Raw genomic sequence first — 72,089 nt, 5'->3', positions numbered from 1 at the left:
TCCCGCATTTTCTTGCTATGTGCAGCAGCTCTTGCTTCCTCGATGACACGTGGTTGGAATTAATTAGAGAAACACTGGATGTTACATTATTATTACAAGGTAAACATTACAAGGGGATTCCCCAACCATGAGATCAAGCCCCTTTCCCACCTGACTGATCCATCAAATCAACAAACTTTGTTTTTGGTGGTGACACGATTTGTTTGCTACATGCGTATGTTGGTCACCCTCATTCTGCCTGTGCGCAGAACTTAGCGTGTACATGAATGTGAAGAATGGTTTAGAATCTTGTACATGAAGTTTATGTATAAAGTAAGTTGTTCCTGGTAAAATGCATTGTGACAATGTTCCATTGACCATCATATTCCTGCATATGAAGGGTCCTCTTTGAAGAATGTACATTCCATGGGAAGAATGACCACCTCTCTTGGTTCGGTAGACAGAGGTTATAATGGCATTTTGCAATATTTCTTCTTACACAGCATGTGATGGCATACATGTAAGTTTGTGATATTGACTCTGGCCCGGTATACTATGAGATTGCTGGATAGTCTTTGACTTTGTGATGTTTAAGGATGACAATAAGTCACAGAGAGCAAGCATAAGATTCAACTCCAACATGCTAGTCTTCCAGATTAGGTTTCCAAGCGGTATTTGTGAACAAAAGTAGTAATTGTGACAGGGAACATGAAATTTGATAAAAACTTGTTCCTGCTGCTAAATCCTTGCAAATGAAAAAAAATGAGAGCTACAGTACAAAGGACATGAGTTCACATGGATGCTTCATGTTGAATAGAAGCGAGAATCGACTGGATTGTTTATCTTTCCTATTCTTAAATTCTGTTATTCCTCCACAGTATTTATTTCCTTTCAGTGTTGTTTTCATATACAAGGCGATCTTAGCGAACCATTTGATGCCTTTAGCCATCTAAATGTATGGGTGTGTTCTTGTCCCAAGGACGATACAGAGAAAGACAGAGAAGTACATATATTTAGATGAGTAACTTGTAACAAGGGCAACCAAAATGATGTTCATATAAATGAGTCTGAAGTAATACTGGACTGTCCATGGTCTGGTAACACCAAACATAGTGACCAATCTTATATTTGATTTTATGACCGATTGTGCATGGTGATTAATACAATCAGTTGTAAAATGTATCTTACAACCATTGTCTTATGGGGCTCAATTGTGTTTCATGAAGCTAATCATTGAGTTATGACTGACTTCACAAATGGTTTTTATGAATGTTTCTATGTAAGACTGAAGTATGGCAAGCCATGCTGGTCTTAAACATTTTAATTTAACCACACCAGCCAAAGTTGAAACATGCCGACTAAGGATTCACATAATGGCACTTCTTAATGCATTCATTTGCAGAGTCATGCTTAACTTCAATGAACAGCTTTGTGGAACACACCCTTTGCCCCGAAGACCAATATTAGAGCAAAACTGGCAACAATCTTGAAATGATGAAACTGGTCTTGAAATTATTCCCCTTTGCCACATATTTTGTCTTGTAGTAATCCGCTCAACTCCACGGTGCAATGCTACCCTTAGTGCCCCAGCCAGACCGGCGAAACCGACTCCAGTCAGACCCTGTATAGTTCTTACGTTTTTTTCTTATGGCACACAATAGGTGGGTTTAACTGGTGTGACTGAGCCATTTATGAGTGAAAGGGGAATGAACCTTTGGAACAACTGCAAGCTTGTATAAAACAGAAAAATCAAAGAATATTTTGAAAAAGAAAATTTGAGGAAAAATAAGACACATAATTAGAAAGTTATGACCATTTGAATGTTGCGATCACTAATGCTATGGAGATCCTCCCATTGGCAATGCGACAAAGATGTGTGATGTCACATGTGAACAACTTTCCCTTTGATGGATTATGAAATACCCCCAAAATGTCTCTTTTTGCTCTTATGGGGATACAACTCTTCATAATGTATTTTAAAATCCGTTATTGCATGCCCTCCTGTAGAAAGGATAGATGATCTACTGAAAGATGTGATAAAGAGGGAGTTTATGTGAAAGATATACAAGAGTAATGGTAAAGTTGTTCACATGTGACATCACACATCTTTGTCGCATTGCCAGCGAGAGGATCTACATTACAATAATGATCGAAACTTCAAATGCTTTTAACTTTTCCATTAATCATTAATTTTTATCTCAAAATGTTGTTGATCTATTTCTTTGATTTTTCTGTATTTGCACAAGCTATCTTGGTCCAAAGATTTCACTTTCCTATAATTATATGATTGTATTTCAGTTTCATGCATGGCACAATTCAATCATTACATCACTTGGTGCAATTTTCACCATTTCTTCTAAATATTTACTTTCAAGAAATTTCATTTCAGAATCATAGATTTGAGTGAACAGATCATTAGCAAGAGATTCGGAGCTCTGTGACAAGTCTCGTTCTTACTTGTCCTGATTTGATGTCAAATATTTTACAAGCTATGTGTACATTCCAAGTTACAGATGAGAGATCACACACGAAAGCTAATATGTGAAATACATGTTTTGTTTTATATTCCATGACAGAATGAGTCTCAAGTTGTTGATTGGACAAAGTATGCAAGAGGAAAGGCGATGATTTTGTATAAAAAGCTACATTCCTTCAAAATACTTCAGGTTTATTTAGTTATTAAGCTGGATTCCAAAGATTATCATTCTCAAGAAGTACTTCTTTAAATAGTAGATGCCAGCAGTTTTAGGGAGTTTTTTTTTTCACGTATGTACGCAAGATATGGCTGATATTAAGTACTATTTTACTATTGATGTTTTGGTCAAAGTTTCGTATTTTTGTATTCATTTTTACATTTATATGCATGTTCTTACTATATTTTGTTTTTAGTATTTTTAAAGGATGGTAAATCCAGAATAAAGACCACTTTTGGACAACAAAATATTGTAGCTTGTGAATTCCTTTGGAGTGTAGATTTCTTTGTCAAATTTCGAATAAATTTCGATGGTTTCAAGAAAGATTTTTTTTAAAGGACATTTGATCCAACTTCAATCAACAAGACTCCATATTCTTTTTGCTTTATATCTCTGTTGTAGATGACAGATTTACCTTATTGAAACTCGAGTTTAGTAATATCACATGCCAGCATACTTTCTCCTTATGTTGTGTAATATAACATTTCTTAAATTGTTCTTTTAGTTTTAAATCGGTAAAAATCAGTCTTCAAGTGTACTTCAGTTCATACGCTCTACTTTTGAAAATATAGTACATGTGGTCATGAACCAAAAAATACCACAAATATTGAAGTGATATGGTAGGTTGGAGAGCAGCTTGCATGCAAAGTCACAAAATCATAATATTACTTTATAAGGCGATGCTGCACTCGCTCAATTTGTTTTTTGGGGGGCGTTGCATTTGAGCTGAATTTTCCCAAAATGCCCTGTAAAGTTTGATATGGTTTATTTCAAGCTAGTGAAGCACCGTGCAAAATAGCGCTCAATTTCATACCAAAACTGCAAACCAGCTAAGTTGTTTTTTTTTTAGCTCATCCGGCCCGAAGGGCAAGATGAGCTTATGCCGTGGCGTGGCGTATGTTGTCTGTCCACAATTTCAAAATGCTACTCCTTCGCCATTTTAAGTCCGATTTCAATTCTGTTTGCTTTTTATGATAGCACTAAGTGGGGGATTCAAAACTTCTACACAGAATTTTGAAATTCATTGAATATGCTAATTTATGCGCATTTTTCAAAATTCACAAAAATGCTGCTTCTTTTTTTTGACCAATTTTGAATTTTTTGCTTCCATCTGGTAGAGCTTCATGAGGTTCACCAAACTTCTACACAGAATTTTGAAATTTTGACCAGAACAATTTTTATGCTAATTTATGCAAATTGTGAAAAATTCACATAAAATGCTTCTTTATTTGTTGACCAATTTTTTTATTTTTTTCTTCCATCTTGTAGAGGTTCATGAGGTTCACCAATCTTCTACACAGAATTTTGACTAGAACAATTTATATGCTAATTTATGCATATTTTTAAAAATTCACATAAAATGCTGCTTCTTTATTTGTTGACCAATTTTTTTTTTTTTTCCACCTGGTAGAGCTTCATGAGGTTCACCAATCTTCTTCATAGAATTTTGACCAGAACAATTGTCATGCTGATTTATGGGAAATTAATTCATATTTTTAAAAATTTACATGAAATGCTTTTTCTTCTTTTATTGTTGTCCGATTTTTACTTTTTTCTTCTTCAATCTTGTAGAACTTTATGAGGTTCACCAAACTTCTACACAGAATTACAAAAAAAAATTCTTCATTTGTTGATCAATTTCAATTTTGTTTGCTTTATATGATATATATATATATATATATATAATACCAATATACATGTATGTCACTACAGTTTAAACTGGGCTGAAATTAAAATTGTGTTAAATTTTGTTGCGAGATGCCGGATGAGCTCCACATCATTGATGTGCTAGTTTTAAGCCTAAAATGACTCTGGCTGAGAATTAAACCAAAATAAGCAAACAATTTGTGAGAAAAACTGGTTGGGCTAATTGATTGAATCACAAATAGTGTTCTTTTTGAAATATCACAGGCTAATGCAGCACTGCATACTAAGTGTGTTATTAACGTTTTGTTTTCCTGCTTTTATTATTAAAGTTATGGTTAAATTAACCAATCACCTTCAAAAGCAAATCACTCTCTGTGAAGCATACCCTTTTAATTAACCACATATAGAATTGAACACAGATTAAAACATTTATTTATAATTCTGACATCTATTTACAACATACATTACATTTACATAAATAACAAATTTGAATACATAAAGTTCTGTACAGGTTTAAGATACGAACTAGGTTAGAAATTCATGCTTCAAATGTAGGTCTACTTTACACCAGTTTTGGGAAAACTTGTAAAAGCATTTTCATTGATATTCTTTCCAAAAAGAGTATTTTCTTTCAAGGAGCAAATTCCTTTTCATACAGAATTTCCTATGTTTTAAATAACAATAAATACTGACAGTCCATTATGCTGTATGAATGGGAAAAAAAGTCTAAAACAAAAATTTAAAGTTTCATATTGAAAAAAAAGACAATAATTTGATACAAGAATCAAACAATGAGGCAACTTTTTCATGCAAGAACAATGGGAACCTTTTGTGTAGATCTGCCAAAAATCTAGAATGCCTCCGGAGGTTAACGCAGGACGTTCTAGACAAGTCGTTTGATCTAAACGTTCTCATCACAAGGACAAAGCACGAATCTGAGGTAATTGCGAGGGAAAATACATCCTAGACAGTCTAGCACAATCACATGGCGTGATCCACTGTTGGACTGTAGATCTAAACGGTCTTGGCATAAACTCGGCATAGAAAACAGAAGTTCTCTATCTGAGCACCTAGCCTCGACCATTGTGTGCAGTGTGCGCTTTCTCCCTGGATAGACAACTGGAGTCTCGTGTTTTGAAAAGGAATTTCATACCGTGTTCATTAGCTCCAGACGATTGTCTAGTGTGCCACCAGAGAAGTACAGATCTAAACGGGGTATTAATTGTGATATCTTAGAGAAATGATACTATAAAGGTTTTTGAGTATCACTACAAACATTGAACTACTTCAGACAGTCAAACAAATTGAATTACTGTGACTTATGAAAGTTTGAAACAGTTTTGACGTAAAACAACGTAAAACACAAGATACTATGAAAATTGATAATGTATAATACCGCATTGGATTCCAGTAAATCTTCATTAATATTTGTTTTTCATTTTCTGCTCTAAATAATACAAACTTAACATCAGTATGAACTTCCTTTAAAACTGACTGTGAAATGAATCTGGCTTCCTTTATTCAAGGCAGTTATAAAAGTAATTTAAATGAAAACCCCCAGATGAATGGGGTCTAATTCTCGTTGAATGGTTGACGTCATCAAAGGGTCGTGACTCACACAGAAAAAAAACCCAACTCTATCCCCATGAGATAATCTGGAGGTTTTCCAAAATGGAAAGATTTGACATCGCATTTCAAGGACACCCTCATCGGTCATTGTTCAGAATGTTCATGGTTGTGAGATAAGATTCTATTCTGCAGTTTGCTCTTGGCCGCCCCCGTCCCCGCCCTCTGGTGCTTCTCCTTCAGCTGCGGCAGGAGCATCAGCAGGAGCAGCCTGTTCTCCTCCTCCTTCTTCCATTGGAGTTTCTCCTTCTTGTTGGCCTTCTCCTGCTGCAGCAGTCTCCTAGATGCACACACAAGAATGAAAATAAAGTTACATGTAGGTTATCTTAGTAAAGTTTACTCTTTGTCCTGTATTTTGTAAAACCAAAGGGTAAGACTGCTCTACGATTATATGTAAGATTATATGTCAGCAGCGGTCTCCAACAGAATGAAAAAACAAGGTGTTTCGTCTTTGCAAAGATTACTTTGTCCTGCAGCATCATGAAACCAAAAACTATACAATAATTTACAAGTGGCAGACTATTACAACAGCAGCAGAAGAACAAGTGTCAAAATCGATCCTGGAAAAGTTCCTGTCTTAGTTTAACAATGAAATTTGATAGCAGTAGACAGCACAGAGTAAGGCAGGTTCATGCCACAGTCATAACCGTTAAACTGACTTTAGACCGACCGGATATACTATATTATTTCCAATGGCACACCAACCATCTGGAGTCCATTTCATTGGTGTGAATGTACCGTTAATAAAATAGGACTTTAATCTAACCTCTTGGGTTTCTTGTGTTTCCTGATTTGCTTGCTTCGCTTCGTCATCCATCGCTTCCTCCCCCTCCATCACCGTTTCAAGGTTGGGTGCCCCTGGGAGATTGGAACGATCCTTGGGAATGGCAGCCTTCTCGGCTGCCTCGGCCTCTTCTCTTGCCCTCTCTTCAGCCTGATTCGTAAAAACACAATGCAAGGTTTGTAACATGATGCCAACATTTCCAAGTACAGCCTGGGCAATAACATATGGGAGCTCAGTAGGAAAGTGGTGTAATAATTATTTCCCAAGATGTGTAAGTCATACAGATATCTTGTGAAAATTTACAATGATTGCATGGTAACCTAGGCTAGCGGATAAAGTATTGGTTTGCACAAATTGTGATAGTAACTCTCCCAACAAAAAGTTGGGTGTTGTTGAGGATTTTTCTTTTTCAAATCTGGCTTAAGATTTAAAAAAAATATAATAATTGCAATGTTGAAAGCCCAACACCATGTGACTTAAATCCTAGCACCAGTTACACTCAAACTTTGGTGTTGTGTTTGGTTTCCATAACCAAGCTTTGGTTTGAAAAATAAAACTAATTACAATGTTGATAGCCCAACACCTTTGACATTAATCCAATACCTGTTACACTCAGAGTCGGGTTGTTCTTGGTGTTTATTTACTCCAATTCCAACACTAGCATTCAACACCATTCTTGAAGTTATACACCATCCATAGTTGGGTGTTCTTACCTCTTTGGCTTCTTTCTCTTCTTGTGCTAATCTTTCTGCTTCTAATCTCATCTTCTCTTGTCTCTCCTTCTCTTTCTCTGCCTCTATCCTTTCCTCTTCCAGTCTCACAGCCAAGTCTGCTTGCTGCATATCAAGAAGAAAGAAAAATCAAGTCTAAAGTTTGGTTAAAGTGTCAATTGTGAATTATACTAAGGTATCATCTCAGTTGTCCAATCTAACAAACATCTAGTTATGGCCTTTAAATATTTTCTGTTCAACCATTATGCTGCGGTCACACTTCCCCTAGGGCCGCCATACGGCAAGACGAAAACAGCTATTTGAGCATTTTTTGTATCAGCTACACACTGGTGACGGAAGCCAAAAAAATTAGGGGGGGGGGTCCACCTTGTGATGGACACAAAAAAAAAAAAACCACCTCAAATTGAGGGGGGACCTGTCCCCCACCCCCCCCCCCCCCTCGCATCCAACGCCTATGCAGCTACATAAGGGTGGTTTGAATCAAATTAGATAAAACAGCAATTTTTTATACGCCGTAAGGTGGCCATAGTGGGGAATCATGTGACTGTCGCATTCTTTGAAAATTCAAAAGGTATCTAGCACCCTCTTACAGTATTAATTGAATTTTCTATTTCAAAAGCCTTTTAGGCCCTTATCGTATTGCAGGCATATGGGCCGTCATGTTGTTGGATCACAAAGTCTATTTCCAAGTTTCACATATAATAAATCACTGAAAAACAACATAACAGTCATTAGACCTATACTTAAAAATGTTTAGACATAAGATAAAATTTTATGTTTAACAAAACTCTAAAAAAGAACCCTTCAAAATATGTTGTCTTTCAGAATGGGCAATTGACATACCATAATTTCATTAAAATAAGCACAAACCATAAGTGCTTCCATACCTCATTTGCATAGATTTCATTCTCCTTGTATTTATAGAGCCATTGTGCTATGTACTCAATAGGGTCAAGCGGTCTTTTCTCGGCTACCTCTGCCAGCGCTCTTGTAAGGCAATCTCCGAGATGTTTCTTTAGGTATTCTGTATCCATGTCTGAAGATGACTTAAATTCTGTAAAGGAGAGAAAAAGAAGTGGGATTTAGATCTAACAGTAACAACAACACTCATATTGCTACTGAAAAGGTTTTCATAAATCTGTGTAGAGACGGGCACTAATTTTATGTATCATGTGAACACTTCCTTTAATCTAGATTGTATGCTGTGTGAACGCAGCCCCTTCTATGACTACAGACATTCACCTCTCTTGGATAAAGTATGTTAATTACAATGCATCCCTTTCTATTAAATATTATGTTAGCCTTAAGCTGCTGCATTGGGCAATTTATAGGGGTCTATAGACCAGTTCGTAGTTACTTCATGGGCAATTTTGGTCAAATGACCTTTCATTTCTTTCATCATGATAGGCAGATTTCAAAGCAAGATATTACGTAAGCTTGCCTTACATAGCAGGATGAAGAAATTGAATAGACCAGGTGACTAGAATAGCACACAAATGAACACTTAATGAAGGCATTTGTTGCATTCCTACTTTGAATGCATGTCTTAGCATGTTGCACAATGTACTTTGCAAACTGTGAAATACCAGTCGTTTGTGGAAGTATTGTTGTTTTTTTGTTGATGTAAATGAAAACGACAATTCAAAAGAATATATGAATAATCAAGACATCAAAGTTGGTGCTTATCTGATTAGATTTTAAAGTACCATGTCACTTTAGTACAAATGACCTTCCTCTGATCATGCGTAGAATCTTTTGATCATGCACAGAAAGGAACTACGAACTGGCTTATTGTAATGTCATGCCTTGCTCATTGATGCTTGGCAGTGACTGTAGCAGTAACTCCTAGTAAGGCACAGGGTATAAATTGCAGACAAAGTTTAGGTAGAGGGTAGCCGTTTTGAGTTTGCTTTCTATTAATGGATCCATCGCTGAAAGCGTGTATGACCTGGCCTGTGGACGTGACATACCCCGGCAGTGTACATCCTCCAGCTAGGACCCAACAGAGCTCACTCTGCAACGGTAGCTTCGCATCACTTCCAAGCTTCAACCAGGCCATCGACGTACTCCATGATCCATTATTAAGGTTAGATTTAGTAGTTAGTAGTTTATAGCATAAGTTAGGCCACAAAGGCACAATACAACATCTGCCTAACTATTCTGAAACAATAACTTTGGGCATCTAGATCTTAGATGGTTTACTTATTCTGGTTTTCTTGCTTGCACTTAGACTCTAGACTAATCTGTTTCGGGTTTTTTTCATAACTTTTGTATTTTGTTGCAAAATATTAATCAAAATCATTCACAGATGGGGAAGAAGGAAGTGACTTCGTGATTATGGAGTGTGCAGCATGAATTCAAGAACCCATGAATATGTTTTGAAGCAGTCAAGAACAAATAATTAATCCTGCGAAAATAACAGCGTTTACAGTAAATGGGCTAATACATAATTTCCGACATTTATATAATATCCATTTTATTTTTAAATAAATAAATTCCTAGAAATATATTTTGAGAAGACCTGAAAAAACTTGCCGAAGTTTACGGTCAGCCAAACGCTTGTTTCGAGCATGGAGGTAGAAAATGCTTCAAGCAAATCAGGCGTGGCGCTCACGGAATTAGGCGTGGCGCTTAATTGATGATGAAATGATTTACACCTGGTGCTAAATCTCCAAAATCGAATTACTCAATGGCAGCGAGGGCCTTGCTGCCATAGACCCCTATCTATAGTATACGTCACAAAACATCGTGCTCACTCAACTATAAACATACAATATCAAATATTTGTGTGAAGTGGCTAAATGATGGATACTAACCTTTGCCGAAGTTTGTAATCATGGTATTTACACAATCTGAAAAACGACTCTTGTCTTGTGACTTTAAAAAATTGTCATTTTTACTTCAATCTTTGATTACTCATGCATGACTCAACTGATCAATCTCATTTTTCCTCAGGAGTTGCCTAATGTAATGAGTGTAGAAAGCCACCTATGAAATATCATATTTCAAAATTATTCCATTCAAAAGTTACATGTAGAGTCTACAGCAATTTGATTTGGGCCTAGGTCACTCATGGTTTCAAATCGTCTCGTGTGTGAAGGATTCATATGCACCTGGTGCACGCGAATCTTTCACACCCTTTTTACGAAAATAACTATGACTTTACATCATAGCTAAGATTTCTACTTGTTCTATAACACTTACCGAACCATATGGATCGTTCGTTGAATTCTCTTTGCTGTTTTTTTAAATAAAATAAGAGCATTTTTCGTGATCTTCACGTAGATAACTTCTGCTCAGCGTGGATATCAATTTTTGCCTAAAGAGGGCGCGCGATATTATTCACCAAGCCGGTAGGCACTTAAGAACCAAGTTTGAAAGGATACTCGTAAAATTATGTCACTCTCGCCGATGAATATTCATTAGATCGTGGCCGTGCGTGTTCAATACACACTGAGTGCATGCATGCAGAGAGTTTGTATTGAACACGCACGACCACGATCTAATGAATATTCATCGCGACAGTGACGTAATTTTACGAGTGTCCTTTCAAACTTGGTTCTTAAGTGCCTACCGTACCTTTGTTTACGGTCTTGCAAGCTAGCTGCATTCTAGGCGATCAGCATTATTTTCTTGCTCGTTCAATCCACTTTCATCATCATCTTGTCAAAAGATGGCGTACTTTACCAATAAGTATATACATGTACATGAGATGCAACCTGTTGATTTTTGGTACAATTTCCTATTATGCGCTGACGACTTGAATTGAGAATGTTCGATACGAAAAATTGCTTTTCGCTTGTTGTTTGCGTACTTTCCACCGCAGTATTAAGGACGGATCGAACGGAGTATCCTGGTTGAGACTTGGAGGTAAGCGATAAAAACACTTTTATAAACAATTTCCAATTCATTTTTAAGACAAATTTAATTATTAAAATAATAATACGATAGTGGAGAAATACTGAAACGTTTGGCGTTTTTCATTCCCTCACATTCGTGTGATGAATGAAAACGTCAAAGTCCACTATGAAACCACATGCGTTGTGCGAGGTTAGTATTACTAACCTCGCATGTTGTGTGAGTGGGCCTAGGACCTAGGTAGGGGGCACTCACACATTGTACGAGGTTAGTATGTACTAACCTCGTACAATAGACCGTGTTTGACCCTGGATTTCGAAGTAGTCGGCAAACATCGCTTCATTGCTAAAGTAATATTTGCCGAAGCTCCTTCTCGCTACGCACCGGGGCTCTTGCCGGTAAGTAGCAAGAGTTTGTTGAATATAAAAATAATAATAAAATAATAATCCGATAAAAAAAGCACATTTTGCTTACCTCGGCCTCGAAAGTGACTTCGCTTGTCTCTTCCACGGAAATACAAGGAAGCCCGTTGGTGGCGCTAATAATTTCACAACCTTGATTCAGCTCCTCGGTAATTTTATAACTGTATCTAAATTCTTTGAATGCGCAATCCTCATGATTAATTTACTAATTATGGGCACCAATTAATGAAATGCCTTCAAAAAACATAATTAATGATTATTATTGGTGATGATAACACTCATTTGCATTAATTTAAAAAGATGACTGATAAAAAAAAAATGAAAATAATATACGTGCCTGGAAAGAAACCAGCAGTACAAGCTTTGACGAACGTCAATAATACGTATACGGTATACCAAAGTCTATACAATGAAAAGATTGGACACTTTACGGACTTTGCGTAATGCCTTGCGTCGATATGCGTGTAAAATAGTGTAGGTGCCTATTCTTTCCCTTGTCGTATCTTTGATATGAATATAAATCGCGCGCCCTCTTCAGGAGAAAATTGATATCAACGCTGACTGATTTCTATCTCCGTAAAATCTTCACTAAAGATCAAGAAAATATACATATTTTTAGAAAGAAACTTCAAGGAGAAGTCACGGAAGGATCTAAATGATTCGGTGTCATAGCAGGATGTGGAATATTTATTTATACATAATATTTTATGTGGGCAAAAGCCCACTGTATTTTCGAAGTGTAGTGGTGTGTCGCGTGCGTATGACTGATAATCCTTCGCTCGCGAGACGATATGAACCCATGGGTGGGTATGGGTAGGGGGACTTTTCTTTGTTTGTTGTCATGTTGACTTGTTTGTACTAAGTACCTAGCCGTCTAACATAAGGGCTTAGGCCTAGATCCAATTCTCGATTACTTTAATCTAGACCATTATCTCATATTTATCGAACATTAAATATCAAATAATAATTTCTTGATTAATTTTCAAAGATTGAACTTGACAGGCAGGCTTCAGCTCAAGTCAACCTTACACAAAACTGTGCATATGGGACCGAGTAACGAATGCTTCGTTTTGATGTTCCGGTAAAAGAACCGTCTAAAATAAAAATAACTTACACTATTTATAAAATGAAAACACTTACAGTCAATAAAATATATTTCACAGTTTTATGATAGCTTCCTCTTTGATATAATCACTTTTAAGATGGAATTATGGCTTGATTCGCACTCCGTTGCCAAGACAAAGCAATTTATGTATTCACAACAATTACTCGTTCCCAACCAACGTAGAGGGCGGCATGCAATCACTGAAGCGACCTGAAAGAGACAAGACGGCCAGTTATTACGGATATCTCCATGATTGGCTCAATCACCAAAAAACTTCAAGATTCATGTTTAACTCCCGGTTACTTTAAGTACAGTATATAATTTTATGTTTCTCCCCATGATTTCGATCACTCTATGTATATTGTTGATTTAATATGTATGATTTTGAATCCCATATCTTTTACATGGCATGTACGTAGTTTTTCTATTATTAATGAATTTTATCTCATTATTGTTCATCAATTATCATGATTGTAACTGTTACTGATTTGAAACTGTTGATGTTGATTTGACATCAGTTTATTTATAAAAAAAAGCATTATAATATTTTTGGGGAAATCAATTTTTTATGCTTACTTTCAGAAACCGTAGAAAACGGATGGATAGAGAAAACATTAAAAATCTAGGATAAAGTAGAATATGTTCATGTTTATGTTTTACATGACATTCTCTTTTTGAAATTTTCCCCTCTCTGAAACTATTAAGCGCATAAGGTATACCCCGTTTATTGTACCCCCAGTGTATCGAGACTGTTTTTTTTTTCATTTAGTGTAGGCCTAATTATGTACAATAGTTCAATGGACAATAAAAAACAATGAGAATCATAATTCAAAATGAGCAAAAATAGGGATAGAGAAAAAATAGTGCAATTTGATAAAAATAAAAACATCATGGAAAATGACCGATTTAGATTGTGTATTAATTTTTTTTTTGCTCGCTTTGCCGCTTACAAAGTTTGCAGCTTTATATAAATTTTGCCCTCTCCGGCATGGCTGGCCCGAAAAAAATTGAGACCTTTAAAGTCACGGACCCCTCCCCCCCCAAAAAAAAAAAAATCCCTCACAGAGAGTTATTGATAATTTCCAATTACAAGTTCATAATTATTGACGCAAAAAATTGTCGATTGGAGCTGAACAGCACACAAAACCACACCCGATCTACATTATTTACTTGGACTTACAGACAAAATGAATGAACTCGATCGGTGATAAGCTTGTGTACTCAATTTTGTTCCAAAAAGATTCTTTGACGCTTGACAGAAATATCGCGTTTAAATTATTATTCTTAAATTCTTCGAAAATGTTTAAACTATAACTTTCGAGACACGAGTCAGCACGGAAAATTATGGTCTTACATGTCTCTCCGATCATCGTAGAGATATTAATGAATATTCATGATATGTGTAAAGTGAGCATAGTGCGCATGTGCAATGAGCAAAAAGTTCGGAGGAAAAATAATTTCGCGGGCTCCTAGGTGAGACAATAGGCACCTTTCGCAAATATCTACAACGCGAGATTAGAGTCGGGTAACTCAAAAGTTAACGATTAATCATAGACTCGAATTTCTAGATTGATTATACATTACAGTCAATACAATCAAACGTAGAAAACTGATTTACAATCATTGCCAAGCTTTGTGTTACAGGCCCTATAGATCTTGCTTTTCGTGTGCAAAGCTCTTTCATACAATACCAGCATGCCATGCCATGCCATTTGCCTGCCTAAGCTCGCGGCGGGACTGTACCTGTATCATGGCTATGACTCCAGCTGGCTGGAGACATGCGAAATGTAGATTATGCCATGGATAAGGAAGTGGTTTTTCAAACAAATCGAGTACATATTGAGTAAGGAAAAACTTACCGAATTAAGGCTTAGATATAGATCATTACAGTCCATCGAATCGATATTGCATTTAATGTGCATTATTTGTGGATCACTGGCAATTGATTCCATGGGTCAGATCACCTCTCAAGCCGAATCATTTCCCATGCGTTGACATGTACACAGCATGCAACAGGCCATAAACCGTCTACATTTGCGGAGATTTTTTCTTTTGCCAGCACCTTCTACATAAACGATATGCTTCTAGCACATAATGCAATGGGCAGTATGTTTTACTTTTCCGCAGAAATGGGGGGTTTGCCGGGGGGTACACTTCCATTGATGAGTGGTTACCAGGCGCGACCATGGGGTTTCGAAAAGCACCCTAGACAAGGGAAGGTTTTTTTTCCAGATTATGAAAATGCATCTCTCAACAAGTATTTGGGTTGTGACACCCTACAATTAGTGGAAATATATCCCTTTTCAGTATTTTAATCATTGTTTCTCACACCCTCATAACGCTACATAGGCCTATACGTATACCCACTCTTTCCCTTTTTACGTGTAGTCGCGCCTGGTTTCCACCATTCAATGGAAGTGGGTCCCCGGGACGGCCTCTCGAGCTCTGGGAGGAACCAAATTTAGATTTGGAAAGTCGTCCTAAATCAAATATATCGCTGTTACCATAGTAGCAACCAAACTTTTGCACACGAAACGCAAATTGAATGTTTCCGTTCCAGATGCGAAACGAAAAAAAAATCTCATGTCACACAATTTGCATTACAGGACGGAGTTTTACGACCATGACGACGGGCCCAAAAGTCTCTCCCAAAATGAACTACCGTTCCAAATAAGCGTACGCGTCTTCAAACGAAAGGTCAGGACTAATCTCCCGCGGACACTACCGACGATAGGCCATTTTCATTGTAAGTCCTATCAAGTTGAATAAAAAAAAAAGTCGAAAATATGTTTTTCATTTTTCGAGGCCCCAGAAGCCCCAATAAATTTTTAAATCTTTAGTGTTCACCTGTATCGGCCGCACAGAAACGCTGTTAACGTAACATTTCACTAACACGTACTGCGCTAACAAAGGGTCCTGTTACAACCGGTATTCTCGCCGCGATGGCTAATGTCAAAGTAATGCATTATTTACATCTGGGATTAACGCTTGACATCACAATCTGTATATACAATGCGTCCCACAAAAAACGAAACCGAGATTTAGCGATCATTTATCATAACTTAATCATAAATAAAATAGACAAATGACCTACCAATTTAAAGCTTAGAATCTCTTCTTTCATGTGATATTACTTAGATTATTTCCCATTCACGCATGAGTGAGCAAAAACAATTTGAAGAAAGGATACCAAAAACTCATTTTGCGGGGGTATCTGGGTTTCAAAAAGAAAACCACATTTTTGAAATGTTCAATATCTGTTCTTTAATTTGATACCTCAATTACAGAAAATGGTCAAGAAATAAAAAAGTTCTGGTCATTTGAAATAAGGCTTGTATTTCCATAATTTCATTAGATAAACGTGTTTTCACCGGTTTCCCACATAAGCTATCGCATGGTGAACAAAAGATTTAATGCATGGCTGATCGTCAACAAAACGGAGTGTCAAGTGAGTTTGAAGGCTAGCCTGGAGAACCTCTTCATTTTATGAAATTATCTTTTATCAGATTTTGATGACATTTTCAGCAAATTGCTCATCTAATTTTACTCCATTTATTCATATATTGTTGAGTGGGCCCGGAATACCCCTTTAATTCGGTCGAGGTCTATATTTTAAAGCCCCGGCCCTCGATCACATCTGACCGAATGTAGGCGGACGAAGGGTGACGAATGGGAAAAATGAACGAAATGCACGCGAATTCAACGAATTCAATTCAACGAATTCAATTAAAATTTCAGTCAAATCATGCGATCAGGAACTATTGTCAAATTTTATCAACGAACGGTAAGCGAAGGATAAATATGACATGCGAAGGATATCGATTTTTCGGTTCACCTCTTTGAGAAAATTGCTGCCGAAGGCGAGCGAAGGGTTGATACAACCCAATAAGACGAAAGAACAATGAGCAATGGTTTGATATAGCGTGCGATTAGAAACGAAGACGAGGGAATAGATCAGGCAATCTTGTTCGTTGTGTCATCGTGTTGCTTCGTTACGGGTTCTTTCGAGATCGGTCCACTGTGGCAAAAGCGCGAAGATGGACTATGCGCGACAAAACACACGAACGATAAACGAACGACTACCGGCGCAGACTAAAAAAGAGATGCGAATTCAAACAGATGACCAACGATTTTTCAATTCGTCGGGAAATTTTAAACATGTTCAAAATTTGAATAATCGCAACTGTTAGTTCAGAAGTTCTACGAACCCAAACACGAAGGGTAAATATGGGGATTTACTATCAGTCACCATTGAAAGCGATTTAGCAAAAATGCCTTTCGCCATCCATCGCAAGGCATATTTCAGGCAATTCGGTTAGGTGTGAGGGGGCCTTTAAATTACTTGGTATAATAAAGGGGTACAACTTTAAAAGGGATAAATTATTCACTAACATCGTCACTATTAGTGCCCTTAACACTGTCAGTGATTTCTATGAACATTAGCGCCACTGGCCTGACTGGACCGCCTGCAATTTTTGTGCTGTAGAAATTGGAAGTTATTACTGATTATTTGCACCGCTTTTTTGGAAACATTTATTGTGGATTGCTCTCTATATACTTCTTCATTCGTTATTGGTATTTTCTTCGGATACAACCATGCCCAAACTTAAAGAAAAATCAAGTAAAGAAACCCGCCCAAAGCAGAAGCGAAGGAAGGAGACGCCAATCGAAGTTCTTGAGAAAGACATCCCCGGGAGCTCCCCGCATTCTGCTGACGACGAGGAGATCAGTAATCATGCTGGTCATTGGAGTGTATCGTGCCAGAACACTGAATGTGATGATGATCGAAATACACCAAAGCGGATCTGTATTCAAATTCTCCCGCCACGATTAAGGAACAGATAATGCTCGCGCTGCAATCGCCGCCGGTGATTCGGGCCATTGTTGACGCAATTTACTCCGAGATTTATGAGAAAATTGCTAGTGATTTGCATGATGGTCTCCAGCTAGAACTTCAAAATAAAATGCGAAAACTACAGTCACTGGAAGTAAAACTAAATAAAGTTTCAAAAAGTCTGTCAAAGATAGAGTCAAGTGTTGAAGAGCAAGAACAGTATAATAGAAGGAGCTGTTTGAGGTTTCATGGAGTGAAAGAAAAACCGAATGAAACAACGGATCAGGCAATCATCAATTTAGCGAAGGATAAGATGGGTATCACTCTAGCACCGACCGACATCGACCGCTCGCATAGACTATCTTCATCAAGGCTAGCAGCATCAAGTGTCGACGAAGGATCGGAGTCCAGAGTCTAGCAGTAAGCCTAGAATTATCATCGCTAAATGAAATTCAGCAGATACAATGTAAGGGACGCTATCTACCGCAATCGTATGAAACTTCGGGGCTCCAAGGTCTACATTCACGAGGATCTTACAAGCTACAGATCATCTCTTATTTTCAAGGCAAGAACCAGTGTCAACGTGAAGAAGACTTGGACATCAGACGGCAAGATAACTGCCTTCACCAACAATGGAAGGAAAGTACGTATTGCTTGTGAACGCGATCTTGAAAATCTTGACAGTTAGTTTATCCTTTATCTCGATATCTAAAAAAGCTTTATGGTCAAACTCTTTCCATGTATTAGATGTAGCCTAAACAGTCAGTTACTAATAATCAAAATGCTGTCTTATGTGTAAAATGCCTTCGATGGATTCATCTTAAATGTTCATCTCCGAGTTCTGAGTTTTTTCATTCGGATACTGATTGGATTTGCGATGTATGCCTGTACAGAGAATTGCCTTTTCATCTTATTGATCAATATGGAGAGACGGAAGGACCAAGTGTAATTGATACAACTTCAAATGACAACCATTATGACTCTATCCCACTTGTCTTTGAAAAACTGAATTGTAACAAGGGATTGAAAATTGGACATCTAAATGTATGTACTTTGTTAAAAAAATGTAGATGAAATTAATCATATTTTAGAACAAAGCAATTTGGATATCTTAACTCTCAGTGAAACAAAGTTGGATAGCAATATATTTGACTCTGAATTGTTTGAAACGGCTCAGGCCGTACATCAGTCTGAATACTGCTATAATGCTTTACAAAGCACTTTTTCAACCACACTTTGATTACTGCTCTATAGAATGGTTCAATGCAGGGAAAGTTTTACTTAAAGAATTAAGTGTTCTTCAAAATCGAGCACTGCGTATGGTCTTAAGAGTTGATTATAGATACAGTTCCAATCTATTGTATTCTACTCTGAACATTGACAAGTTAGAATTGCGATGGAAAAACAGGCAGTTTCCTTTATATTTAAATTACTTCATGGACTACTTCCATCTTTCTTGTGCTCCAAAATAAGTATCAAGAAAAGTAATTATTCTCTTCGAAATTACCAGTGTAGGATTAATCTCGAAAAACCCAAAACTAATTTTTTGAGGGACGGTGGTCTCTATATAGGTATTCAATTATTTAATTCCTTACCAAGTAATACCCGTCAACTGGATCAGTTCTCTTTATTTTTGAAATCAGTTAATTCCTTTGACTTCTAACTCATCTGCGGGGGGGGGGGGCTAGAGAATTTCTATTATTTCTCTTCGCACTGCGGTTTCATGTAGTTTTACTTATTGTTTTTCATTATAATTATGTATGTCTTATATTATGTGTTACTGTAATATTTAAAATATTTTCGTATTGTCTCACTTTTACATGTTTTTTAATGTTCACGGACTTGCTGAAAAGCAGTCTGTTATGACTGAATGTAAGTTTTACCGTGATTAAATAAATACAATACAATACTGTTAGCTTCTGCTGGGCCTTTTATTGTTAGATTATTAGGAATTCGGCTAAGCTTCTGTGAGTTTATCGATACCGGTAGGCCTACTTTTAGTGATCTGTGCGTCTAGCGGTGGTCGCCCGTGAAAAGTGTGACTGGCCCTATATATATAGGGGCCAGTCACACCTTTGTTAGCGTAACAGAACACCGTTGTTAGCGTAACAGAACGCTAAGGCCCGAATTCAGGCCTAACAGTCTATAGACTGTTAGCGTTCTGTTACGCTACCAACGGTTCTGTGCGGCTCCCACTGATCCTACACAGAATCACATTTTTTATTATTGTTCTCATAAATATTCCTCAGCGTCTTATCCTCAATGTCTTATAGCGTCATATCCTCAGTGAATTTAATCAGATCTTTAGAAGAACGTGCATCTTGGAAGGTTTCTTGAACTAATTAGAACCTCCAGACACTTTTTAATTTCCCGTCTTGTCGTTCTAAACAAGAATAAAAGAAGAGACACACCCTCATTAAATGAGCGGTAAATATCGTAGATTAAGGACAATGCGTGGGTTTCTGTAAAGAAAAGGCCACCGCACACCTTACGACTGGCCTGCGACCCGATTTGGAATGACACCAGCAGGATTTTATGTTAATATTGATACATGGATTACTGATTAATGGTCTAAATCATCAGACGAATACCTATGTTCAATATGTGACTATGCTATCGTCCTAATTAGAATAAAAGCGATTTGAAAATCGTGTTGTAATGACTTCATAGCAACTGTATGATTTGCTACGATTCCAAACTATAATTTATCCTTTACTCGATCCACAATAAAAACTTCTTTCAGTTAATTTGAACCTATTATTAAACGATTCATGTAGTTTGAAGGTTTGCATGGTGGCATGTACAATTGCTGATGTGGTTTACGGTACACCATGTGGAGTGTTATAGAAACAGTGGATAGAAGAAGAGAAGAAGTGGATAGGCGAGAAAGTGGAGATTTGAGAATAGAGTATTCTTTCTTGAAAATAGTCCTGAAAAGGACTGTAAACCAGAAGGAATGTTGAGTGAGAACAGCTTGAGTAGTAGAGCTGATGAGGAGATGCTGGCTTGAGTCGGCGAGTAGAGATGATGAGTAGTAGAGAGACTCGACGTTTCGGACAGGTTGACTGTCCGTCTTCAGGAGACTGTCCGTCTTCTCTCCTGAAGACGGACAGTCAACCTGTCCGAAACGTCGAGTCTCTCTACTACTCATCATCTCTACTCGCCGACTCAAGCCAGCATCTCCTCATCAGCTCTACTACTCAAGCTGTTCTCACTCAACATTCCTTCTGGTTTACAGTCCTTTTCAGGACTATTTTCAAGAAAGAATACTCTATTCTCAAATCTCCACTTTCTCGCCTATCCACTTCTTCTCTTCTTCTATCCACTGTTTCTATAACACTCCACATGGTGTACCGTAAACCACATCAGCAAAACGATTCATGTTTTCAGAAAATGAGCAAAATGCGATTTGTTCCAAAATCGGATCCTGGAACAGTCGTTAAGGTGTGCGATGGCCTTAACAGCTTTGAGAAATTTAACGATTGATTTTAGGCAAGTTTTCAGAGCGAAGTTCTTGCAATTCTCTATAAACTTCACTTGTGCTCTACTCCGAGTTGACAGACTTCATAAACGAACAACATCCATTGGCTTTGCATAATTAGGGTCCTGTATCACAAATATCAATTGATCCTAGAACGGATTTTACGTTTGATAGCATTGAGAGGTCACCGTGTCATATCGGTTCACAATCAAAATTTTGTTTTTTGTGTGTAACAGGACGTAAAAGCTATCCAGGGCCCCTTGACACAAACCATGGTAACTGATCTTAAAACAGTTTGATTTCCTTGACCGCTATGTAATATACAATCGTTCAGGCGCGTACGCAAGGGGGGTTAGGGAGTTCAACCCCCCCCCCCTTTCGTTTCCTTTTTTTTTTTTTTTTTTTTTTTGCTTGTCTCACCGGAGGTCGGTCTGGTCAAGGAGTTATCGGGCAAGCGCCTGATAACTCCTTGGTCTGGTTACGGACAGTTCCCCTACCCAATAATGTATATGACAGCAATAATGAACAGAATCTCATGTTTCCGACGAAAAACACAGAAAAAATTTCCGCTCGCTTCGCTCGCTCCATTTTATTATATCTTTTATTTCCGCATGTCGCCGACATGATCACGGTATCGCCATTAACAAGGCCATACATGATTATCATGATGTATACTTATGAATACAAGTGAACCACGACAAAGACATATGTTTTCTTACAAAATATGTTTTACCAATATGAAAACCAAAATGACGGAAAACGCTAAAATGTCGGTTAGCTCGCTCCGCTCGCTCGTAATAATTTATGAAATTCCATAAGTATCTAGTCTCCTGTTCAAGGCCGTATTATGAGTGTTACGAATAGAAGGACATGTAGCATCGACTAATACTTGATTTACTAACAAACTATTGACAAGAAATGTATGTTTTGACGGGAAAACGCGAAAATTTCGGCTCGCTCACTCCGCTCGCTCGTAATCATTTATGAAATTTCTTAAGTTTCTAGTCTCTTGATCAAGGCCATATCATGAGACTTACGAGCAGAAGGACATGTATCATCAACTAATATGTAATCATTACCAACAAGCTATTGAGAAGCCATTGTATGTTTTGACAGAAAAACGCAAACATTTCGGCTCGCTCGCTCCGCTCGCTCATAATTATTCATGACATTTCTCAAGTTTCTAGTGCTCTCATCAAGGCCATATCATGAGTGCTAGGATCCGAAGGACATGTAGCATCGACTATGATACCAACAAACTATTGACAAAAAGGTTATGTTTTCAACGCAAAAACGAGAACATTTCTGCTCGCTCGCGGGTCATGACCGCACTGTTACATACCCCATCCCCACTTAAATGTTATTGTCTTATTTGCAGCGCTGAAAAAAAAGAAAAAAAATCATCACCTCCCCCCCCCCCCCCGCTCATCACTTTTTAGAGACTGGGCGGGAGATTTAAAAAAAAAACAGCTCGAACCCCCCCCCTTTCAAAAATCCTGCGTACGCGCCTGTAATCGTTTTCTGAATATGTGTTACAGGACAGGGGCCGCGGAAGCGGGGGGGGGGGTTCAGCCCCAACCCTTTCCCCAAAACCGTGTACAAAAACCTAGAAATGACCATATGATTGTGATTTTTGCATGGTCAGCCCCCCCCCCTTGAAAACCATTCTGCGGCAACTGCAGGATGTATAGAAGTGACCTCTCTCCTCCTTTCTGGCTCAGTGGTAGAGCGTCCGCCTCATGAACGGGATAAAAGGAGACAAGTCCACCCCAACAAAAGGTTGATTTGAATCAAAAGAGAAAAATCCAACAAGCATAAAACTGAAAATTTCATCAAAGTCGGATGTAAAATAAGAAAGTTACGACATTTTAGAGTTTCGCTTATTTTCACAAAACAGTTACATTCACATCCTTGTCGGTATATGCAAATGAGACTGATGACATCACTCACTATTTCTTTTTGTATTTTATTACATGAAATATGAAATATTCAAATTTCCTCCGTTGTCGAGTGAAACAACGAATAATTCTTCCCTGAACATGAGCAATTAGCATGGTTTAATATTAGGATTCAGTCAATTTAGTCCATGTTGTCAAATCTGTAAAAAAATGAAATATTGTATAATTCAAACAATAAAAAAACAAAGGAATTAGTGAGCGAGGAACATCATCGACTGTTTCATTTGCATGTTACTGAGTTGTGCATATCACTGTTTTGTGAAAAATAAACTTTCAAATGTCATAAATTTCTTATTCTACATCCAAGTTTGATGAAGTTCTCAGCATAATGCTTGCTTGATTTTTCTCTATTTATTCAAAATCAACTTTTTCTGGGGGTGGACTTGGGGGTGGATTTTGACGAAATACTGTTATGCTTTTGCTTATCTGCTTATATTCCTAAGATATTGGAGTATGTTTGGGTGTCAACACCGCTGAAATAATGAAAAAAGGGTATCTATTTCGCTAGGAAAGGTACGTATTTAGGGTCAAATTTGCGAGGGTATAAAAAAGACTAAAATGTTTTATAAACATCTAAAAAAAATCTAAAGGCTGGAACACCATAGGAGAAAATAATCAACATTAGAACCAAACACAAGAACTTGTATATTGAGGAATTTTGATAGAATAGAGGGATAATCATCGGATATACTTGTTACAAATTCATTAAATGGCAATATTTTCTACAAAGTCGATACTACTATACACTTGGATCAACTGATAAAAACAACCCTTATTTAGATAACTTGGAAGACATTTCATTCGCACCACTATGTACAAACGGAAAGGGATAAACATACAAACAGATTTAGGATATTTTCTTCATTCAAATAGATAACAAGTTTACGCAAACATGAACGTAAGTCAAAATCAGAATCAAAAGCAAAATAGATTCACGCCAACCTCCCCCTCCCAAAAAAAAAAAAAACCATAAGGCTATCTGCACAGAAAATACAAAAGTGTTACAATACGTAAATTGTGACCTTATAGAAAGAAAGAATCTTTTGTAATGAACGAGTGCCAGAATAAATCTACCATTTAATCGTGGCAAGTAGTTTGATTTGTGGGATAAACACGACTGAATAAACATGATTAGAATTAGATTCTTGCATATGATCGAAACAAGTATTTTGTCATAAGAAGACGCTACTCGGTTATCATGACAATGTATCACTGATAATCATTGTAAATACAACAAGTGGAATGCCTCTGGCAGTCTCACCTGCATCACGCGGTTCAATATAGCAGCAGTGCTGACTTTGAATACTACTCTAACTCGCACAAGATGTTCAGTGATACATGGTTACTCTTATGTCCACTTTTTATGAACGAGACCAATAAACTTACAAGATATGATGGTTATTCAACAAAAACCCCAACATGGCCAAAGTTCATTGACCTTACATGACCTTTGACCTTGATCATGTGACCTGAAACTCGCACAGGATGTTCAGTGATACTTGATTACTCTTATGTACAAGTTTCATGAATCAGATCCATAAACTTTCAAAGTTCTGATGGTAATTCAACAGATTCACCCGATTCGGCCAAAGTTCATTGACCCTAAATGACCTTTGACCTTAATCATAAGACCTGAAACTTGCACAAAATATTCAGTGATGCTTGATTACTATTATGTCCAAGTTTCATGAATCAAACTTTCAAAGTTATGGTGGGAATTCAACAGATATCCCCAATTCGGCCAAAGTTCATTGACCCTAAATGACCTTTGACCTTGGTCATGTGACGTGAAACTCATGTAGGATGTTCAGTGATACTTGATTAACCTTATGTCCAAGTTTCATGAACTGGTCCATATATTTTCTAAGTTATGATGACATTTCAAAAACTTAACCTCAGGTTAAGATTTCGATGTTGATTCCTCCAACATGGTCTAAGTTCATTGACCCTAAATGACCTTTGACCTTGGTCATGTGACATGAAACTTTAATAGGATGTTCAGTAATACTTGATTAACCTTATGGCAAAGTTTCATGAACTAGGTCCATATACTTTCTAAGTTATGATGTCATTTCAAAAACTTAACCTCAGGTTAAGATTTGATGTTGACGCCGCCGCCGCCGCAGTGGCGTAGCTACGGGGGGGCCTGGGGGGGCACGTGCCCCCCTGAGATTTGGCGTGCCCCCCCAGGTGCCCCCCAGAAAAAATTGGCAGAGAAAAAAAAAGAAAAGAAAGAAAAGGAGAAAGAAAAAGGAAAAGAAGAAAAAAGACAGAAGAAAAAAGAAGAGGAAAATAAGAGGAGGACTGAATGAAATAATGTGAGGGGAAGACTTGCAATTAAAAAAAAAATCTTTTCATGTTTTCATCTTTTCATTACTATAAACAATTTTTGCTGGCGCTTCGCGCCATAATTGCCTGTTCGATGGGATTCATATCTTGCTCAATAGGCTGATGTGGAGCAAGTTTTGAAGTCAATATGCAAAACATAGTATTTTAGCTCGGACATCGAGTTTTCATTATTTTTTTTTTTCATTTACAAATTTAAGTGCTCTGTAAAATGTCCGTTTTATGGTCTACATATCAGCATTTTAAGCTCACGCTGCGTGGTCACATTGTTTGGTTTGCCAAGTTCATATTGTCTACGTGTATTCCATAATGTTCCATTAAACAAATGTATTCAGAATGCCCAGATTTTAGGTCTAAATATTTAACATGCGCGATAGCGTGCATGTTCTTTATTAAAAATGTACTTAAATTATCCAGTTTTACATCAGAATATCAATAATTGTCTGCTCACGCTTCACGATCGCATTATTAATGATACCCAATTGACTATATCATATTTATGACTTACAAAATATGAATAGAGTGTCCCGCTCGCATCAATTGTTTAGTTACATACCTATAACATTGATTAATACAAAAAGTGCTTAGAATGACCATTTTTTTAAGGTCGGAATGTCAAAAAATTTGCTCGCGCTTCGCGCTCGCATTATTGAAATATATACCGTCTTCGTGGGTAACTGTAAGCAGTCCTTAACAGGTCCCTTTTCGATAATGCTAGAACAGTTGATAAACATTTCTGTTCGCGCTTGGGGGTACATACGAATCTTGTTCAGGATCACACATAACATTGCCCAGAAAATTAAATTTCAGGAAAAAATACATTAAAGTAAAAAAAAAATCGCTCGCGCTTCGCGCTCGCACTTTTTATAAGGCTTATGAGATTATTTTATGTTTATGTTGTTTTATAAGAATAAAACTAAGAAGTGACTGATATAGGTGAAGATATAATTTCGGGCCCCGTCCGCCTATTGGCGAAAGTCGGATCCGCCCTTGTGGACACATACACACACACCGGAAAAATGGCCGGTGCCCCCCCTGAAAAAGCAAGGACCCCCCAGTGCCCCCCGGGAAAAAAATCCTAGCTACGCCACCGCGCCGCCGTCGGAAAAGCGGCGCCTATAGTCTCACTCTGCTTCGCAGGTGAGACAAAAATTCATCGTTGAGCATAAACGATTAAAACAAATCAATAATTTGACGACATTTGTGTTTAAGCGAATTAAGAACTGTCCATCTGACTAAGCTGTTAAAAATACATCTTCTCGATTCTAATCGTTGAAAAAGAAGAAAATTGAGTCAAAACAAATCAACGTGAAACTACATGTTTCATTCACATCATGATAAAGTTAGGTTTACTATAAGTAGCCTGGGCTAGATTTATTTTCCAGGCCAGTATTATGAATGAAATTTATCCATAGAAACGATTTAACATTTAAAGGCACACCACATGTGCTTAAAAAATCTTCAGCAATAGGAATTTAATGAACCATTTTCGCAATGTGTTGATTTTCCCTTCTTTTCTTTTTTTTACAAGTTTTTTCAATGATCATCCACTCAACCGATAAATGCCCTTTCAAAATCCAGGACCAAACGGTCCAAATGCAAACGCGGGCTCAAACACTAGGTCAGGCAAACATTAAGATTCACTCAACCCAGCAACACACGGTGCATGCAATGTGTATTATGAATACGTATAACAAAAATGTAAGATGTAAAGGATCTGCACAAGCTATATAACAAAGAAAGATGTAAGAAATAAAAATAAAAAAGAAGAATCGATCACATGCAAGTATATACGAAAAGGTTCATTATCAGTAAATGTATGCAGGAATTCAGCATGTGCATTGATATAAACTCATCGGGAAAAACACTGCGATGACCAGATTACACTCATCGATGCCATTGAAAAATTAGCTATCAAGTATTTGAATGTAAAAAAAAGACCCATAAACAGGTGCATTGTGCTATTATAGCTTAAATGAAAATGATTTGTAGCTATCATACTGGATATATATAATCCTTATCTTAAACTGCACTACCATAATCTTAGTAAGATAATGGGTGGAAGCTTAATGCCGGGAAGGCAAAATTTACATTCGGAGCATATACTATTTTTGTATAGAAACGTGTAAGAGACAATAAAATAAATGTGAACTATAGGGCTCACAGGCCTAATTCATTTCCCATAGACTCGTGTGTTAAAGTGGCAGTTAAAAAGAATTCATAAAAAATAAGGAGGAAATCCGAGGGTTGAATGTTTACTACCAGTGGATAGGATGAATGTCTGACATTGCATATCTGACCAGAAAAGGGTACCTAGACCGGCTCATTTTAAAAATAAATCAGCATTTGAAGACTACACCCGACGGGACCAAATTCATCACTTGAGAGAGTAAAATAACCCTAATTCTTCCGCCAGTAAAAATATAGTTCAATAGTGGTGAAAGAGTAAGGTCAGTAGGTACCCTCCCTAGAATCGGTGTTATATTGTCAGTCATATTCATTCATTTTTGTCAATCAGCAACACCAAATTTAAAAATTGAGCAATGGGTTGGCTCGAAAGAATATCTATGGCCTGCCCGTTGTGATTAGGCCCGTGCAACCAATACTGATATAAGGCAGAATAATCATCAATGATAAAGGTTTCGTGACATCTGCTACCATATGCGTACTTTTTAAAGATCAGGTCAAACGAGATCATGTCAACTGATAATTCCTCAAGTGCAATATAATATTCTTTATTCTAAAGAATAAAACAAATAATAATTCTGTGTTGCATATTTGAAATTTTAAGTAAACATGATTAAGCAGTAAACATGTTTATGGTTTAGTAAGAACCAATTTGCTGTTGTTTAGTCATGCCAGTGGAAAAATATTATTACAAATTATCTGTTCTATTATGGTCACTTTCCAAGTTATCTAGTTTTTATGCAATATTTTGAGTTGTCAAAAAAACCTTGTGAAAAAAATGCTTGCGAAATACAATATCTTTGCGATATCACACCACAATATTTGGTTTTGGTATTATTGTCATATATGAAAAGAAAATGCCTTTTATAAAGGAATTGTGGGACATAGAAATACCAAACACGAACAAAAATTGATTTGAATAAAAAGATAAAAATTCAATAAGCATAGCACTGAAAATTTCAACAAAAACGGATGAAAAATAAGGAGGTTAAGACATTTTAAAGTTTCGCTTAATTTCACAAAACAGTTATATGCACATCCCGGTCGATATGCAAATGAGGAGACTGATGTTATCCATCATCTATTCACTATTTCCTTTGTATTTTATTATATGAGATATGAAATATTCTAATTTTCTCCTCATTGTCAAGTAAAACAGTGATTAATTCCTCCCTGAGCATGTGGAATTATAGCATTGTTTAATACTATATGGTTCATTCAAGTCGGTACCTATGGTCATATCTGTAAAAAATGAAATATTGTATAATTCAAACAATAAAAAACAAAAGAATTAGTGAGTGATGGACATCATCGACTGACTCATTTGCATGTCACTGAATTGTGCATATCACTGTTTTGTGAAAAATAAGCGAAACTTTAAAATGCCATACCTTTCTTATTTTACTTCCGTTTTCTCTACTTATTCAAATAAACATTTTGCTGGGGTGGACTTGACTTTAAAGGGGACAAGTGGCAATACAAATCATGTTTAGCATTAAACCTAAAATCAGTTAGTGCATATTTCTAAAGAGTATATTTTTTAATGAAAAATAAAATGGCATTTTGAAATAAAAATATGGAAGATATTCATTAACATGACTATCGTGACGAGAGAGAAAAACAATTTTTTATGCAATGTAGTTGTCTTACTCTGTGGACTGTTGATATAGCTCGAGACATATTAAGTTTTAGGCATGGCAAATAAGTGCTGCTAAGAAAAACAAATTGATTTTATCATTTCTCTGAATTTAAAGGTTACAAAACGAGTTATGATCTTGTTGGAAGCCATATAAGTATATCTATCTCGGCTATTTCGGCTCGTACACAGGATGAGTGGGCTAAATCAAAGATTTTATGATTAGGATCGAAAATAACTGACTCATTTAGAAAGAGGCACTTGCAATTCTGAATTCTATAAGACATAATGCGTTCTGTAGGTTCAGCAAAAATGGAATCTGGATAATGAATCAGTGTTAACGCACTTTTGTCAGACATAATAAGATTTTGGCATTTCTTGATGCTTTATTGGCTGATATCAAACGTTAACCATTAACCAAACATCTTTCAATACGGATACAACATAAAATATAATTGAGACAGTAAATAATCTGGTTGAAAAGACCCTTTTTCAAACGTAGACATTCGGATCCACAATAAAAAAGATTCATCACTTATGTGAGGATCAAAATTAGCAAAGATTCTAAGCTAAGCATTCCAGACCATACATTCCCAGTTGCTCCATGGCGATTGGGGCGAACCACTTGGCGCTTTCTTGCGGGTCTGGGGGCCGTTTCATAAAGCTGTTCGTAAGTTAAGAGCGACTTTAAGAATGACTGGTGAACTTTTTTTACGCGATAACCATCACCAATGGTGTATAGCATGTACCAAAAGAAAGGATCACCAGTCGTTCTTAAAGTCGCTCTTAACTTACGAACAGCTTTATGAAACACCCACCTGGAGATATAGGTCGATTCCGTTGACGCGAATTCTCGTAGAAAGCTGATTTTCTTTCCTAATCTTGTAGGCGATTGAAGCAAAACGTCCACGTTCACGTTTCATATCCGGTGGGAGATTCGTACGAATCGTAACGCGATCGTAAATATAGCAATTCTCAGGTGTCTGCTGCGGTTGAGGTTGCTGGGAGGACGTTGACGGTTGGGTTTCTCGAAGGATTCAAGCAGTCGATTGCGGTCTTCCATAAAGGCGAATCGAACAATAATAGGGCGTGGCGGCGGTGGCTGCGTTTTTCCTCCTAGGGTTTCCTTGCTTCGGGCTCAGAAGACGATGTGCATTGAAAAGTGGCGTTTTAACTGCCCTGGGGGATAGGGATCTGAAGGAATTTGGCAATAACTCCGTGTACTGCAGAATACACATTTTCACTTTTCTTTTCCGGGACTCCATACAACAACAGATTTTGTTTCCTATCATGTAGCTCTAGCAGCATAAGTTTCTCTTCTGTTTTTTTTTTATTTTTTTTATTCCCGATGGTTTTCAAAATTTGGGGCATGATATCCTTTTCGGTCTCTCTAATTTTACTTGTGTTGAACGTACCCGCGTTTTCTAAATCTTGACTTACCTTTTCACCAAGTTCAACTTTCATCATCCGCATATCTAAGCTGACGTTATCGAAACGTGAATTCATTTATTTCTTCATTTCCTTACTCTTCCATTTACTCCAATACATAAAATGGCTAAAATGTCTATTTTCGACAGTTATTCTTCGTCAAATTATATTATTCTTTCCTGCGGACATAGGCCTAAAACAATATACTACTTAATTGGGTTATAATTATATTACTGCCATGCGCAGGAGAAAACCACCTGGTAATTAAAGGAAAATGAAACCTTTGGAACAAGTTGGCTTGTGTCCAAACAGAAAAATCAAAGAATAAGAACAAAGAAAGTTTGAGAAAAAATCTGATAATGAGAAAGTTATATGAGCATTTGAAAATTGCAATCACCAATACTATGGAGATCCTCTCATTGGCAATTGGACAAAGATGTGTGATGTCATGTGTGAACTAGTTAGAGCCGCTATACACTTTTTTTCTACATTAGGGAAGAAATGCAAGAGAATAGCTCCTGGTTAAAGCAAGGAAGTGGGACTTCACTGGTTTACGAAACCTTTAAAGATGAGCAACTAGTAAATTCCTATAATGATAATAATTCCCCAAGGTTGTGACGCTAGTAATGATTGGGGGTACGACGCTGGGTAATTGATATAAAAAAAAACAATCGGAAATCTGATTCTCTGTAGTATGTAGACTTCTAATTTTCTGCCTGATATTTAAGTCGAAGCTGCCTCCAGTACCTGTTTAACTATGATAGTGTCAAGAGCTTCTTTACATCTTCTGAAAATACGACAACCAACAAAAAGAAAGAGCGTAAATTACCGTGACTGATTACGTGAAAGAGAGGATTTTGATTTTTTTTCTTTTCACTTTTCGTCTTGAAAGGGATACTGAATGAAAAAAATTGAACCTTTAAACTAAATCATATTTCTACGCAAAAAGGAATACTGTTTCGCTCCACACTGCATATTCCATCGAATGCTTACAACCCATTTGGCGCGATGAGGGTGCTTATCTTTCTGTATATTCTTGTCTTGTTGGGAAGAACAGGTCATTCACGATGTTCAAGTCTTTGTGAGTGCAAGCAGAGGAGGACTTTGGTCGATGTGACATGCACAGATCTTGATGATATGCCTCAGGATCTCCCATGCAACACTGGTTTGCTTGACTTGAAGAGCAATTCAATCACTGCACTCAAGAAGGAGTCATTCTCATGTCTCGGAAGCTTAATTGAGCTTCTCCTGACCAACAACCGTATTCGCTTAATCGAGAAAGGAGTCTTCGAGGATACAACCCAACTGCAGTATATTGAACTTGATTCAAACTTCCTTCAAAGGGTTCCATACCTTGGTACCTTACCGGCTCTCCTGAAGCTATCAGTCAACAGGAATTCTCTGAAAGAGTGGCAACAGCAGACCCTGCGTGATCCATCAGGTACACGACTTTCATCGCTAAAACTGGCATTCAACAAGCTCAAGAATCTACCTAAAATCCCATTTAGAGTATCATCGATAGATTTAGAAGGGAATGCAATCATGGACATTTCAACACCTATTTTTGCTTACCCCAAATTTGTTTCAAATTTGTGTATTTCATACAATAATATTGAATACTTGGACAAGGCGCAAACGATGGAAAATCTCAAGGTTCTTTCACTTGAATACAACTATATCAAAAGCATCGGTGAAACTTTATTCACTTACTTTCCTTCAATAAAAAGAATCTACCTACAAGGCAATAAAATTGTGGATGTCTCTTCCTTTTGTAACATGCAACGTTTGGAGTTCATCTCATTGGAAAATAACCAAATCAGATTTGTGGGTAAACCCGCATTTACCAACATTTCCAAAATACAAACCGTCAAATTGAATGGCAATAAGATCGATCAATTTTCAAACGATATTTTCTTTAACGCACTGTATAGTCTAGGTCTTAACTCCAACAACATTTTAACACTAGACGCACTGTATGGAAGGAATCATTCAAACGTGCATATTCTGAGTGTTGATAAAAATTATCTGCGAAGCATTTCTGTTATGTATTTTCCGACGTTAAATTATCTTTATGCTTCTCAAAATAAGCTCACTACTTTACACTTTGGAATTTTCGGACACAGAAATATTGAATACATTAACTTGAGATGGAACTGTGTTTCAAATTTAACTAATTTTAACAATTTAACCAACCTTACATGCTTGGCTCTAAGTCATAACCTTCTTACCGCATGGGATCATAAATACTTGACAGGTCTGCCAAAACTCCGCTATCTTTATTTAAGCAACAATAAATTGTCAGTGCTTTCAAACTTTACAACATTGCCAGAACTAGCAAAGTTAGATTTGTCCCGCAACAATCTCCATATGATAGAAAACTCAACCTTTGATTCCTTACCAAACCTTGTGGAATTAAACCTCGCCGAGAATAAAATATCTTGCCTAAATTTTGTCCGTTCGATCACACCACTGAAGAGGTTGAATGTAAGTCACAACGAAGTCAGGGTAATCGATCGTCAATATTTTTCAAGTTTAATCTCTCTCAGAACACTGGATTTAGCTTTCAATCTCATAACAGAGGTTGAACCCCTAAGCTTGGCTTCTCTTAAAAGGTTTGATATTAGTCACAATTTGTTAACCCATTTAAATTTAAATCATATCGTTGATACAGAACAATTGATTTATATGAATGTAGAGGCCAATGGAATTACTGAAATCATCTCCATGTCAGCCTTAAATATAAACATTAACAACAATGCCATCGGATCATCCAACTCAAGTGTTCTATCAGGAAACAACATTTTGGCCTGCAATAATAACCTGACAGACTTCGAACAGGTTAGGATTTCGCCTGATTTGGTCGGACTTTACCTGAAGACGAACCAAATTGGTTCCATACCGAATTTTACCTTCGTGTCGGCATCTTCACTTTTCTTTCTCGAGTTGGATGATAACCACCTTGTTGATATTCAACCTTTAGCTTTCATTGGCCTAAAATATGTCGTCAGATTGAGCTTAAACAGAAACCGTTTGGTGTACCTCCCCGCTGGTGTATTTTCACACATTGAGCAGCTGTCGTATCTCAGGTTGAGTGGAAATCCTCTGAAGTACATTTCGAATCAACAGTTTTCAGGAGTGCAGAGCCGAATAGGTACCGGTATAGATTTGTCTTACATACCCCATTCGAACACGTCCATAGGGGTATTAAGAGATTTGAAAAATGTTCAATACCTGAGTCTTCATCAAAGTTTTGCTTTTAAACAACACTTTATAAGAAACACTACTATACAAGCAGACACCACTGTTGAATTCCCTGAACTTTTGACATTTAAACTTTCTTCACTTAATCTCGGAAATAACTGTAGAGAATTGTTAATAAACAATTTGGCGGCACTTGATTTGTCTAACAATTCCTTTACTTCAATTCCAAGATACTGTCTACCAAAAAACAGCAAGGCATATACTCTTAACTTGTCCGATAATAAAATCAAAGTCGTTTCTAATGATTCATTAGACAAGCAACAGCAGTTCTGGATGTTGGACTTAAGTTACAACAATATTATATCATTCGAATTCGGTTCCTTGCAATATCAGACATACTTGACCGACTTAAATCTTGAGGGCAACCAAATCACCACACTTGATATTGGATATCTAATGTTCTCTTTGAAATCAGTAAGAATTAACTTTGAAAGTAATCCTCTGTTGTGTGATTGTGACCTCATCAAGACTTTTTTAACCCTATGTATACATCCAAAAGAGAAATCCATGAAATGTTTTCAACCTGCAGCATACGCCGGCACTTCAGTGGCCGAACTAGCTGCCGCAGACAATTTTAGTTGTCGCCCACAATTGTGCTCTCCACCATATCAAACCCTGCTTTCGTTCGTTGGTGACAAAGTTGAGTTACCTTGCCCAGTCAGACATTCAACATCAAGCAACACTTACTGGTCAGTAACGCTTCAAGAACTCCAGTTCTCTGATAGAGACACCTTACCCAATGGAGTTTCCATTCTTTCTCATAATGCTCTTCTGATCAATAATGTTACCAAAAACATGACTGGTTTTTACACTTGTTGGAGTGAAAATGAAGCTGGGCAAACAAAATTCACCCTAAAATTAATTGTCAAGGAAAAAATAAGGGAAAATATTGAAGACAGAACTGACTATTCAGCAATGTTAGTCCAAAACTGGACGGACAATCTTCAGTGTGGTAAATCTCTTGCTACTACTAATATCATGAGTAATAATTTGCTATCAACGATGCTAGCAATGCAATCGATCTACCTTTTTTTCACAAACTACAATTGAATATTTTCAGGAAGTTTTGAAATCTTTGTTCTGCGTGTTTATAGTGTATTAGTTAGTTGAGGGATTGCGATAGGCAGGCTTACTTTATATTCTTTTACGGAAACATATTATGGAAGTGCAGTATTGTAGTACTGTACGAAATAATAATAACTCCACAGTGTAATTTATTCAATCACCTTTTTAACGGTTTATTGCTGCATTTCCTGTGACAAATATAATGTTACATTACAACTACAAGAACGTAGTTTATATTATAAAATGTCGAGTTTATTTTGAATGAAAGGACTGGATCATCCTGGCATCCCGTTCCAGAAATAATTGCGTTTCAACTCAGTGAAAAAAAAATCGATCACAAGTCCCTAATAAACCGCACACATTCGTAATTCTGAAGCTTCGTTATTCCGAAGGTTCGTTAGTCCGAAAACGAAATGGGGTTCGTAATTCCGAAGGTTCGTTAATCCGAAAACGAAATGAGATTCGTAATTCCTAAGGTTCGTTAATCCGAAAACGAAATGAGGTTCGTATTTCCGAAGGTTCGTTAGTCCGAAAACGAAATGCGGTTCATAATTCCGTAGGTTCGTTATTCCGAAAACGAAATAAGGTTCGTTAGTCCGAAAACGAAATTAGGTTCGTTAATCCGAAAATTGAATGAGGTTCGTATTTCCGAAACTTAAATTATTTCATTTTGGTAACAAGAACGTTGTTGTTCTTGCAAGATAACAGGATATTACGCAATGATAAAATAATGAACGATGATACATATTGTGTGTTGTGGCCAAAGCATGTACCGATTTAAGAATGGGCGCCCGGATCAAGCATCATGGGTGCGTCGTGATCTAGTGGTTCTGACTCTCGCCTCTCAAACAGAGGGTCGTGGGTTCGAATCCTAACCATGGCGTGTTTTCCTTCAGCACGAAATTTATCCGCACTGTGCTGCACTCGACCCAGGTGCGAGTAACCTCCAGATAGGATTTGTATTGGAGAGGATGTCATTTTTAATAACAGCTTCTGCTGGGTAATAAAAATAGAACTAATATGAATGTTATCATAATAATCCCAATCAATTATCATTATAAAAATGGTGATAAAGAATATAAATGTTAATAAAATTTCATAGATCGTAAAGACTAGTGTTAACAATGTAAATCTTTTTTTTTTCATGATTACAAAAAAAGCTCGGAATGTTAACTTCTTATGTGGGGCGTTGTGGCCCAATGGATTAGTCATCTAACTAAGGAATAGAGGGTCGAAGGTTACTATTACTATCATTATTACTATTATTATCATTATCATGTCTTATTAGGCCTACTTGAAACTTCCAAAGTTTGAGCTCGTGATTCGCTTGCAATATCTCACAAGGATGCCCTTTTAAAACTAATTAGGTCCATAATTGACCAAACAGGAGATTTATAACTTCAGATTTGATTTCTTTTCAAAACCACTTGCTCGCTACGCTTGCTCGCGAAAATAAAACCTAAATATATATCTTATCAATCAGATATCAATAAAAAAAACTTTGCTCAACTTAATTACTACGAAACACAAAACTTTACAGATGATATCATGGTGAAAATATGCGTTTGCACCAAAATGCCCGTTTTGGCATAGAAGTGCACTTTTTTGGCTACCCCCCCCCCCCCCCTCCCCAGGAAAATATGTTCCACCGCCCTTGGTTGAAATATGTATCGTCTTCATGGCTAACTGCAAAAACCCCTTAACATGTCCCTTTTAGATCAGGTCAGAGCTTAGAAATAGTTATGCGAATAAAAGTAGAACTTAAACATGAAGAAAAAAGTGGAACTTAGCTACTAAAATTGATTTAAAGATATCTTTTAAACTTTTTGATTTGTTTCCTTGCCCACAAACACTTCAAAGTGTGCATTGCGCCCCACCTCATCCCCCACACACCGAGGCCATCGTGACGATATTTGCTTTACACTGAGCTGTGATTTACATGGAATGGCTTAGGCTTTATTTCCATTTTGTTAATCAGTATCGAGCTTGGAAAATGTGTGGAGAAGCAAGTATTAAATGAAAAATGAAATGTAAACCCACTTTAAATGATAAAAACTTCGTGAAAAAATGCTGGAGATGTCTGATATAAACGTTTGTTCAGATTAAGTTATGTCCTCAGATCCAGCTTGCACACAAGTGGTAAAGGTTGTGCTTACTAAGAGTTGAAATTTCAATTTGGGTGGCAAAATTGTTACAGAATGCTTGAATGAGTCCGTTTTATTTCAATTGACTAAAAGTGCAAGGGAAATGTATGAGAAATGTTTCGCAGGGCAAGTTTGATTTCGCCCTTCCCCCTTGACACAGCGTGAAAATGAGCATTTCTGCGCAAACAGATTTCTGCGAGCTTTACAAAAATGGACAGCGCTCACTCAAGTGTAACATTCTGACAAAACTTTTACTTTCATTGGATAGATGAGACCCAAACCCAAAATTTTATGTGACAAATTTACCCACATGTTGTATATTTTGTCATTCCCAGGGCTTTTTCAAAGTGTAAACTTTTTTTTTTGATACGCACTGTAGTTACATAGCCATCTTGTTTTGAAGATCACAAACATATTGCCCATCATATTTTCAACAAAAAATATAGCTCGCGCTTCGCGCTCGCATTATTTAAAAGGGACTTATGATATTATCACACATTTACTTTATTTCATAAGAATAAAGCTAATTATTGGCTATTAGGACTACCCTTTCAAGGAAACCAACAAACAAAAATCAACTTTAAGCTGCCGATCGGGGAAATTATGGGTGAAAAAAGTTTGCCCCCCCCCATTGGCGAAAATTGCATCCGTCTGGGAGGAGTAGCAGGGGCACGTGCACCCCTAAATAAATAATAGGGAAGTGCTAATTTTCCAAAATGGGAAAATCCCTTTTTTCAAAGTAAATACTCTTTTTAAGGTAAACATTTAAGATTAATTTTCAGGAGAAGCTCTTATTAAAAATGACACTCTCTCTAATACAAATCCTATTTATCTGGAGGTTACTCGCACGCGACAAAGTCTTATTCCCCTGCATCTTTAAACCATTTGCTTGGGTAGCAATTGCTCAAATAAAATCGAAATTAATCGTATGCTTGATCCGGGCGCCTATTAAATCAATACATGCTTTGGCCACACACACATGTATCATCGTTCGTTATTTTATCATTGCATAATATCCTGTTATCTTGCTAGGACAACACCGTTCTTGTTACCAAAATTTAATTAATTTCATTTTCGGAAATGCGAAACTTATTTAATTTTCGGATTAACGAACCTTATTTCGTTTTCGGACTAACGAACCTTATTTCGTTTTCGGATTAACGAACCTTCGGAACAACGAACCTCATTTCGTTTTCGGATTATCGAACCTTCGGAACAACGAACCTTATTTCGTTTTCGGATTAACGAACCTTCGGAACATAGCCCAGTCATTTTAGCCCAAATTTTGACCAAACTTGGAACAAATTGCAACAGATTTTTTTTTATCACAATGCATTTCTGTAAGGTCCCTAGTACAACATACTAAAAGTCCCAAACTTTCCGAATAGGGGAAAGGCATCTAATTTGCATAAATCCAAGATGGCTGCCAAAATTAATTGATATGCCTTATCCTTAATATTTTTTGTACAGATAATGGAAAAATCTTGAAATGAATACGCAATTCACTATGATTAAGATATCATAAATCGGTTGCAATCGTTTCCGGGACTGTCCGGTTCTTATTTTTCGAAAAATGTGAGAAATTATGCCAAAATTTTCGTGTTTTCGGTCAAAAATTTGCATGTGCATTGAAATCTTTCTGTTTTAACATTAGCATCAACAACTAATATAAAATATCAGCATTCGACAAGAAAGGGGATATATCAACGAAAAAATTGATATGCTTCATAACAGTATTAATGTCTTAACTTGCTTAGATTAAGGGCAAATACATCCGAATGTATTATGCGATATTGCGATAAAGTGACACCAAAAACCAACCTCCGTGTCCAGTCAACCTTTTATATCGACTACAACGCGATCGCTTGGATGCATTTGAAGATAGTACAATAAACTAAATCGGTCTTGCCTCGCCTTTGTTGGTGTGACTAACACGCGTAAATACAATGACGTCTAACGATGCAAAGGTGTATATTACTTAAATTGATATGTGGGCAAAGGGCTTTTTCTTCATTTGAAAGTAACTTTTATGTTAATGAAATTTCTTAGAAAAAGTTAGAGGATGCATAATTGATCTGCATGCTGTATGCAATTACGTTCAAGAACATCACAGCATAGTCCCGCAATAGCTTGTCAAAGTTACCCCCTTATCCGTAGCTCAACTATTAAAAATATCGTGCTTTTTGGAGCCCCCAATGTGACAACGCGGTGTTTTGCTACAAAGAAAAAAACTTTTATTGTCTAGAAATCACTTGGAGGCAAAAGAGCAGGCTTTTCTCTTTGAGTTACATATAAAGAAGTGATGGCACATCAAAGCCTACCCTTTCAGGGGTCTTCTGAAGTCACCAACCCCTTTTTGTATTTTGCTCATTTCTTGGAAAATTCGCACAAATTTTAGCTCCATTGAGGCAATAGGCATTTCCCCTTTGCAGTAAACCGATTTAATTGTTTTGTAAGCACTTGGGGATGGAAAAATAGATTTTCTTCTATCAGGTAAATTTAAAGAAGTGCTGGCACAGCAAAGTCTATCCCCTGCGGGGTTCGCTAAAGTCAATCACCCCTTTTCCATATTTTGCCAATTTATGGAAAAATCTATAAATCCGGAGCCCTCATTGAGGCAAAAAGATGTTTCTGCTACAGTGTAAGCCACTTTTGTTTTAAAACCACTTGGAAACAAAAGAGTAGTCTTTTGTCTATGTGCTGCGTATAAAGAAGTGCTGGCACATCAAAGCCTACATCCTTTAGGGAGCTGCTGAAATCACCCCACCCCTTAAGCGTATTTTACCCATTTCTTGTAAAATTTTGGAGCCCCAATGAGGTAAAAGGCGTTTCCCCCTTTGCAGTAGACCACTTTTATTCTTTGGAACCACTTGGAGATAACAAAATTAGATTTTCCTCCATCAGCTACATACAAAGAAGTGCTGGCACAGCAAACCCTACCTCTCAGGGGTTTGCCGAAGTCAACCATCCCTTTTCCATATTTTGCCTATTTATGGAAAAATCTATCAATTCGGAGCCCTCATTGATGCAAGAATGTTATATATATATATATATATATAGCAAACCACTTTCATTGTTTCGTAACCACTTGGAGATTTAAAAAAAAATCCTTTACATCAGCTACATAAGAAGTTCTGGCTCAGCAAAGCCTACCCCCTCAGGGGTTCCCTAAGTCTCCCCACCCTTTTTGCCTATTTTCCCCTCCTTATTTTATTTATAATTTATGGGGAAAATCTGCCAATTTGGAGCCCCTATTAAGGCAAAACGTTGTTTCTGCTTATAGCAAACTTCTTTCATTGTTTCGTAACCACTTGGAGATAAAAAAGTAGATTTTCCTCCATCAACTACAATAAAGAAGTGCTGGCTCAGCAAAGCCTATACCTCCCTTAGGGGTTCCCGAAGTCTCAAAATTGCAGTTTTTGACCCCCCCCCCCCCATTCGGGCAAAAGGCATTTCTGCTATATGGTTAAGTCACTTTTATTATTTGAAACTTAAAGATGAGTAGGTTTAGTCTATCAGCGCATCGACCCCTTCCCTCTTCAGGGGCTCCAAATTGACAGATTTTTCCCATAAATTGGCAAAATACGGAAAAAAGTGCTACTTTGGTATACAGTTAAATAGTAGTATAATAGGATGTGGCAGGTCTAATAGCTATACATCTTATTTTTCTCTTGAACTTTGAGATCGAGCAAGCAGAAAATGTCATTATTTTGGTGTACAATGTCACGTGACTAGCATATGATAGTTTCCGTGCCTAGACCCTTTCATGTTAAACAATTAATACAGTCCAAACAGAATCGAATTTATGTATTTAATGTTAATAGTAACAATGTTCTTGTGGTATAAATCTTTGCTTACTGATATTTATGATACAGCGATAGTTTGAGGAAGTCAATGTTTATAGTATATCGAGGTCGGAATTGATTTGTAATCGGGTCTGAGTACATAGTATACACTGGCGTCGTCTGCTACGTAAACTTAATGAGCGAATATGACCAAAATTAACCATTATGTTTATGCAAATTAGAACACTTTCCCCTATTCGGATTTTCTGGGACTTTTAGTATGGTCTTCTATGGACCTCAAAGAAACGTTCTGCATTGGAATAAATTCTGTTGCAATTTGTTCCAAGTGAAAATTTAAAATGACTGGACCCACCACGAACCTTATTTCGTTTGCGGATTATCGAACCTTCGGAACAACGAACCTTATTTCGTTTTCGGAATAATGCCACAAATGTTCGGATTAACGAACCCTTTTTTCGTTTTTTTTTATTAACGAACGTCGAGGTATAGGCAATTTACGTGCTTCGGAATTACGAACCTTCGGAATAAAGAACCTTCGGAATTACGAACCTTCGGAAATACCAAGTGTAACCCTAATAAACACATCTTTGGTTTAAAATCAAGATGGAATTGATTTTTAGAGTTTTGCTTGATTGCGAGTCTTTCTGTGACAGGCTCCTGATGAGTATTTTTAAGGTCTCAAAAAGTAGACTTCAAAAACACTTGTTATCCATGCATAAAGGACCCTGCACACCTTACGACTGGTCTACATCGCCAATGGGGGGTGTTGCACCCACAAATGTAATAACGCACACAAATGTAATAACACTTTACCCACAAATGTAATAACGCCCACAAATGTAATAACACTTTACCCACAAATGTAATAATTTCACCCACAAATGTAATAATGCACTTTAACCACAAATGTAATAATTTTTTATCGCCCACAAATGTAATAATGACTTTACCCACAAATGTAATAAATTTGAAGGGATTTTTAACGAATCCGTTCTCAACCAAAATCCTATAGTTATACGTTCATATAGCACAAAAGTCCAAAATCTTTATTTCCAGACCCGGATAATAAGAAAATTATAATATAAGTCCAAAGTCTTTTTTTCCAGACCCGGTTGTTTCAAAAATTATAAGTTGAAAGTCTTTTTTCCAGACCCGGTTGTTTCAAATATTATAATATAAGTCCAAAGTCTTTTTTCAGACCCGGTTCTTGAAAAAAATATAATATATGTCCAAACTTAGTTACAATAATGATATTCCAGTGGAATAGAAATGAGAATCGAGCTTAGTCTTTTCTCTAGACCTAGTTAATTAAAACTGGTGGAATAAACGTCTTTGTTGTTATTTTCACTTATATGGCGCGTGTTGTAAATATACGCGCTAAGAGTAAATTGAGAATCAAGCATAGTCTTTTCTCCAGACCCGGTAAGTAAAAACTAAAACCCTATAGCAATGTGTTCATTTAGCACAAATGTGCAAAGTATTTTTCCAGACCCGGTTGATTAAAAAATTATTATATCAGTTGAAAGTCTTTTTTTCCAGACCCGGATGTTTTCAAAAATGATAATATAAGTCCAAAGTCTTTTTTCCAGACCCGGTTCTTTAAAAAAATAAAACATAAGTTCAAAGTCTTTATTCCAGACCCGGTTCTATAAAAAATTATAATATAAGTCCAAAGTCTTTTTTCAGACCCGGTTCTTTAAAAAACTATATATCATAAGTTCAATGTCTTTTTTCCAGACCCGGTTGTTTAAAAAAATTATAATATAAGTCCAAAGTCTTTTTCCAGACCCGGTTAGATAAAAAAATCACAATATAAGTCTAAACTAAAATACGATAATGATATTCCAGTGGAATAAAAGTGAGAATCGAGCTTAGTCTTTTCTCCAGACCAAGTTAATTAAATCTGGTGGAATACGTCTTTGTTGTTTTCACTTATATGGCGCGTATTGTGAATATACGCGCTAAGAGTAAATTGAGAATCAAGCATAGTCTTTTCTCCAGACCCGGTAAGAGATTTTCTTTCTCTAAGAATTTACCTGTTTAACGTCAAGTGAAATGAAATATTATTGCACCATCAGATAAAGTAAAAGTTACTCTTTCATATTGGTCATTTATTTTGTATACAATATTTTGTTAACTAAGTTAATTTATGGCCTGAAAATGTGCCTCAAAACTGAATTGTCTTCCTCTGTTTTCTTTTGCAAATTGTGCAAAAACTTTTTATTTTAAGCCTCAATGATATCTATATCACCATAAAGCTGAACCTCTGTACTTTCTCACAATGCCACTCTTGATATGCGGCACCTTTTAATCGGGTCAAGATCACAATTTTCCCACCAAGGTACAAGACGAGATTTCTGAAATTTTGTACTTGCATGAAATCAAGAGTTCTGATTGGCTGGATAAGGTTCACAGAACAACAGGCGCGGGGTATTTGAGGAGTTTACAACATGGGAAGTGTGACCTTCCCACGAACCCAGGCACTGGGACCATTGGAATTTGCCATTGTGTGGTCTCTTTGACCAATCAGAGTGCAGTATTCTTGTTTTCAAACTGCTTTATGTACTTGGCAAATGAAAAGTGTGATCTTGACCCGATTAAACCAATTCTTATTTTGAAACCTATATCATTTCAAAGCATACATATTCAGCTTCATCATGATATAAAAATCATTTGAGCTCAAACAAAAATAAAGTGTGAAAATAGCAGCTTTTGTCAGGTGAAAATATTTATTTTGTAGCATATTTTAGATCAAAATCTTAACCTATATTACAAAATCTTTGATTAAATCCAAACACATGACCTGAAAGAATGATTCTTCTTCTTTACAATGGTACTAAATTCATGAAATTCAATGCACAATTAGAGCAGCAATGACCGAATGAAAAGAGGTGTTTTGGTCCGCATCAAGCTCATTAAATATGCAAAACATCTCAAGTCATGAATATCACTTGGATGAAAGAAGCCACTTTCTTGGGACCTGCAGTCTGACTGTATAGTAATGTGTTCATATAGCACAAATGTGCAAAGTCTTTTTTCCAGACCCGGTTGATTAAAAAATTGTAATATAAGTTGAAAGTCTTTTTCCAGACCCGGTTGTTTCCAAAATTACAATATGATTTGAAAGTCTTTTTTCCAGACCCTGTTGTTTCAAAAATTATAACAAGAGTTTAAAGTCTTTTTCAGACCCGATTAATTAAATATCCATAACATAAGTCCAAAGTCTCTTTTTTTCCGGACCCTGTTGCTTCCAAAATTATAGTATAAGTTCAAAGTCTTTTTCCTGACCCAGTTGTTTAAAAAAATATGATGTAAGTTGAAAGTCTTTTTTCCAGACCCAGTTGTTTCAAAAAGTATAATATAGACAGTCCAAACTAAAATACCATAATGATATTCCAGTGGAATAAAAATGAAAATCGAGCTTAGTCTTGTCTCCAAACCCTGTTATGCCAAAATTATAAATAACAATACAACAACAACAAAAACAGTATAAAGACCCCATAATTGTATTAATGCTGGATAACGTGTGTGTGTGTATTTGAGTTTTGTCAGACGTGTATCAATCAGATATGATTATTTACGTCTGGGACCGACCTTTAACGTCACCATCCGAAAGACGTGACCAGGGCTCGAGTCTCGAACCTCTGCATCAATTTGTAACTTCCCAACAGCTTGGATTACAGGCGCACGCCACAACGCCCAGTACATACCTGTACATATAGCATAGTCTTTCAGCCAGACCCAGTTATTTTTATTAATAACGCTAATAGTAATAATAATAAGAAAAACTCCGAATGTAAGACCAAATAATCCGTAAACCTATGAACCTGTTTTAAAAGAGGTTAAGAGCGTTGTCTTTATTCTATGCCTAATTTTTAAAAAAAATTATGTAAAACCCTATCATATTCTTATTCTTGTGGCATAACACGAGTTTTAAAACGTACTCTTTCCTCCAGACCCGGTTATTTAAAAAAATGAATTAAAAAAAATCAAATCTAAGACCAATCTTCAAAAGTTACACCCTTAATGGGTGTAACTGGGTGTAAAAATATGTATTTACCCCACACCCAGTTTTTTTTTATAAATAATACTAAGACCCCTACAAAACATTGTAATAATCCTTTTTCCAGACTTTGTTATTACTTGAAAAAAAAGCACAAACAAAATATTTTTTACAAATATTCTAAAACGAATACCCAATAATCTGGTTACACTTCGTATTTCCGAAGCTTCGTAATTCCGAAGGTTCTTTATTCCGAAGGTTCGTAATTCCGAAACACGTAAATTGCCTATACCTCGATGTTCGTTAATCCGAAAACGAAAAAGGGGTCGTTAATCCGAACATTTGTGGCGTAATTCCGACGATTCGTTATTCCGAAGGTTCGATAATCCGAAAACGAAATAAGGTTCGTTGTTCCGAAGGTTCGTTAATCCGAAAACGAAATAAGGTTCGTTGTTCCGAAGGTTCGTTAATCCGAAAACGAAAAAAGGTTCGTTATTCCGAAGGTTCGTTGATCCGAAAACGAAATAAGGTTCGTTTTTCCGAAGGTTCGTTAATCCGAAAACGAAATAAGGTTCGTTAATCCGAAAACAAAATAAGGTTCGTTAATCCGAAAACAAAATAAGGTTCGTTAATCCGAAAAATGAAAACCGGGAAAGCAGAGGCAGAGGCAAGGGGAGGGGGGCGGGGGACACTGTTGCCGTTCAATTATCATATGAGGATGGGAAGGCAAGGGCGGCCGAACGAATTTTCGTTGGGGGTAAAGCCAAAAAATGAAACTCATACGTCAAAATTGGGACTGTGGTGATATTTTCACCTTAAGATTATCATCTGCTTGAAGTCATTGTCTGTTTGATAGTGATTAAGTAGAGAATAACTTTTTTGAAGTGACTTCTTATTATGGCAAAATGTATATTTAGGCTTTATTTTTCGGGAGAGAGTATAATGAGCGAGCGGCTTGGTAAAACAAATTCAAAGGTGAAGTTGTATAACGTTTTTTGTGGTCAATTATTCTTAAAATGGCATTATTGCGAGGTGTTGCGAGCGTGAATCACAAGCTAAACTTTAGGTTATTTCAATAAAAAATGAAAATTAGTTTTTAAAAATCCGAGCAGATTTCTGCTGTCATTAAAAAGATGTGCATCTAACTAAAGAATTAACACGAGCGCAAAACGCGAGCTTAAACATACTGACCAGAAAAGGAACCTGTTAAAGAAAGCATTTTTAGGATGCATATTTCACCAATCGAATGAGAGTGCGAAGCGCAAGCTGAAATTTTTCAATATTCCAGCCTGAAAACTTAACTTAACTCGTATACTTTAAAAAGAGTATTTTATTTCGAAAAAACATGAAAAACGGCATATTTATTTTTGAAAAAGGAACTTTCCCATTTTGGAAAATATTAATTCCCCTGTTTTTTATTCCATTTTTGATGCCCCCTGCCTCCCTCCCGGCGGATCCAACTTTCGTCAAATAGAGGGGGGGGGATTTTTTTTTAGCCATATTTTCCTTGATCGGCAGTTTAAAGTTGATTTTTGTTTGTTTCTTTGAAAGGGTAGTCCTAACAGTCAATAATTAGCTTTATCCTTATAAAATAAAGTAAATATGTAATAACATGATAAACCCTTTTAAATAATGCGAGTGCGAGCTATATTTTTGTTAATATGATGGGCAATATGTTTGTGATCTTCAAAGCGAGATGCCTATGTAACTAAATTTAGATAATAACTGCTAGCAAGAAGCGCGAACAGAATTTTTAAATATAATAAGCTCTGATCTGATCTAAAGGGGACATTTTAAGAACTTTTTGCAGTTAGCCATGAAGACGATGCGTGTTTTAGCCAATGGCGGCGGAACTTTTTTTTTGGGGGGGGCAAAGTAAAAAAAAAGGGGCCAATAGGGGCAATTTGGTGCAAACGGATATTTTCACCATTAGATTATCATCTGTGTAAAGAGGTTGTGTGTTTTTGTAGTAACTAAATTGAGCACAATTTTTTAAGTGATCACTAAACATGCTAAAGTTATATATTTACGTTTCATTTCTGCGAGCGTAGAGAGCAAGCGGTTTGGGGGAAAAAGTCAAATCTGAAGATGTAAAATTCACCTTTTTGGTCAATACTGTGAAAAGGGCATCCTTGTGAGATGTTGCGAGCGAATCACGTGCTCAAACTTTTGGAAATTTCATGTGGGCCTAGAATGATGATATTGATATAGATATCATTTACCCAGGGAAGCCACTTCAGTTCTGAAAACTATTCTCCCAGCTATTATTATTTTTTTTACAAGAATGCTATAGAATGTCCAGTTTTCAGGTTGGAAAATCGGAAAAATTTGGCTCACGTTTCTCGCTCGCATCAAGTATTGTTTATTGAGGAACTCATTCTATTCCTGGTTACAAAAAAGAAGTATGAAATGTCCAGTTTTCAGGTTGGAATATCACAAATTTTAAGCTTGCGGTTCGCGCTCTCATTATTTAGTTCGTGAGATATATATTCTATTCATGAGTCACTAAATGCAGTCCTTAAAAGATTACTTTCTGAAGCCTGTTGCATAAAACTTTTTACCTGAGAAAACTCTGGTAAAATCTGAAAACTAAGGTTAGTCTGATTTCCGCCAATTACTTTAGCACAGGGCAAAAACTCCTGTAAAAACAACCTGAGTTTTCTCAGGTAAAAAGTTTCATGCAACGGGCCCCAGGTCAGTATATAAACAAATTACAACTCGCCCTCGCATTAATTCTTTAGAAAGATACACATCTTTCTCACGATTACAAAAATGCTCCAAATGCTCACTTCACGTCTTGTTACATGAAATGTCTACTAGTTTCAGCTTGCGATTCGCGCTTTCAACATCTCACAAGGATCATTATTAGTATTATTTTTATTTTTATTACCAGCAGAAGCTGTTATTAAAAATGACATCCCCTCCAATACAAATCCTATTATATAGAGGTTGCTCGCACGCTTCCAACACACTTGATCCCTTGCATCTTTAATTAAACCATTTGCTTATAGGCAGCAATTGCTCAGATAAAATCGAAATTAGCCTATGCTTGATCAGGGCGCCATTCTTAATGAAATACATGCTTTGGCCCCAACACACATCATCGATCGTTATTACTATCATTGCATAATATCGTGTAATCTTGTAATGACAACATCGTTTTTGTTACCAAAATGAATTATTTTCATTTTCGGAAATACGAACCTTATTTAATTTTCGGATTAACGAACCTTATTTCGTTTTCGGATTAACGAACCTTATTTCGTTTTCGGATTAACGAACCTTCGGAATTACGAACCTTATTTTGTTTTCGGATTAACGAACCTTCGGAATTACGAACCTTATTTCGTTTTCGGATTAACGAACCTTCGGAATTACGAACCTTATTTCGTTTTCGGATTAACGAACCTTCGGAATTACGAACCTTATTTTGTTTTCGGATTAACGAACCTTCGGAATTACGAACCTTATTTCGTTTTCGGATTAACGAACCTTCGGAATTACGAACCTTATTTCGTTTTCGGATTGACGAACCTTCGGAATTACGAACCTTCGGAATTACGAACCTTCGGAAATACGAACCTTCGGAATAACCGAACCTTCGGAATTACGAAGCTTCGGAATTACGAATGTATGCCAATAAGCTTATTATTGTCGAATAACATGAAGATCGATTGTAGACTTTCCTCCAGAAAAGTAGGTGTTTAGATCGTTGTCTTTATTCCACACACAGTCCTTTAAATAATAATTCAAACAATCTTAGTATTATGCTTAGTATTTCGTCTTGACCCGGTTATTTAAAAGACAAACAAATATTGAAACAAAAATCAAAGCTAAGACCAATCTTCAAAATTAAACCCAGTTAAAATGCTTGGGTTTAGAGTGTTCTATTCATCCCACACCCAGTTCTCTTAAATATACAAAATAAGCGAAACTTTAATCTTAAAACTTAATCCCCAACATCTTCCAAACTATAAAAACCATGTGATAACACACTACGAAAACGACAAATTAATCATAGGCGTAAATGTTCATATCTGAATGATATGCGGCTTAAAACCCTTGATAAAAATAAAAAACAACAACCTTATTCTACATCTATTGTCTTTTTGGGTCTTTGTTAATATTGTTTGTTTTTATTGTTTCTCATTATTTCCTATTTTGAAATAACTGGGTCTGGAGCAAAGACTACACCTTATTTCCATGCTATTCAATGTTGATAAGATTGCAAGGTCTTTGTTTTGTTGTTGTTGTGTTTTTAACGATTTTTATAACTTGGTCTGGAGGAGAGACTACGCTATATTTCCATGTTATTCGACATAAATAGTTTCGTTGGTCTTTTTTATCATTATTACTAATTTATTATTATTATTGTTATTCATTTTTTATTTGAAAAATCTGGGACTGGATGAAAGACTACGTTATATTCCCATGTTATTTAACATTAATAAGAGAGTGGGGATCTTTGCTACTTTTTGACTCTTTATGATTTGTAATTTTGAAATAAGTGGTTCTGGAGGGAAGACTACGCTATATTTCCATATTATTCAACATCAATAAGATTGCGGGGCCTTTGTTGTATTATTTTCATATATCTTTTTTATGATTTGTTATTTTAAAATAACTGAGTCTTGAAGAAAGACTTTTTGAAACTACTGGGTCTGGAAAAGAGACTTTGAACTTATAATATAATTTTTGAAACAACCAGGTCTGGACAAAGACTTTATATTATAATATTTGAAACAACCAGGTCTGGCAAAAAGACTTTGAACTTAGATTATAATTTTTGAAACAACCGGGTCTGGCAAAAAGACTTTTAATTTAAATTATAATTTTGGAAACAACCGGGTCTGGAAAAAAAAACTTTCAACTTATATTATAATTTTTTGAACAACCAGGTCTGGAAAAAGACGTTGGACTTATATTATAATTTTTGAAACTTATGAATTTCAAAACCTTATCCTGTTTTAAGATTTCAATGTTTACGACGCCGCCCGCGCGGCGCCGTCGGAAAAAGCGGCGCCCTGTCTCTGCAGGCAATCAAGACAATTGTTTTTTCCTGCGGGAAAGATAAGCCGTTACCATGGCAATGGATCTTTTGCAAATACTTTGATGACTTGATAGGTATACATCAAGAAATTGATTTTGGAAGGCTAAGAATGATGATTGTACCATTTAAATATTGACAGGGGAATATACCGAGGCTCAATATGTTATTTTTAAACATATTAATCCCTTGCTATGACACGGCGGAAGGAGGCGTTTATAAAACTGGCAACAAGCGGATTGGTTCAGCACGTACCCTCAAAATAGAGGAAATGACACAAAAATATCAGATTCTAAAGAAATGTCTACTTGAAAAATATGACGATTCCATTTATATAGGCCTTTAATACTCTAATAATGATTATCATATACAATCAGGGTGAGCGGAATTAGGGCAGGCTGCTATCTGAAGGTATGCCCTCGCTAATTCATTCACACAGCAAATATTCATTCTGGAGAATTTGTCACGTTGACATATCTAGGACCTCCCTCACTTGCGACTCACACATTTTCATTCATCATTAAAAAGGAACAATTTTCACTTGTTTTTAGGAGTTTTTAAAGTGATTGAAAAAACCTTAATCTGGTGCAGTTGCGGTGCAATTGATCGAAGTTTAAACAGTTATCGGGTTACTTTACACTTTAACGCAGTATTTCACGATGATTTATTAAAGGATTAATTTTATTTTTTCCACATTTCGTTTTTTCAGGTAAAGGTCTCCTCTCGGGTGCTTATGCGAGTATACAAAACAATGAGGAATTTGGGACAGATTTAAAATGATAATAAAAATAACCAGCGTGCGCATCGCGCTTGTGAGGCTGAGCGAGAACTGGGCAGCGTACGGTACTTACAATCAATAAAATATATTTTACAGTTTTAGGATAGCTTCCTCTTTGATATAATCACTTTTAAGATAGAATTATGGCTTGATTCGTACTCCGTTGCCAAGACAAAACAATTTCTGTATTCACAACAATTACTCGTTCCCAACCAATGTAGAGGGCGGCATGCAATCACTGAAGCACAGAGATACGATCTTACGTGTAGAGGCAACTCTTTTCGCGCGTTTTTAATTTTCCATAGGTTTTTGTACATAACAAACATGGAAAGAGACAAGACGGCCAGTTATTACGGATGATTGGCCCAATCACCAAACTTCAAGATTCATGTTTTACTCCCGGTTACTTTAAGTAGAGTATATAATTTTATGTTTTTTTAATGATTTTTATGATTTCGATCACTCTATGTATACTGTTAATTTTATATGTATGATTTTGAATTCCATATACATGGCACGAAGTTTTTCTATTATTATTTCACCCCCGGTGTATCGAGACTGATTTTTTTTCATTTAGTGTAGGCCTGATTATGTACAATAGTTCTATGGAGAATAAAAAACAATGAGAATCAGATTTCAAAATGAGCAAAAATGAGAAAATAGGGATAGAGATAAAATAGTTCAATTTGATAAAAATAAAAACATCATGGAAAATGACCGATTTATATTGTGTATTTTTTTTCGCTCGCTTTGCTTACAATGTTTGCAGCTTTAAATAGATTTTGCCCTCTCCGGCATGTCTGGCCCTAAAAAATTGAGACCTTTAAAGCCACGCACCCCCCCCCCAACAAAAAATCCCACACAGAGAGATATTGATAATTTCCAATTACAAGCTCATAATTATTGACGCAAAAAAATTGTCGATTGGAGCTGAACAGCACACAAAACCACACTCGATCTACATTATTTACTTGGACTTAAAAGACAAAATGAATGAACTCGATCGGTGATGAGCTTGTGTACTCAAAAGATGTCTTTTATTCTTCGAAAATGTATAAACTATAAATTAGAGAGACGAGTCAACACGGAAAATTACGGTCTTACGTGTCTCTCCGATCATCGTAGAGATATTAATGAATATTCATGAATTTGTTAAGTGAGCATAGTGCGCATGTGCAATGAGCAACAAGTTCGGAGGAAAAATTTATAATTTCGCGGACGGCGAGGGAATATAGCTCCTAGGTGAGATAATAATCTCCCGCGTACACTATACTGCCGACGATGGCCATTTTCATTGTAAGTCCTATCAAGTTGAATTAAAAAAAGGCGAAAATATATTTTTCATTTTTCAAGGCCCCCAGAAGCCCCAATGAATTTTTAAATCTTAAGTGTTCACCCGTATCGGCCGCACAGAAACGCTGTTAGCGTAACATTTCACTTACACGTACTGCGCTAACAAAGGGTCCTGTTACGACCGGTATTCTCGCTGCGATGGTTAATGTCAAAGTAATGCATTATTTACATCTGGGATCAGCGCTTGACATCACAATCTGTATATCATTATTCATTTGAAAGGACAAGTCCACCTCAACAAAAAGTTAATTTGAATAAAAAGAGAAACCTCCAACAAGCATAACAATGAAAATTTCATCAAAATCGGATGTAAAATAAGAAAGTTATGACATTTTAAAGTTTCACTTAATTTCACAAAACAGTCATATGCACAACCTGGCTGGTATGCAAATGAGGAGGCTATGACGTCATCCACTCAATATTTTATTTGTATTTTAGTATATGAAATATTCTAATTTTCTCCTCATTGTCAAGTGATACAACGATTAATTCCTCCCTGAACATGTGGAATGAGTAATGTTTGATACTATGTGGTTTATTCAAGTTAGTCCTTATTGTCAAATCTATAAAAAATGAAATATTGTTTAATTCAAACTATTTTGTACATTAATGACCTGCAACACGTAAGTGACATTTTAGAAACTACATTATTTGCTGACGATTCAAGTTTGTTTTTATCTGGTAAGGATCCAAGTCAATTAAACAATATCCTAAATTCTGAAATGGAAAATATTAACTTGTGGTTCCAAGCGAACAGACTTCAAATAAACACAAAGAAGACCTCCTTTATGATTTTTAAGCCAAAAAATAAGAAAATTGAAGAAAACACAATAAAATTATATATCAATCAAGTTGAAATTTAAAAAGTGCAATATACAAAATTCCTTGGTGTTATAATTGATGACAATATGACTTGGAAACAACATGTAAATAATGTTTCCATGAAGATTTCTCAAACGATTGGTGTACTTAATAGACTTAAAGGTGATCTTCCATTTCATGTTCTTGTACAATTATATAATACAATGATACTAACACATCTAAGCTATTGCAATATCGTATGGGGGGATTGTGCAAATTATTTAATGTTACAACTATTTCGCTTACAGAAAAGGGCAATTCGGTAATAACAAATTCTTCATACTCAGCTCATTCCCATCAGTTATGCTGTAAGTTAAAGAATCTTGAAAATATATGATGTACACACCCTTCAAATTTCATGTTTTTATATTATATGAATAAGTTGCCTGAAACATTTGACGGTTATTTTACAACGAACCGAAGTATAAATAAATATAATTCAAGATTATCTGATAAACTATATATTCCTTTTTACCGTCATAATTTCTCAAGAACAGTCATAAGTTATAGTGGACCACTCGTATGGAACAATTTGCCCCCTGAAATGAAACAATGTCCTTCTTTGAACTCGTTCAAAAGAAAATGTAAATTTTACCTGTTAAATAATAAGCTTGTCAGTTATGTTTTATGTTTTTGTCTTTGTTTTGTTTTATTGATTGCTTTTTTTAACTTCTTTATTTTTTGCTTTTGCTTTTAATTTGATGTTCTTTTTTCTACAAGTCTATTAATTTGGAATGATCTTGAGATCTTTGTTTTTTAATCTCAAAAGTTGATTGGAAGATCCTGTTTTGTTTCCTTATCAGTTATGAATGTAAAAAGGGAGTAGCCTAGATAGGCCAATGACTTTTTGTTACTCCCTCACATCCCATTCATATACTTTATATTTTATGTTTGTCTTCAGTTGTCAATTTTGTCTAAATAATGTACAACTTTTAATGTTGTGTTACTCAAAGATTAACTCACTATTACATTGTACCCTGTTTTTTTAAGAGATGTGAAATAAATGAATTTGAATTTTTAATTTAAAACAATAAAAACAAAAGAAATAGTGAGCTATGGATCATCGACTGACTCATGTAGTTGTGCATATTATCACTGTTTTGTGAAAAATAAGCAAAACTTTAAAATGTCATAACTTTCTTATTTTACATCCGATTTTGATGAAATTTTCAGCACTATGCTAGTTTGATTTTTCTCTATTCAATTCAATAATTGTTCTCTGGGGTGGACTTGACCTTTAACAAATCAGCTACTAACATAAAGGGTAGAATGACCGCTACACAGAAAGCACTGTTAAAGCGCCGTTGGGCGCGAGTGTTGTTAGGGGGTTTGAGTTAGGCAAACTCTATCATTAATTTGTGCGTGATCTAGATTTAACTTAAGATTTAGATATGATTATTTGCATATTCGAAAAGTTTAAAATCTTGTCTACGAAAGGGAAAATGAATGCATTTCATATAGGTCTTCAAAAATTTCCATATTGTTACATTTCAAACATGAAATGACAGCAAATAGTAAACATGAAGCTAATTTAAGAAAATATCAAATACGTTTTAAAAAGATCAAGAAAATTATGATATTACGATGGAAATTCTGTCAAAAAAAATGTTATACAACTTTTCATCAATTTCTTTGGTTTGAAATGCAGCTCTTCACAGCCGTCACTTATCATGTTCATGATAGTGTATTTGCTAATGATGATTATCATGCGATAAATAATCATCAGCTACTGTTCTTCTTTCCAATGTAGGGTCTATTCTTAACAATCTCTTCAAACACTTAAAAAATGATATATCTTGGAAGAAAAGAATGATGAAAAGGATCATATCTTGGCACTAAATCAACACCCCCCCCCCCCGCTAAGGGGTACTCCAGGCTGAAGAAAGTAATACGGTTTGAACAGGAAAGTGAGAGAAACAAAACACTGACAAATTAGTAAAATTTTGAAATGAATACAAAAAAATGATGGTATCTTAAAATTTTGCATTAGGCCCTATTTCGGTGAAATTCATATTTTTGTCTTCAGGAATATGCAATGAGGGTCTGTTGTATCATACAAAATTAGGTTCATTTAAATTTTGTCCATCCAGAATATTGCTTCAAAGATCATCATTTTGTTACTCAGGCGACATACACACATTTGAGACAATTACGAGTTCATTTCAATGAAATCAGGAAAAGGAGAAAGAGCTGTAGACGGATATGGCATCATCTTTCCACTTATTGCATATTCATGGCCACATGTTGCTCAATAATAAAATGTGCAAAATACAGTATTACATTTTTAATATTCAAGAATTTTGTTATTTTTTTCAGATTTTGATGACATTTTTGCTCATCTAATTTAACTCCATTTATTCATAAATTATTGTTGTGAGGGCCCGGAATGCCCCTTTAATTCGGTCGAGGCCTACATTTAAAAGCCCCCTCACACCTGACCGAATGTAGGCGGACGAAGGGTGACGAATGGGAAAAATGAACGAAATGCACGCGAATTCAACGAATTCAAATAAAATTTCAGTCAAATCATGTGATCAGTAACTATTGTCAAATTTTATCAACGAACGGTGAGCGAAGGATAAATATGACATGCGAAGGATATCGATTTTTCGGTTCACAAAAATTGCGGCCGAAGGCGAGGGAAGGTTTGATATAACCCAATAAGACGAACGAACAGTGAGCAATAGTTTGATATAGCGTGCGATTAGAAACGAAGACGAGGGAATAGATCAGGCAATATTGTTCGTTGTGTCATCGTGTTGCTTCGTTACAGGTTCTTTCGAGATCGGTCCACTGTGGCAAAAGCGCGAAGGGGGACTATGCGCGACAAAACACACGAACGATAAACGAACGACTACTGCAGACTAAATGAGAGATGCGATTTCAAACAGATGACCAACGATTTTTCAATTCATCGGGAAATTTTAAACATGTTCAAAATTAGTAACTCAGTAACTATCTGCCTCGGGGATTGGGATCTGAAGGAATTTGGCAATAACTACGTGTAATGCAGAATACACATTTTCAATTTTCTTTTCCGGGACTCCATACAACGGCAGCTCTAGCAGCATAAATTTCTCTTCTATTTTTTTTTTGGGGGGGGGGTATTCTCAATGGTTTTCAAAATTGGGGCATGATATCCTTTTCGATCTCTCTAATTTTACTTGTGTTGAACGTACCAGCGTTTTCTAAATCTTGCATGGCTTTCCTTTTCACCAAGTTCAACTTTCATCATCCGCATATCTTAGCTGACGTTATCAAAACGTGAACTCATATATTTCGTCATTTCCTTACTCTTCCATTTACTCCAAAACATAAAATGGCTAAAATGTCTTTTTTTCAACAGTTATTCTTCGTCAAATTATATTATTCTTTCATGCGGACATAAAACAATATACTACTTAATCGGATTATAATTAGATTACTGCCATGCGTAGGAGAAAACCATAACTACCTGGTAATTAAAGGAAAATGAAACCTTTGGAACAAGTTGGCTTGTGTCAAAACAGAAAAATCAAAGAATAAGAACAAAGAAAGTTTGAGAAAAATCTGAAAATAATTAGAAAGTATGAGCATTTGAATATTGCAATCACTAATACTAAGGAGATCCTCTCATTGACAATGCGACAAAGATGTGTGATGTCATGTGTGAACTAGTTAGAGCCGCTAGACACTTTTGTTACATTAGGGAAGAAATGCAAGAGAATATAGCCCCTGGTTCAAGCAAGGAAGTGGGAGTTCACTGGTTTACGAAACCTGTAAAGATGAGCAACTAGTAAATTCCTATAATGATAATAATTCCCCGAGGTTGTGACGCTACTAATGATTGGGGTTACGACGCTGGGTAATTAATTGATATAGAAAACAATCAGAAATCTGATTCTCTATAGTATGAAAACTTCTAATTTTCTGCCTGATATTTAAGTCGAAGCTGCCTCCAGTACCTGCTTAACTATGATAGTGTCAAGAGCTTCTTAACATCTTCTGAAAATACGACAACCAACAAAATTATCGTGACTGATTACGTGAAAGAGAGGATTTTGATTTTTTTTTTTCTTTTCACTTTTCGTCTTGAAAGGGATACTGAATGAAAAAAAATGAACCTTTAAACTAAATCATATTTCTACGCAAAAAGGAATACTGTTTCGCTTCACACTGCATATTCCATCGAATGCTTACAACCCATTTGGCACGATGAGGGTGCTTATCTTTCTGTATATTCTTGTCTTGTTGGGAAGAACAGGTCAATCACGATGTTCAAATCTTTGTGAGTGCAAGCAGGGGAGGACTTTGGTCGATGTGACATGCACAGATCTTGATGATATACCTCAGGATCTCCCATGCAACACTGTTTTGCTTGACTTGAAGAGCAATTCAATCACTGCACTCAAGAAGGAGTCATTCTCATGTCTCGGAAGCTTAATTGAGCTTCTCCTGACCAACAACCGTATTCGCTTAATCGAGAAAGGAGTCTTCGAGGATGCAACCCAACTGCAGTATATTGAACTTGATTCAAACTCCCTTCAAAGGATACCATACCTTGGTACCTTACCGGCTCTCCTGAAACTATCAGTCAACAGGAATTCTCTGAAAGAGTGGCAACAGCAGACCCTGCGTGATCCATCAGGTACACGACTTTCATCGCTAAAACTGGCATTCAACAAACTCCAGAATCTACCTAAAATCCCATTTAGAGTATCATCGATAGATTTAGAAGGGAATGCAATCAGGGACATTTCAACACCTATTTTTGCTTACCCCAAATTTGTATCAAATTTGTGCATTTCATACAATAATATTGAATACTTGGAAAAGGCACAAACGATGAAAAATCTGAAGGTTCTTTCACTTGAATACAACTATATCAAAAGCATCAGTGAAACTCTATTCACTTGCTTTCCTTCAATAAAAAGAATCTACCTACAAGGCAATAAAATTGTCGATGTCTCTTTCTTTTGTAACATGCAACGTTTGGAGTTCATCTCATTGGAAGATAACCAAATCAGATTTGTGGGTAGACCCGCATTTACCAACATTTCCAAAATAGAAACCATCAAATTGAATGGCAATAAGATCGATCAATTTTCAAACGATATGTTCTTTAACGCACCGTATACTCTAGGTCTTAACTCCAACAACATTTTAGCACTAGACGCAATGTATGGAAGATATCATTCAAACGTGTATATTCTGAGTGTTAATAAAAATCATCTGCGAAGCGTTTCTGTCGTACATTTTCCGACGTTAAATTCTCTTTATGCTACTCACAATAAGCTCACAACTTTACACTTTGGAATTTTCGGACACAAAAATATTGAATACATTAACTTAAAATGGAACTGTATTTCAAATTTAACTAATTTTGACAACCTCACCAACCTAACATACTTGGGTTTAAGTCATAACCTTCTTACCGCATGGGATCATAAATACCTGACAGGTCTGCCAAAACTCCGTTATCTCTTTCTAAGCAACAATAAAATGTCAGTGCTTTCAAACTTTACAACATTGCCAGAACTAGCAAAGTTAGATTTGTCCCGTAACAATCTCCATATGATAGAAAACTCAACCTTTGATTCCTTACCAAACCTTGCGGAATTAAACCTGGCCGAGAATGAAATATCTTGTCTAAATTTTGTCCGTTCGATTACACTACTGAAGAGGTTGAATGTAAGTCATAACAAACTTAGGGTAATCGATCGTCAATATTTTTCAAGTTTAATCTCTCTCAGAAAACTGGATTTAGCTTTTAATCTCATAACAGAGGTTAACTCCCTAAGCTTGACTTCTCTTGAAAGGTTTGATATCAGTCACAATTTGTTAACCCATTTAAATTTAAATCATATCTTTGATACAGAACAATTGATTTATATGAATGTAGAGGCCAATGGGATTACGGAAATCATCTCCATGTCAGCCTTGCATATAAACATTAACAATAATGCTATCGGATCTTCCAACTCAAGTGTTCTATCAGGAAACAACATTTTCGCCCGCAATAATAACCTGACAGACTTCAAACAGATAAGGATTTCGCCTGATTTGGTCGGACTTTACCTGAACACGAACCAAATTGGTTCCATACCGAATTTCACCTTCGTGTCGGCATCTTCACTCTTCTTTCTCGAGTTGGATGATAACCACCTTGTTGATATTCAACCTTTAGCTTTCATTGGCCTAAAAGATGTCGTCAGATTGAGCTTAAACAGAAACCGTTTGGTGTACCTCCCCGCTGGCGTGTTTTCACACATTGAGCAGTTGTCGTATCTCAGGTTGAGTGGAAATCCTCTGAAGTACATTTCGAATCAACAGTTTTCAGGAGTGCAGGGCCGAATAGGTACCGGTATAGATTTGTCTTGCATACCCCTTTCGTACACGTCCATAGAGGTATTAAGAGATTTGAAAAATGTTCAATACCTGAGTCTTCATCAAAGTTTTGCTTTTAAACAACACTTTATAAGAAACACTACTATACAAGCAGACTCCACTGTTGAATTCCCAGAACTTTTGATATTTAAACTTTCTTCACTTAATCTCGGAAATAACTGTAAGGAATTGTTAATGAACAATTTGGCGGCACTTGATTTGTCTAACAATTCCTTTACTTCAATTCCCAGATACTGTCTACCAAAAAACAGCAAGGCATATAATCTTTATCTGTCCGATAATGAAATCAAAGTCATTTCTAATGATTCATTCGACAAGCAACAGCAGTTCTGGATGTTGGACTTAAGTTACAACAATATTATATCATTCGAATTCGGTTCCTTGCAACATCAGACATACTTGACCGACTTAAATCTTGAGGGCAACCAACTCACAACACTTGATAGTGGGTATCTTACGTTCTCTTTAAAATCAGTAAGAATTAACTTTGAAAGTAATCCTTGGTTATGTGATTGTGACCTCATCAAGACTTTTTTCATCCTACATCCAAACGAGAAATCCATGAAATGTGTTAAACCTGCAGCATACGCCGACACTTCAGTGGCCGAACTAGCTGCCGCAGACAATTTTAGTTGTCGCCCACAATTGTGCTCTCCATCATATCAAACCCTGCTTTCGTTCGTTGGTGAACAAGTTGAGTTACCTTGCCCAGTCAAACATTCAACATCAAGCAACACTTACTGGTCAGTACCGCTTCAAGATCTGCACTTCTCTGATAGAGACACCTTACCCGATGGAGTTTCCATTCTTCCTCATAATGCTCTTGTAATCACTAATGTTGCCGAAAACATGACTGGTTTTTACACTTGTTGGAGTGAAAATGAAGCTGGGCAAACGAAAATCACCCTCAAATTAACTGTCAGGGAAAGAAACAGGGAAAATATTGAAGACAGAACTGACTATTCGGCAATGTTAGTCCAAAACTGGACGGACAATCTTCAATGTGGCAAATCTCTTGCTACTACCATGACTACTAATATCATGAGTAATAATTTGCTATTATCGATGCTTGCAATGCAATCGATCTACTATTTTTTTCTTTTTTTAAACTACAATTGAATCTTCAGGAAGTTTCAAAATCTTTGTTTTGTGTTTTTAAAGTGTAATTATGGAAGCTTAACATTTTGAGCAATGTTTGTGATCCTAAAGAAGATGCGTACATAACTAAATAATTACTTTGAGCGCGAAGCACAAGGTGAACAATTTTGTCATCCCGACCGAAGAACTAGACATTCTAGCAATGGCTCTTGGAAGCGGTGGTGTTAGGGGAATTTTCCCCGGGGATACTGCTTCTCTATAGGCAGCACACCCAGGAATTCTGGTAGGTGTTAGTTTTAAGAAATGGAGAAATGCAAGTCAGAATAACCTTCATTTTTACGATGAAAACTTTTTTTTTTGCTTGCTTTCTTGTTTGTCAAATTGATCTCAACACCCCCAGTAAAAAAAATCGTCCCCAGGGCTCTGAATCTAACCACGTTTTGTGATCATGAACAGGATAGGTTTATAACTAAACAATTGATGCGAGCGCGAAGAATAAGACCTAAAATGGGACACTTATTTATGTTTTTTAAATCATGAAAATGATGGGTAATCTGGTATTTTCCTACATTAATAACAGGAGCGCGAAAGTGGATAATTCGAGCGCGTTTTAAATGAAGAACATGTATCTCAAGAAACATGCGTGGGTGTGTGTTTTATCTATACCTAGTATTTGGGCATTTTAAATACAAATATTTTTATTATAAAAATCAATAATGCGAGCGCGAAGCACGAACTGAAAAAAGAATATTCCAATCTGAAGAAGGGTCAATTCAAGCATTGTTCAAGCACTATGTAGGTAAATTTTAAAGTGGTTACGGTAAGCATTTAATGAACGGTGCGAGCTGAATTTTTTAATTATTATTTTTTACCTGGGATCGGGACATTTTCTCACAATATTTAAAAAGAATGATTACAAACTAAGAAATAAACGTTCAAAATTGAACCCCGAAAGTTTGATGCAAAATTAGCACTCTATGGGTTCTTAGTGTGTACCTTCCTATTCCTCTTCCCAAACTCGAGATGAATTCGTCAATATTGCATTCTGAAAAAAGGGACAATGTAATTATTAGGAATTCACGGATATTATCTTATTTATATATCTGATAAGGCTTCTATGAGCGTTGAAAACTTGACACTTTAAGCACTTTTTTAATTATGAATAGGATGCATATCTTTTAACAATGCGAGGTATACTAAGAGGTATACATTATTACGCACCCGGATCCGCCTATAAAAAGTGTTTGTAATTTTTTTGTTTATTCATTGGCAAAAAAAGCCTGTATATTGAAATTTCCAAGTAAAAAGTTCCAACGATAAATGAAATCATTTCACGCGCGAAGCGCGCGGAAAATCATAATTTTGTATGGTACTATAGATGTAAAAGCAAAATTTCATATTGCATTTGGTTAATTTGCCAATTTCTGTGTAACTTTATGTTTTTATTGCACTTATTTGGAGGGGGGGGGCAAAACACTCTGCTTGCCCCCCTTATATTTTTGTTTTTGGGGCGATCGCCCCCTGCACCCCCCTCCCAAGATCGACGCCACTGCCGGCAATCCGGTCGTGTTAGTAAATTCTTGTCTTTTATGTCTTGTCCCTTTTGTTCATTTTTCCATTTTAGCTTTTGGCTCATTCCATTCAACCTTAATTTCCGGTTTTTGTTTGCCATTTTGCCATCTTGTAATTTCTTTCCCTTTCTTATTAATCATGGTAATTAGTATTTTTGGATGATTTGTCCTTTGTCATAGTTCTTTCATTCCCTATCTCGCTTTCATTCCGTTTTCCTTTTTTTTTCTTTTACATAAGCTTTCTTCTCACCTTTCCCCTTTGTCCATCCTTTTCCCCTTTCCTCTTTTTTCTTCTTTTCTTCCCCTTCCCTCTTTCTTTCTTTCTTTCCCTCTTTCGTTCCCGCCCCCGATGAAATCCGCCAGGCACAGCCTGCCCCCCCACCTGTTACACCACTGGATCCGACGCTGGGAATTGATGATAACAAATAATCAGAAATCTAATTCTGTGCAGTATCATAAGCTTCTCATTTTCTGCAAGATATTAAAGTCGATGCTGCCTCCAGTACCTGTGTAACTATGATATAGTGTCAAGATCTTCTTTACATCTTCTGAAAATACGACAACCTACAAAAAGCGAGGGCATTCATCGTGACAGATTAAGTGAAAGAAAGGATTTTTTTTTTTTCAGTTTTTGTCTTGAAATTGATAACAAATGAACATATTGAACCTTTAAACTAAATTATATTTCTACGGACACGAAAAGGGAAACTGTTTTTCTTCATATTCCGCTGGCTGCTTTCAGCCCATTGGCACGATGAGGGTGCTTATCTTTCTGTATATTCTTGTCTTGTTGGGAAGAACAGGTCATTCACGATGTTCAAATCTTTGTGAGTGCAAGCAGAGGAGGACTTTGGTCTATGTGACATGCACAGATCTTGATGATATGCCTCAGGATCTCCCATGCAACACTGTTTTGCTTGACTTGAAGAGCAATTCAATCACTGCTCTCAAGAAGGAGTCATTCTCATGTCTCGTAAGCTTGGTTGAGCTTCTCCTGTCCAACAACCGTATTCACTTAATCGAGAAAGGAGTCTTCGAGGATGCAACCCAACTGGAGTACATTGAACTTGATTCAAATTTCCTTCAAAGGATACCATACCTTGGTCCCTTACCGGCTCTCCTGAAAATATCAGTCACCAGGAATTCTCTGAAAGAGTGGCAACAGCAGACCCTTCGTGATCCATCAGGTACACGACTTTCATCGCTAAAATTGGCATTCAACAAGCTCAAGAATCTACCTAAAATCCCATTTAGAGTATCATCGTTAGATTTAGAAGGGAATGCAATCATGGACATTTCAACAACTATTTTTGCTTACCCCAAATTTGTATCAAGTTTGTGCATATCATACAACAATATTGAATACTTCGAAAAGGCGCAAACCATGAAAAATCTGAAGGTTCTTTCACTTGAATACAACTATATCAAAAGCGTTGGTGAAACTTTATTCACTTCCTTTCCTTCAATAAAAAGAATCTACCTACAAGGCAATAAAATTGTGGATGTCTCTTTCTTTTGTAACATGCAACGTTTGGGGTTCATCTCATTGGAAGATAACCAAATCAGATTTGTGGGTAAACCCGCATTTACCAACATTTCTAAAATAGAAACCGTCAAATTGAATGGCAATAAGATCGATCAATTTTCAGACGATATTTTCTTTAACGCACCGAATAGTCTATGTCTTAACTCCAACAACATTTTAACACTAGACGCACTGTATGGAAGGAATCATTCAAACGTGCATTTTCTGAATGTTGATAAAAATTATCTTCGAAGCATTTCTGTTATGTATTTTCCGACGTTAAATTCTCTTTATGCTTCTCAAAATAAGCTCACTACTTTACACTTTGGAATTTTCGGACACAAAAATATTGAATACATTAACTTGAGATGGAACTGTATTTCAAATTTAACTAATTTTGACAACCTAACCAACCTAACATACTTGGGTCTAAGTCATAACCATCTTACCACATGGGATCATAAATACCTGACAGGTCTGCCAAAACTCCGTTATCTCTTTCTAAGCAACAATAAAATGTCAGTGCTTTCAAACTTTACAGCATTGCCAGAACTAGCAGAGTTAGATTTGTCGCGTAACAATCTCCATATGATAGAAGACTCAACCTTTGATTCCTTATCAAACCTTGCAGAATTAAACCTCGCCGAGAATAAAATATCTTGCCTAAATTTTGTCCGTTCGATCACACAACTGAAGAGGTTGAATGTAAGTCACAACAAACTTAGGGTAATCGATCGTCAATATTTTGTAAGTTTAATCTCTCTCAGAAAACTGGATTTAGCTTTTAATCTCATAACAGCGGTTAACCCCCTAAGCTTGACTTCTCTTGAAAGATTTGATATCAGTCACAATTTGTTAACCCATGTAAATTTAAATCATATCTTTGATACAGAACAATTGATTTATATGAATGTAGAGGCCAATGGGATTACGGAAATCATCTCCCTTTCGGCCTTAAAACATATAAACATTAACAATAATGCTATCGGATCTTCCAACTCAAGTGTTCTATCAGGAAACAACATTTTCGCCCGCAATAATAACCTGACAGACTTCAAACAGATACGGATTTCGCCTGATTTGGTCGGTCTTTACCTGAAGACGAATCAAATTAGTTCCATACCGAATTTTACCTTCGTGTCGGCATCTTCACTCTTCTTTCTCGAGTTGGATGATAACCACCTTGTTGATATTCAACCTTTAGCTTTTATTGGCCTAAAAGATGTCGTCAGATTGAGCTTAAACAGAAACCGTTTGGTGAACCTCCCCGCTGGCGTGTTTTCACACATTGAGCAGTTGTCGTATCTCAGGTTGAGTGGAAATCCTCTGAAGTACATTTCGAATCAACAGTTTTCAGGAGTGCAGGGCCGAATAGGTACCGGTATAGATTTGTCTTGTATACCCCTTTCGTACACGTCCATAGAGGTATTAAGAGATTTGAAAAATGTTCAATACCTGAGTTTTCATCAAAGTTTTGCTTTTAAACAACACTTTATAAGAAACACTTCTTTACAGGCAGACTCCACTGTTGAATTCCCAGAACTTTTGATATTTAAACTTTCTTCACTTAATCTCGGAAATAACTGTAAAGAATTGTTATTGAACAATTTGGCAGCACTTGATTTGTCTAACAATTCCTTTACTTCAATTCCTAGATACTGTCTACCAAGAAACAGCAAGGCATATAATCTTGATCTGTCCGATAATGAAATCAAAGTCATTTCTAATGATTCATTCGACAAGCAACAGCAGTTCTGGATGTTGGACTTAAGTTACAACAATATTATATCATTCGAATTCGGTTCCTTGCAACATCAGACATACTTGACCGACTTAAATCTTGAGGGCAACCAACTCAAAACGCTTGATAGTGGATATCTAACGTTTTCTTTGAAGTCGGTAAGAATGAAATTTGAAAGTAATCTTTGGTTATGTGATTGTGACCTCATCAAGACTTTTTTAACCCTATGTATACATCAAAAAGAGAAATTCATGAAATGTGTTAAACCTGCAGCATACGCCGACACTTCAGTGGCCGAACTAGCTGCCGCAGACAATTTTAGTTGTCGCCCACAATTGTGCTCTCCACCATATCAAACCCTGCTTTCGTTCGTTGGTGACAAAGTTGAGTTACCTTGCCCAGTCAGACATTCAACATCAAGCAACACTTACTGGTCAGTAACGCTTCAAGAACTCCAGTTCTCTGATAGAGACACCTTACCCGATGGAGTTTCAATTCTTCATCATAATGCTCTTGTAATTACTAATGTTGCCGAAAACATGACTGGTTTTTACACTTGTTGGAGTGAAAATGAAGCTGGGCAAACAAAATTCACCCTCACATTAATTGTCAAGGAAAGAATAAGGGAAAATATTGAAGACAGAACTAACCATTCGGCAATGTTAGTCCAAAACTGGACGGAAAATCTTCAGTGTGGTAAATCTCTTGCTACTACTAATATCATGAGTAATAATTTATCAACGATGCTAGCAATGCAATTGATCTACCCTTTTTTTACAGACTACAATTGAATATTTTCAGGAAGTTTCGAAATCTTTGTTTTGCGTTTTTATAGTGTATTAGTTAGTTGAGGGATTGCGAAAGGCAGGCCTACTTTATATTCTTTTACGGAAACATATTATGGAAGAGCAGTATTGTCATGATTATAATTTTCCAAGTGGAGCACTGTACGATATATTAATAACTCAGCAGTGTTATTAATTCAAACACCTTTTAAATGGTTTATTGCTGTATCTGCTGTGACAAATATAATGTTATATTAAAACTACAAGAACGTAGTTCATAAATCGTTATTAAATGTCGAGTTTATTTTGAATGAAAGGACTGGATCATCCTGGCATCCCGTTACAGAAATAATTGCGTTTCAACTCAATTAAAAAAAAAGTCGATCACAAGTCCTTCATAGACGCATCTTATTGGTTTAAAATCAAGATGGAATTGATTTTTAGAGTTTGGTTTGGTTGCAAGTCTTTCTGTGACAGGCTACTGATGAGAAATTTTAAGTTCTTAAAAAGTAGACTTTGTGGAGCGTTGTGGCCCAGTGGATTAGTCTTCGGACTTTGAAACAGAGGGTCGTGGGTTCGAATCCCAGCCATGGCGTACTTTTTTTCAGCAAGAAACTGATCCACAATGTGCTGCACTCAACCCAGGTGAGGTAAATGGGTACCGGTAGGAAGTAATTCCTTAAAAAGCTGTGTGCGCTATGAACGCCTAGCATAGCCGGGTAATATAGGAGCGCCTTGAGCACCTAACAGGGGGTGTGTGCGCAGTATAAATACCCTATATTATTATTATTATTATTAAAACCGGGCATGGTGGCTCAGTGGTAGAGCGTCTGCCTCATGAACGGGAGGTCGTGGGTTCGATCCCCGGCCGAGTTATACCAAAGACTTATAAAAATGGGACCTTCTGCCTTCTTGCTATAGGCGATCAGCATTCAGACTGGAGAAGGGTATGCAGGGCCCACTGGAAGAGCAGTCTTATGATTGAAGTGGCTACCCTGGGTAAATAACACGTTATTATTGTTATTAATATTAAAAACACTTGTTATCCATGCGTAAAGGACCCCGCATACCTTACGACTGGTCCACATCCCGATTCGCCTTTCTCTCATTTTCTGAAAATGTGGATGAAAAGTCTCTTTTTATTTGAGGTTCAAGTTAACTGTAAGAATACTAATATAACAATTTTGGATATTTGCAAGCCTTTATTTTTGGAGTAGGAATAAAATTATTTTCAAATCTGAGCCAATCATGCGATTTCTATGACGTCATTACAGGGGCAGATCCAGCTTTCGCCAATGGGGGGCGATTTTTTTTTCACCCATATTTTTTCCCGATCTGCCTCTCAAAATGTATTTTCGTTTGTTTCTTTGAAGGGGTAATCCTATATAACAGTCACTATATAGCTTTATTCTTTTAACACAACATAAATGTAGGATTCTTAAGCCCCTTTTAGATAGCGCGAGCTAATTTTTTGTGGAAATTCCATGTATTTTGTCCTGAAAATTGAACATTCTGGGCAATGTTTGTGATCCTGAACAAGATACGTAACTATGTAAATAAATTATTACTACCATGCGATGAAAGTTTTAATATACGTTCTAGCCCGATCAAATAGAGACCCGTTAATGACTTTTTTGTAATTAGCCATGAAGACAATACATAGTGGTATGGTCACCAAATTATGATGGTTAGATGGGGCAGTTGCCTATCCGACTCGTTTACTGTTGTTAATGGTGTTCGACAAGGATGTGTATTGTCGCCATACCTTTTTTAAAATTTATATATGGATGACCTATCTTTGTGATTAAATAATTGTGGTACTGGAATCACTTGATGTATGCTGACGATCTTGTAATCTTTAGTCCGTCTACCGCTGGGCTGCAGAATTTGTTGAATGTTTGTTTGGGATAGATAATGATGTCAAAATGTAATACGAAGAAAAGTCGTGTTTGTTACTTGTGAAGATCACAAGAGTGTTTCCAGATTTTTATCTTTGTGGCGCAAAACTTAATGTTTGTAAGGAGACCAGTGCCCTGTCTTACAAAGAGTTACGATTGATCCAATCAATCGTAACTCTATGGAAATCCATCGGTGTCATATTTTTTTTACAGGAAATTTGTACAATTTCCTTTGTAAAAAAAGAGAAGCACAGTGAATTTCCAAGCAAACAATGAATACATGAATATAAATAGAAAATATTTTGAACAAACATGCATAATAGATGTTGATGTTGCTGGCCACATTGCCATTTGTAGATATTTTCATTGTTCTTTTCATACATTGCTGTCATTTTGTTAGTTTTGTATTCATTGTTTATTTCTATATAGTATCATTTTAGTGTGATTATTTTATACCTTGTTATCTCTATAGGCCTACATAATTATCTGTTCTTTTTTTAATCTAGCTTTGTCTCTGTATATCTGTCTTAATTAATGTATATTATGATGTTTGTTTTTATGTGGACTTCTGTTTTTGCAGTTATGGAATGAAGTTTTGAATTGAATGGAATATTATATAAAATCTTGATAGGATCCTAAATAATACAAAATCTATGTGCTTTTTCTTCATGTTGCACATTGTGTCAGATTTGTTTTTCCATATTTGTTTATATAAGGCTATGATACTCTTGATAAGTTAGACAAGCAAAGAAAGTAATTCATTATTGTTTATTTTACTTTTAAGTATCATCCGTTTATTTTTTCTCGGTACTTTTTTAAACTTCACGTATTTTATATTGTGCACCCCATCTAAGGTAGTATTCCTAGTGGGTCTACACCTCAGTTGAAATAGAACGAAACTAAAGGATAAATACACTGTTAAAAATTGAACTGTGAAAAAAAAGTCATTATATTGGCAGCTGGGACAAACAGTATGAATCATTAAATTACGATGGGCTGTAAAACTGCAAAAATACTGGATAACTGTCAAAAATAACACCATATTAACAAATCATTTAACATGAAAATTACCGTTAATTTACAAATAAGAACACTATCTATACTATAGATGCACAGCAATCAACGTAAAAAGACGATTGTTCGTTGGTACTTTTACAAAGATTATTATATTTCACTTTGTTTTACATTTAACTTGTAATTCTGCGTTACCAGGGTCGTCACTATATCCACCCCTCAGGCTCCCCCACTACTCTGGATATCGTCGGTAAATCTGCGATGACGTCGAGGGGAGAAGAAAAGGGGCAAAAATAAAAAAAAAATAAAAAGAAGGGAGAAAGAAAGGAGAAGAAGAGAAAGATAAAAGAAAGGAAGAAAGAAAGAAAGAAAGGAAGAAAGGAAGGGGCAGAGAAAAAGAGAAACACAACATGCAAAAGGAAGAGAAGGGACATGGTAGACGAGATTTTGAAAAGGCAAACTTGTGTGTCGGTGAGACTAAAGAAAGTGAGTCTTATTAGTCTGAGATGTTGGAAAAATGAAAAATTGTCTGTTACGCGAGCGCATGACTACTAGACTGGTCAACGTCTGTCGGGAAAATGACGCACTGCCGACCCGACATGCAGTTTTACATTTTCCCGTCAGACGTTGGTCCACCAGCCCTGCGTTTCGGGTCACGCAGGGCTGGTCAAACTGCTCCATGAACCTTGTTCTTGCTTGGTCTTTGAGTTCCATTAACTTTGTCAAATGTGAAATAAATTTCAAATTGCATCGTCATAAAATTGTGATTTTTTTTCGCATTGCGAACGTGAGGAGTAATACTCTTTCTTCAAATTAAGAGTGTGATACTGACGACATTAATTGACCAAGTCAATGCCGTTGATGAAACACAAAGGTAAGTCAGGAAAGCATTATTTCCCACACACGTTACGATTGATAGGAGACTTTAAATCACGTTAATTCCAGAACAACAATAAATATTTCAAATATGATTTCTTTTTTCTCTTCCAATTTTGAATGTTGCATCACTTCCAAATCCCGGGGGCCACTTACGTTGACGAGTGGATACCATGCGCGACAAAAAACACGTAAAAAGGATGTCTTTTTCACGATAGGGCACGTTACGTACGTAACGTGATAAGGGTGTCAAAAACACAAACATAATGAAAAAGGGTATCTATTTCGCTAGGAAAATTACGTGTTTAGGGCCGAATTTGCAGGGATGATAAAACAAAATTAAAATGTTTTATAAAGGATGTCCTTTTTGTCCCAACACTTCGTGTTTAGAGTCCGATTTGCGCGAGGTGTAGGAGGTGGGGTCGTACTAAACCAAATAAGGTAAAGCCGACGACCAAAGAACCCGTAACTATAAAACATTCCTGTACTTGTTTAGGGGTTCATTTCAGGGAATATTTGCCAAGAGTTTCGTTTTGTTTCCAATACTTGATAAGGGGAGGGTTTCACACGCCAATACTTGTTAAGGGGTGCATTTTCGGAATATGGAAATTACCGTGTTTAGGGTGCTTTTCGAGACCCCATGTTCGCGCATGGTATCCACTCGTGAATGGAAGTGCCCCCCCCCCCGGGTTCCAAATATATACCTATACTTTTTTTTGTACAAATTATCCTCCGCTTCCACAATGCTAGGATAATGACCCCCCCCCACACACACACACAGTCACACCAGTGTATTCAAATGATGTTTTAATTGGTCAAAGTAATAACCATAAGTGACTGATATCAAACATTTCATAAGTGGACGTATACTTTCGGGATGCAGGGGATATAACATGGGAATAATCTTGTGAGATTAGATTGAGCGCGGGAGCGGAGCGACCGCGCGAGACCTTATGCAAAATTTTGGCACTGAAATAAAGGACAAGCCCATCCCAGCAAAAAGTTTATTTGAATGAAAAGAGAAAAATCCAACATGCATAACATGATGGATTTTATTCATTTATCTATTTATTATTTTTTCTTCCCTCAAACTCACCCAAAATCACATTCCATCCTACAATTAAGGGCTTGTCTCCTAAAAGCGTCTCTCCGGGAAAGTCGAGACTTCACTGACGTTGATGTTCGCATCAACGGGACAGAGTGACGTATCCCCCGGGGGGGGGGGCACTTACATTGACGAATGGATACCATGCGCGACCAAAAAAACACGTAAAAAGGATGTCTATTTCACGATAGGGCACGTTACGTACGTAACTTTATAAGGGTGTCAAAAACACAAAAATAATGAAAAAAGGGTATCTATTTAAATCGGACTCTAAACACTTCGTGTTTAGAGTCCGATTTGCGCGAGGTGTAGAAGGTGGGGTCGTACTAAACCAAATAAGGTAAAGCCGACGACCGGAGGACCCGTAACAATAAAACATTTCCTGTACTTGTTTAGGGGTTCATTTTAGGGAATATTTGCCAAGAGTATCGATCGTTTTGTTTCCAGTACTGTTAAGGGTATCGTTTCACACGCCAATACTTGTTAAGGGGTGCATTTTCAGAATATGAAAATTACGTGTTTAGGGTGCTTTTCGAGACCCCTTGGTCGCGCATGGTATCCACTCGTGAATGGAAGTGGCCCCCCGGGACGTATCCCCATACTCCGGTACGGGTGTAGGAATGGAGCTGTGATTTTCCTCATTTCGTTCTCTGTCATCTCCATGATAAGAACCCCCCCCCCCCCCCCGATCCGCGTACCTGGGGCCGATTGCACTTGCAAGAACCGTCTTTCGTGTCGCCCACTTATTACATGTATGATGCACCATATGAAAGGCATTTTAAATCAATTACCTGCAAACAATTTTATTCATCCGTTAAAGTAAACAAAATCTTTGTTTATAAAACGATGTGATATGTCATGAAATTGTACACAGATTGATTTAGATGCTAGCGAACAAATTTTATTCTGTATGCCGATTTGATTCATACCTATAAATATAAATAAAATAAAGAATTTAAATGAATATATAAGAAAAAGTTTCCCGCTAATAGGCATATACAAGCCTTTTAAACTCGGTCAGTAGGTTCCTGATTGATTTGAATAGATGAAACTTTG

General features: G+C 36.5%; 2 protein-coding genes across 2 annotated transcripts; one reads left to right on the top strand and one right to left on the bottom strand.

Moving 5' to 3' along the window:
* Positions 1-5,273: 5,273 nt before the first annotated feature.
* Positions 5,274-13,021, bottom strand: LOC121431862 (DPY30 domain-containing protein 1-like). The gene is made up of 5 exons (XM_041629634.1): positions 12,881-13,021; positions 8,348-8,514; positions 7,443-7,565; positions 6,712-6,879; positions 5,274-6,225 (listed from the first exon to the last, which is right to left on the bottom strand). Exons 2-5 carry the CDS (start codon positions 8,492-8,494, stop codon positions 6,070-6,072), a joined length of 594 nt encoding a protein of 197 aa, XP_041485568.1. The 5' UTR covers positions 8,495-8,514; positions 12,881-13,021; the 3' UTR covers positions 5,274-6,069.
* A 5,103-nt stretch (positions 13,022-18,124) lies between these two features.
* LOC121432219 (decorin-like) lies at positions 18,125-68,629 on the top strand. Its single transcript, XM_041630073.1, has 5 exons — positions 18,125-18,362; positions 31,773-32,156; positions 57,277-57,660; positions 62,893-63,276; positions 68,619-68,629. The coding sequence occupies exons 1-5, from the start codon at positions 18,125-18,127 to the stop codon at positions 68,627-68,629; spliced, it is 1,401 nt and encodes a 466-aa protein (XP_041486007.1).
* Positions 68,630-72,089: the final 3,460 nt, after the last annotated feature.

This window comes from Lytechinus variegatus, chromosome 18 (genome assembly GCF_018143015.1).
Source record: "Lytechinus variegatus isolate NC3 chromosome 18, Lvar_3.0, whole genome shotgun sequence".
NCBI classification, from domain to species: domain Eukaryota; kingdom Metazoa; phylum Echinodermata; class Echinoidea; order Temnopleuroida; family Toxopneustidae; genus Lytechinus; species Lytechinus variegatus.
The sequence above is the reverse complement of the archived record's forward strand: the minus strand, read 5'-3'. Positions and strand labels throughout refer to the sequence as shown.

Excerpts from the sequence above, each read along its gene's own strand:
- LOC121431862 (XM_041629634.1), bottom strand. The coding sequence starts at position 8,494 with ATGGATACAGAATACCTAAAGAAACATCTCGGAGATTGCCTTACAAGA. Across the intron at positions 6,880-7,442 it reads AAGAGAAAGAAGCCAAAGAG|GCTGAAGAGAGGGCAAGAGA; the intron begins GTAAGAACACCC and ends TTTACGAATCAG. Across the intron at positions 6,226-6,711 it reads AAACACAAGAAACCCAAGAG|GAGACTGCTGCAGCAGGAGA; the intron begins GTTAGATTAAAG and ends GTGTGCATCTAG.
- LOC121432219 (XM_041630073.1), top strand. The coding sequence starts at position 18,125 with ATGAAATTCAGCAGATACAATGTAAGGGACGCTATCTACCGCAATCGT. Across the intron at positions 18,363-31,772 it reads CGATCTTGAAAATCTTGACA|GTCATTCACGATGTTCAAGT; the intron begins GTTAGTTTATCC and ends TGGGAAGAACAG. Across the intron at positions 32,157-57,276 it reads GACCCTGCGTGATCCATCAG|GTCAATCACGATGTTCAAAT; the intron begins GTACACGACTTT and ends TGGGAAGAACAG.